Source organism: Seriola dumerili, unplaced genomic scaffold (assembly GCF_002260705.1).
Source record: "Seriola dumerili isolate Sdu_G_001 unplaced genomic scaffold, Sdu_1.0 BDQW01000290.1, whole genome shotgun sequence".
Lineage (NCBI taxonomy): Eukaryota > Metazoa > Chordata > Actinopteri > Carangiformes > Carangidae > Seriola > Seriola dumerili.
The window spans coordinates 3774025-3844196 of NW_019174545.1; the positions used below are offsets into that span (position 1 = coordinate 3774025).

Below are 70172 nucleotides of genomic sequence, written 5' to 3' on the forward strand. Positions count from 1 at the left end.
TCCACGTTGTACTTGTCTTCGGCTTTTCGGGTCACATTGCTCGGAGTTTGGCACTCTACATGGTCACTACAGTGAAGTTAAGACGCCTGGAAGAGCAAGCCGGACCCCGAGGTTGTGAGCCGAGCTGGCCTGATCTAACGTTACATCGTACCGGCTGGTGGGCTTCAGGTCTGTGGCTGATCGGTGGCCGAACATCATTTTGCCCTAATGGCCTTGTCCTGTCATCAGTTGTAATATAACACCCCTTGGTCCAGCCGAGGGTTGCAAGACCAAAACTTTGTAGAGGTCGGAGAAAAACGCTTTGTTTCCACTGTCAACTGTCTGAGATTGGCGAGGCAGACTTCATCTGTCCGGAGCAGGCCACCATGTCGGAAGATAACAACGCAGACAAGTTCATCAAGGTAATATTAACAAAATGAAATGTGAATCTCCATGCAGGCAGATAGTAGTTTTCACTTTTGTTGAGGAATCAGTTTTGGTCTTAATTTAATGAAGTTAAATTAAGCAAGTGAAGCAGCATTCATATAAACTTATGGTGGAAATGTTAGTATCCCTTAATTGAGATTGGAGATTATCACAGAGACATTATTTTACATACTTAATTTGTTTTAGATTCGGATTGCTGTTACTTCTGTCAACATGATCTTGATTGCTTATTGCTCTAATAATGATTCTCGAAGTAGACTGTACTAAAAAGTAGACTTGACATTGCATCCATGGAGTTTTTGTGTAGCTTACAAATATTAGCAATGTAAATCATGAAAAGTGGGTCATGGAAAGTTTTACCCATGATGAACATTAATGTGGTACTTGGATTTATCTAGCAGGGTCATGGTTAGTAACTGGCAACTTTTCCATCCACCCTGGCTCTGGGATTTGTTCCTGGCCTGCTCCCCTCAATGTGTCACTGCCCGGGCATCTATGTCAGCAGTAAAATGTGATCTCAAGTGGCCCTGGCCCCTGCTTTCACAGTTGGGAAAGCAGTAGTATTTGAGAACTTGAACACACACTTTGTATCCATTGGGGCCGTTATCATGAAAAGAGATTAGTGGTTTAGCTCAATAGCTATGAGCTTAACCCAGGCTCTTTGGTGTCAAGACCCCGAAACGCTCTTAACCAAGAAATCATTATGGTAAGCTACGGTGCATGGCTAAATTGCTCCAGAACAGGTTCAGTTCAGAGGATTGGAACAAAGTGTGTAAACAGCCTGTGTAGTTTTTGCCTAACTCGATTTGTTCCACAACAATTGACATTTACATTGTGTCTTGTATTATTGCTGCTGATGTATTGACTGTGTATGTGGTTGGCTTGTATTTACAAACCCTTCATAGATATACTGGAATAACCTAGAATGAATAGACAGTTAATAATCAGCTTTATTAGACCCATTATCTAAAACTGCCAGTGCCGGGTGAAGGGAAGTCAGATCCATCAAAGATATGAAGCTTATGCTACAGACCTCCGGGCAGTTGTGTAGTAAATGTCAGCCCCTTGTCCTGTGTTGCGTAATAGTCAATAATCCCAAATATCATCAGCCTCTTTGTGTTTACAGAGAGCAGATTGGACTGACAAGGGGGGCAGTAGGGAGGAAACATTGTGGTACCTGTTGGCAGTGGCTCATGATTACATGCACTGTGCCAGCCAAAACCAGTATATTCTCAGGAAAGGAGGAAAAGGGCTAATCTAACAATTTTCCAGTCTCAAATTTGAGGTTTTGTAACTTAAACAGATGATATCTTGATTATAGCAGTCTTTATGTAAATACCTCACAAAGCTGGAAAAATTGACAAAAATGTATTCAAACCCAGCAAAAGTCTAATTGTAAGAACTTCAACTCCCTTCTTCCAGGATATCATCCGATCCATATTTTAGAATCCTTTTATAGGCAGCAGTGACTAAGCTTACCCACACATACATTTTTTACAGCAGCCAAATTGTGTTTATTTTCAAGAACAATGTGCAGGAAGAATTATGCTATCCTGAATCTTGACAGGTGATAACAGATAAGGTAGTGCTAACACAACGCAGAAAATAAAATGCATAGCTCTCTTACCCAGTGCAATGTCAGTAGAATCTGCCAAACTCTTCTGTAAGTGTATCCGATTATTATTATTTTGTTGTTTATACATGGATAGTCTATATTATGATAAGCAGCAGTTTCAATTTCGAATTTTTATTTTATTTTTATACTTGGGTGTGGATGGCGGTAAGCTGTCGCTTGTGCCACATGATGTAAACTATGATGATAATTGTGCAAAGGGGATCCATAAACTTGTAAAACACCACACTTCTACACAAAATTTTGCCTCTATTTTTTTCTTTCAAACATTTGATATGTTGTTGGTTTGGTTTCTCTTCCCGACAGGAGACATCCATTCTGGACGAGTATAACATAAACTGGACACAGAAGTTGGGAGCTGGCATCAGTGGACCTGTCAGGTGAGTGTGAGAGAGAGTTTGCCTTTCTCCTCTCTCTAAATATTATCTTTTCAACTGATTTAACTGTGTTTGTGCTGCATTACATTGATGTCAAACTGTTGCTGCAGGGCCAGTGTTGCATAGACAGAACTCAGAACAAAATGTTTTTATTACACCAGGACCAGGAAAAGTAATATTGCATAACCAGGAGACATGATCATGGTATGTGTTTGGGATTGCGAAATCAATTGCTGGGAAATGGGTAATCTTTTTGGAGCTGTCTTTCTTGACTGGTTTTGTGTAGGGTTGCAGAAATCATACAGGGAGAAATCTGCCATGCTTGGTTAAGCTCAGCTGTGAGAGGAGAGCCAGGATCACTCAGATTGCTAGTTTAGTTTAGATGTGAAAATAGTGTATTGTGACTCAGCATATTCTAAAATCCCATGATAGGATTAAAGAGAGATAAATATTAATATATTGCTCAGCCTTTGCAGTGCATAATTAAACCACTGTTGTGGATGCTGCTGTGGAGTGCATAAGATATGGTTTCAGCCTCACTTTTTCGCACACCAACTAGACGATTCAAGTATGATGTCAGATCAGATGTAGATTATTTGCTAGTTGGGTTGTCGAATAGACAAACTTTCTGTCTGCTGCCAAAGAACCTACGTTTCTGATGTTTGCCACTTATTACTTCTCCAGTGGTTTTATTGCATCATGTTCACTGTGGCACCAACTCACCAGCACAGTTTGACCTTATACTTGACACATTGAGAATATGAAAGGGCTAGACGCTTGTCACTTGACTGGGCTTTAACACACTTCTAGTGTGTAGCAACACCACAACACAAGGCTTAATATGGAGATGTTTTTGTAACCATTTTTGCTGGTGGTGGCTCAGTTGGCTCAGACACAGTCCATATAAATACATACATAAATACAACCTTAAGTGGAAGTATCTTGGCCTGTTTTTGAAAGTCTTCTTGTGTAATTCCTTAGCTTTTGCAGGTTTTAGTCCACATTCTATAGATGAAACTTTCTGCAAAGTAATTAACCCTCTTTTGAGAAGCTGCATTCAGAATAGTGGATACTTGTGAATACACAAGGGATCAATGATGAACATCAACAGTTTTCTTCAGCTGTGCACCTCCCTCTGCATTCTTCAATCTTTTCCACTTCAAGCAACGGGACGTAAAATATCACAAGAATGCACATATTTCTGAAATGCCAACAACAAGCAGCAATGCCTAAAATTGTTTTACATTTAAACTGTTATGCGCTTCATGAACTTCTGTGGTGGATCTGGAAGACAGATTGAAGTTGTCACCAGGCTTGAAAACTCTTCATTGTGCTGCAAGTTGAATCAACACCTGTTAGTATCAGTTGTAGTACCTGTTTTTTTTTGCAATATCTGTCATACTCAGACATTTGCCAATGATGAGTGCATTTGTTTCTTCCTTTTTAAAACTGCCTGTGTGCATCAGTATTCTCCTCCCTCGCCTCAGCTATTACCGGTATAATCTCTTCATATAAATAACTTGTATTTGTCTTGAGATTTATTCAGTTACTGCAAAATGTTACTGAGAGGCACTGGCTGCTCCAGCAGCTTTCTAAGTCTGTTTATGCTATGTGCAGTTTCTTCGGTGCAAGTCTGACAGCCCTGCTGATTCCAGCTGTAATGTATCAGTGTCTGTCGCTGATTCCTCCTGCCCATTCTGCACTTTTTAAACTATCACAGGTCTGGATCAGCAGAGAGCAACCTGTTATTTCCTAATATGTATAGTTTTGCCTCAAGTAACAAAAATACTGATAAACTGAATCATCAGCCCTCCATGTAAACATACTCTTAAATTCTATGATTCATGCTGTACCCTTGTTTCTTTTCGGGCAACTCTTCACCCTCTCTCTTTGTTTTTCTGACTCTTTATTTCACTGAGATTCATGGAGACTTTTGTACAATATGAATCTTTTCTTGATTCATCCACACACTCACCTCTCTCTGTCTCATAACACATTCATGTCTTTAACTCTACCAGCCCCCTTCTCTTGAACTGTGATTCATTAGGTAGGTATTGCTTTCCAGTGAAGTGAACTTTGGCCGAAGCAGAATGTTTCTCGCAGTAATGCTTTAATAGTGTAATCTGAGTTTAAGGGCCAGAGGTTGCTGTTTAAAGTGAATATTTGAGTCCTTGCTGCTTAGAGAGGGGGAAAGGAGTTTATGGGCTTTTCAGAAAATGAAATGTATATCCGCAGTCTGTAGTTCAACTGTGTAATGTTACAAAAGTGTAGTTTGAAGAAAACCGTTGCCACAGTTTATTTCAAACTTGGGAGAATTAAAAATATACGACAGCTGAGCTTCTTTGGTAAAGATGCAGGCACAATTTGTATTTCCCATAACAAACTGTGATGTTGACAAAATACAGTTCTGAACTCCAAACAGTCTGCTGCTCTCTCGTCTCTGTGTTTATATTAGGATAAATTTAATTTCACAGCACATCTTACCCAGACTTGAAGAGGGGCACAAATGTGTATCAGCTGTAAAACAACATTCAAACGCACAGAAACTAACAATAAAGCCAGAAGACATTTAAATAAAACCAGAAACAAGTATTACAAACTCATGCTGTGCAGCTAAACATTGTTCACACCCACTGGAGCTGAAATTATTAGTGTAATAGGCTGATCAACACAAAGCAAATCTGCAACTCCAATGAAAATTGAACATTGAGTCATTTTTAAGTAAAAGACAGAAAATTCCCCAGTTATGATTACTCAAATGACTCTTTAGCCTGTGGGTAGAAATAAATACCAAAATTTTCTGGCCAAATTCTGTTGAAATGTGTATGAAATGATGCACAGCACAACCAGATAATTTCCATTTGATGGAATGATACAGCCACAACAACAACGAGTCTTGGCTTTAAACATTTCACTCAATGTAAACATCATATGGCTTCAATGAAGAGTTGGAACAAGCTTTTTCATCCTTAAAGCTTCTTTTAAAGGCAGCGAACTGCATATTTATGTTACTGGCAGCAAAGGTGACAGCACATTTGTTGAGGAAAAAGCAGAGTATCCACACACAGGATTATGGCTCCTAAATCTCATGAGACTACACATTGTTCCACATGGATATCAGCTGTGTTTTTATAAAGACTGGAGACTGTCTGGCATTTTATTGAACTCCTGATGTCCTCTTAGATAATTTGTGGTTTTGGGCTATATAAATAAAACTTGACATGATGTTAATTGTGTTTCTTTATCATATACATAAGAATGCTGCAAAATGCCCGGCTATAACTGTTTGTTACCTGCCACACTACAGAAACCAGCTTACTGATCTTTTTAATGATCACATTGGTGACAAACATTGGGTTATCATATTTAGTCACATGTTTCTTGACTCTTGTTTTCTTCCTGTTCAGAGTTTGTGTGAAGAAGTCAACTCAGGAACGCCTGGCCCTGAAGATCCTCATTGATCGCCCCAAGGCCAGAAATGAGGTTAGAGGAAACACTGTCGCAGTTGTGATTAATGCCTGTTGTTTGTTGCCTTTGGCCATATCACTATGCCATGGTCCGTCTTCCTGCCTGTTATCTGTCTTTATTAATTCTTGTTTTTCTTTTTCCTTGTCAGTCTGTCTCCTGCGCTTCTTCTGTCTTTTTGTATGGGCTTCTTTGTCCGTAACATTGTCTTCCTGCGGTGAAAAGTTTGTCTAGCAGCCTCTGCTTGTCATTAGCAGCCTTCTGTTTTGATCAAGCAGCTTATTTAGCAGTTAAGCAGTGAGACACGCAGTCAAAACAAGCAACACAAACTGGCTTCACACAGGCTCTCGCTGCTGAGCTGGGAAAGCTGTCACTGACAAGCGAATAGACACCGATTATTACTGCTAAACAATATATTTTTTAGCCGCTATCATTTTTTCAAATGAGGGTGTAGGATGAGGTTTGCAATATATATACTTATATATATTATATTGTCTATAAAGGTAACAGTCTTATAAATTACCCTTTGCTTTGTTGCATGATTTAGCGTTATTGCAATGAGAAAGTTGGATGAAGCCTCCTTACTGTTAGCTATATTATTGTTAGCTGCATTATTTGCATTTCCATTTGTAGAATCTGTTTTATTTAAGTTCTTCAGGTAGATTCTTGCAATGACAAGCATGACTTACTGAAGATAAAACCTATTTCTGTTAACAGTTCTTGAGTCACAGCTCATTTACTGAAGTACTAAACCATCTCCAGTTTCCAGTTGTTCAATACTCCCCTGACCTCCTCTGTAAATACGATGAAGGAAAAAGAATAGTAAACAAGGTTTTTACATTCAAAGGAAATAATAAAATGTTACAAGCAGTAATGTACAAAGCCTGGATTTTGGGGATTGAATTTCTGTTATTGCTTGTCTACACATTGTGGTAGAGTTTGGGGATATGACAATATATACTGTGAAACCATAGAAAGGTGTCAGCTGTTAGTGCTTTCACTGTATAGTTACTGAAGTATCACTTTAATATCTCTTGTTGTCACAAATCAATGGGACCTTTTAATGGCAATATTGAATCAGAAGTCACTGGGTCAGCATATATATCTATATATCTATATATAGATATAGATATATAGATATCAGTATATAAAAGTATGTATTGGCTCATGGTAGAATAGGCCTTTTTCACAGCAGACATTTTGACTTATCACAGTAGTAAAAGCACAGGCATTATTAGTAACATTAACAATGGCTCTGCTCTGTTCAGTGTGACAGGGAGCCAGCATGCACAGTACCAGGAAATGGAATTCAGCCATCGTTAATTTTCTTCTTTCTTTTTTTTTTTTCACCCGTGTTTTTGGACATTTTATCAAAAATATTCTGGTTATACAAAATTGGTTCATAAGCATTAATTCTGAAGATATTCTGAATTATGGACTTGGAAATTCAGGGCTGCCAATAATTTTGACCAGCACTGGCAGAGAAGTGCCCACACTCAACACCAGAGTTTTATAGGGACAAACAAAGTGATTGTATTCAGGATGGGATAAAAATTTAACATATTTAAGGGAAGTACTCTACACACAGTGTTTGACTCTGTTCCATGCAGGTGCGTCTCCATATGATGTGTGCCAACCACCCAAACATAGTGCAGATCCTGGAGGTTTATGCTAATAGTGTCCAGTTCCCACATGAGTCTAGCCCAAGGTAAGGAGTTCTGTGTGTGTGTGAATTTTTTAGTAAAAACTTGTGCTTTTAATTTTTTTTGACAATCCATCTCCCGTCTCCCGTCTCTTTTTGACCATCCACACCTCCTTTCTTGTCTTTCACAGAGCGAGGCTTCTGATAGTTATGGAGATGATGGAGGGCGGTGAGCTGTTCCACAGAATCAGTCAGCACAGGCACTTTACTGAAAAGATGGCCAGCCAGGTCACTAAACAGGTAGGTGAAGACACACATATGCACACATAAACACACTCCAGCATATCAAGAGTCGACACGGACTGCGTTTCTTTAAGCGCCATGAATGTGATTTTGTACAGTAAATATTGAATTCTGGTCAGACAGTCTTTGTTCATCAGTGGTTTCCTATCCTATTTTTATTCTGTCAAGATTCGTCTGTCTGCATACTTCTTTGTGTGAAACATTTTCTTCCTGTGGGTAACTGCATGTCTCACGGCCTCTCCATGTCATTAACATCCCCCTGCTGAGATCAAGCAGCTCATGCGGCAGTTCAGCAGTGAGACACATGGTCAAAAGAATACATACGGGTTCAAATCAAGGCTGTTTTACAAAAAAAAAAAAAATTGCTTCGACATGCACATATGATAGAGTGGTGTCTCAGTCTGATGTTTTTTTTTCCTCCTGTAGATCAGTCAAGCCTTGGAACACTGTCACTCCCTAAATATTGCACATCGTGACCTGAAGCCAGAGAACCTGCTCTTCAAGGATAACTCTCTGGTAAGTAGCTGGAGTTGCACTGGATTCCACAGAATAAATATAGACATGAATGCTGCAGTTTTAAAAGTATACCAGTACCACAACTGATGCCACTGCTCCAATACAGTATATGTTACAAAGGAATACAAACTTTGCTCTTTTAAGTCAGCAGCCAGTGCTTTACTCAGTGAGACACTGTAAGCAGGAAAATTTTCTTGGCCATATCTGACTGTGGCCAAGATAATGTAGAGGAAGATTGAAGATTTGGAAATGTCCGATCTGAAGTTGCTGTAATAGACTTTGAAATCCATCTTTACTGTGGCACCTTCAATGATATCCCAAAAGTAATGTAAATGTAAACTCTTGAAATATAAGCAAGCTGAAATGTTCTGTTGAAAACAGGAAGCTACTAAAAATATGTTTCTCTGATCACTCCACATTCACACTTTTCACTTTGTGATTCTCTTTTCCACAGGATGCACCTGTGAAGTTGTGTGACTTTGGCTTTGCCAAAATTGATCAAGGAGATCTGATGACCCCTCAGTTCACTCCTTACTACGTAGCACCTCAGGTAAAAAAGGAAACATAGAGCACATAAAACATGCTTGATAGCTCAGGAACATCTTGATGTATTCTTTCTGGTACTGTTTCTTGTCCAGGTACTTGAGGCTCAAAGAAGACACCAGAAGGAAAAGTCTGGAATTATACCTACCTCACCCACTCCTTACACCTATAACAAGGTGAAACATCTGTTGGATTAAGCATTCACCCTTACACTAGGTGTTGCAAGCCCTGTCCTTCAATTTTGATTTTTTTTTTTTTTTTTTTTTTTTTTTTTTTTTTGAATAAATGTCTCTTTCTTTCTCCAGAGCTGTGACTTGTGGTCTCTTGGTGTGATTATCTACGTAATGTTGTGCGGCTATCCCCCATTCTACTCCAAACATCACAGTCGCACAATCCCAAAGGACATGAGGAAGAAGATTATGACGGGCAGCTTTGACTTCCCTGAAGATGAGTGGAGCCAGATCTCCGAAATGGCCAAGGACATTGTACGCAAGTAAGTGTTTTTCCTTTTTTTGCTATGTCTCTGAATCACTCATGGCAAACACTAAAAACAGTTCTTAAACACTTGTTAGAAATAAGTGACAGACTTGCGTGGACTCATTAGTTGACTAGGTAATGGCTGTTTGTGGCTCTTTGTGGAATGAAGCTCCCATGATGTGTTTGTGTTCTTCATCCATTTTTCACACCATTTAATGTTGTTAGTTCTGTAGTATTTACTTGTATTTTTTTTTGACTAAACTGTATATCCAAGTTGTTATGTTTTTGGTGTTTATGTGTTTTATTCCTGTATGTTATTGTCCCTATTATCCCCACTTGTCTTGCCTCCTCCCATATCTTGCTTCTTTATTTTCATTCATCACATCCCTCTGTCACTCTCACTCATTTGTCATTTCTCTGTCCAATAATTTGTCTTCTGTCACTTCCTCATCTGCTCCCCACAGGCTGCTGAAGGTGAAGCCAGAGGAGAGGCTGACTATTGAGGGAGTCTTGGCTCACCCTTGGCTCAACTGCACTGAGGCCCTCGACAATGTGTTGCCCTCTGCCCAGATGATGATGGACAAGGTGAGTGGGAAATTAAAGGTGCAAAATATTGCATTGCACCAATTTTTGTACAGTTATGCTGCTATTCCTGAATGAATTGACCAGCAGAGGCCACTGTAGAAAGTTAGTCAACTTACCTATGATAACATGCGGTACACTTCTTCTTTTTCTTACTGTCTGTCCTCTTACCTCCCAGGCGGTAGTCGCAGGGATCCAGCAGGCTCACGCAGAGCAGTTGGCCAACATGAGAATTCAGGATCTGAATGTCAGCCTGAAGCCCCTAAACTCTGTCAACAACCCAATCCTCAGGAAGCGGAAACTCCTAGGGTATGATTGCTCTTGTGTCAACTTTATTGTAAGCTGTTCTCATAATTTTTTTTTAGAAAGTTTAGAGACATAAAATAGTTATTTTTTCTGTATTCTGTAGTATAGATACATTTCATGTAAAATTATCATCGCACTGCTTAATGGAACTAAAATCTCATTCTCTTCAGATACTGTTCTCCTGAGTCTTTGGTGCTACATGGAGTCTATAGTCTTAGTTCTATAGTCTTTAGGGGTTCCTGTATTGAATAAAAAAAAAGCAAAATTTGAGTCTGAAATGTGTTTTGGTGTCCATGTTGCAGCCCCAAGCCCAGTGACGGTTTCTTCATTCATGACCCAGAGAACGGAGGGGAAGACTCCAACGTAGCACTGGGAAAATTACGAGATGTCATTGCACAGTGTATACTACCACAAGCTGGTCAGTAAACCCTGGTGTTTACGATATTTGAACAAACGACACTAAAAACGGATGCACAACCAGTACTTCACTGATGAAATGATATACTCTGCATATTTTGTACACTGAGTATATTGCATATCGGTGTACACTGGTGTAATCTGCTGCAGCGCAGAACATCACAGAGGACCTGTTTGTGTTTCCCTTGAAGTTACATTGGGTTAATGAGTGAAGTGACGTGTCTTCAGTAGATATGCTTTTCAGTCATTTCTATTCGACTAATAAGTATTTTCCCAGTTGTAGATGAAAACAAAGCAAAGAAACCGCCAATGTGCTCAGGAAACAGATGACCGACTATTAATGATTTTTCCAAATTTTGATTGGCTACAGCTTCACTGTGGCTACGCAAGACACCCAAAATGCTGACATAGTCACCCACGCTTTAATAGCAGTGTTCAAATTACGAGGGACTCAGGACGGGAGCCTGGAGGGGTTTAGCTCCACCAATAACCCTTAAATTTCCTAATTTTTTAATGGAAAAAAAAAGGAAATACATCACATCAAATAAATATATATGTATGCAACTCTGCCCTGGTCAGTATGCCTGACTTTATCCGCTGCAGAATTGCCTGTAGCATGATCCAGACGTGTGTGGATTTTCAGCCAGATCAACGTTTCTCAGCAACCAGCTACTGGGTTGCACCCCCTACCACCACGATCATTTCAGCAGCCTCTCTCTCATCATGTCTGTTGTGCATTAAAACTGAGTATTGTGTCAGTCAACATGTAGTGAAGACTTTACTGCCATTCCAGATGACACACGTTTTGTGAAGCAGGTTTCCTTTATGGTGAATATTTTTGTCTGTCCAGGAGAGAACGAGGACGAGAAGCTGAATGAGGTGATGTATGAAGCCTGGAGGTTCAACAGAGACTGTAAACTGCTGAGAGAAGGCCTGCAGGGGCTCAGCTGGGACGGTCAGTACCATTTCCTCTTGTCTTTATCTGGCAAAAATCAAAGCAGCTGTTTAATCTTTTCACATTTAGGAAAAAATGTCTTCCCTGTGTCTGACATGGTCAACTTTTTCTTCATATGTATTTATCTGTAATGACTCCCCACATTATCTGGCCTTTTTTGCTTCATTTGCCTGCCTACAAAAAAAAAATTAGTTGCAGTCACAAACATAACTCCATTGTCCATATCAATAAATAAATAGGCAAGACCAACCATCACATTTCAGCTCAAACTGGAAGTGATCTTGAAGGCCTGATGGCTGATTAAAGGATTGTTCATCAGAAAATTAATCAGCAACTAGTATGACAATTGACTTATTGTTTTAAGCATTTTTCAAGGAAAAATGTCAAACTTAGTTCAAACTTCTTAAGTGTGAGGATCTACTGTTTTCCTTTGTCTTATGAGATAATAACTATCTTTGGGTTTTGGTTCAATATATTTGAGTGAAAGAGACAGATTCATTTTGAGAGACTAATTTGTGTAAATTAGCAATTAAGCAGTACATTCTTTGACTTCTTTTGACTTCTAAAGGCACCAGTCGTTGACTCATTTATGTAAATGTTTTGCTCTTCTAGTCATTTATTGTTACCAGGTCCTTAACCACCAGCTTTTTCATTGCAGGACGAGCCTTCTCAGATAAGGTTGACCGCTTGAAGTTGGCTGAAATAGTGAAACAGGCCATTGAAGAAAAGACTAATCTCCAAGAATCTCATTAGTAAACGCTGTTTTTCTATCTTCTTTTTATATTGTTTATTATGACCCTTTTTAACTCATATCTGTAAAGACGCTTTTTTATGTAAAATGATGCGCTAAATTTTTGTTTTTTTTCATGAATCCACTTGCAAGACCTATTGTACAGCTGTAGATATATTTCAAAAAGGACTCATTGGTACTATAATGTTTTTTTAAATGGACACTGGCAAAGAACATTGAAAAAAAAAACTATATTTTCATTTTTGCAAAAAAAAGAAAAAAGATAAAAGATGAGAAAAATCAGTGAAAGAAATTATTTTCTGGGAGGGAATTTTTATTAGCTGCTTGTACAAGATGTCATGTGTTTTATCCCAGTTATTTCATTTTATTCTATTTTATTTTCCTTTAACCATCCTAAGAATTTTATTTATTTAAACCAAGAGTTCCATTATTTTATACTTAACTTGTAGCCTGGCAGTGGGCTTTAAAGTAAAGAGAAGCTGTCTACGATGTGACGTTGTTCTTCCACACACTTTCTGAATCTCAGACTAAGTTTAAATTATATGAATCTTTTTTTTTTTTTTTTTTTTTTTGTGCAACTTTCCCTTGACCAGAGGTCAAGGCAGAGTGAAAATTGTGGTAAAAGAAAGTGTCATAAAATAGAAAAATGCAGCCTCAAATTTGTTCATTTTGTCACAACCCCTTTCTCAAAGCTGGTAAGAGACGGTGCTGAATAGATCTAAGCAGACCAGATCGACATAAACAATGGCTGGTTTCCTTTCTGACTCATTTAGATCAAACAAATCTTAAGGTAATATCCACTTACTAGCTTTTTTTCTGAGCTTTTAACTGTCTCACTGCCTTCTTTAGAGGATAGTTTTTTCAGACCCCAAGATTGCTCTAAAAAAAGAAGCTGGTAAGTGGACGTTGAGACTTTATTGTCAAACTGTTTCTGGGGTCAATATTGAGTTTTCACACTTACCTAGATTCACGTAGGTTTCACAATCTCCCAGTTTTAACTCCTCCACATGAAGTGATGATAGTGCTTGTCAGCTTCTGAAGTTTGTGTCTGGCTAGTAAAATGAAGTGAATTATTTCAAATATTTGCAACAGTTTTTCTATGTCTGAACGTTTATGATGTGATTCTGAAAGGTCTAAAGTTCAGTCTTCGTTTAAAGTTGTTGATGTATGAAACAGACACAATATGAGCTGCTTTGACGTAAAGTTGTATCAACTGGAACTCAGACCAGGGTCAGTTTATATTGAAGTCATTTTTAAAGCAAGACCGCTTGCTACATGAGTACGCAAAAAACATGAGACATTTTTGGTGCAATGTCGTTGCTGTCGTTGTGACAGACACGATCAGTAGGAGGTTTCAGCATGAACCTTGAACAGTTCGGTTAGATTTCGGTGTCATAAAACTTGCTGTGCTACTGAATGTGCAATAGGGCAATAATTTAATCATGTATTCACAATGCATGCATGTACATGGCAGTGAGATAGTGTGTATCAATTTGTCAGTATTGCTGTCTAACACAGATCTTCCCTATTTCCCTTAGAAGGTCTGAATATTAGCAAATGCTCCCTCCTTTCACTCATCCTCACCTTTTAGTTGTAATTAATATCATATCATTGATTAGCCAGAGTGAAATCTTCACTGCACTGTTTTACTCTTGTGCTCCAGTCATATCTGATATTATTTCTTCAGAGAGGGGTTGAAAGAAGGGATTCCTATTCAGGTGATTGAATGAGGCCGTGACGGCTAAAAGTGCATGTTCTCTTGTTCAATTCAGATTATGTCTAACACATGTTTTTTTTTGTTCTATTCAAAAATCCTTAAAAGTTATTTGTGAAATTCCCCTTTGATGAAGTCTTATCTTTATAAAGAATTATTTTGTAAACATGCTTTCATGTCAAGAGTACTGCATTAACCATGTGTGTTTTTTTTTACGTTAATCTTTTTTTATCTAATGAAATAGTAGGTCTATTCTGAGCGATTAGCAAACATTGGTGCAAAATATCGTTGCTTTCCAGTGAAAACCATGCATCTCCAATCCTGATAAGATACACTGAAGGATTAAGTGTTCCAATATGGTTTTAAAAGAATTTCCTGATTAAGATAAATAAACCATTTGAAAACGTATAGGATTATATGAAAAACACACTGTTTTATAGCTTTAAAAAAAAGTGTGTTTTTCTTAGTTTGTGAAAAGTTGATATTTTGGTGACGATATATTTGTAACTGACATGAAGACAAACTGCAAGCCTTCCTTTGTTTGTACTTATTTAGGTTTGGCTTAAAAACTAAAATTTGAGCAAATGCTATCATTACTAACATGATTCTGAGAGATAATTTTGACTGGCCCTCTTGATGACAGTTTGTCATGCAGTCTGTCTTAAAAGCTTAATGATAACCACAGCTTGTGCTTGAAAAGGCCTTATTGTTACATGTATAAGTTTTACGCTCAAATGTGCCTTGTTGATGGGGCGGCATCTTCATCCTTTCCTGCTCTCATCAGTAGAAATAAATCACAGGATGAAAGGAAAATTTAGAATCATTGAAAGTAGTGATTAATATTTGTCCTTTTGGCTGTGATTTTCTTGTTTTCATGTGATGACATGAAGGTTATCAGTTCACACTGCTGGGTATTGAGCAGGAAACATATGTATCATCTAGCACTGCATTTGGCAAAAAAAAAAAAAAGGAGAAAGATTAATATATTGGTTAATGTCATAAAATAACCCTGTATTTCACAACTTAGACGTCAAAGGAATAGTTCAACATTTTGTAAAATTTGCTTATTTCTTGCTGAGAGTTTGATGAGAAAACCACAATTCACTGTTGTAACATCAGTTACTGTATGTTTTTTACTATTTCTTAAACGGGCATAGCAACTTGTTTCCACTGGTTGCCTGGCAACAGGTCCTAGCTAAGAAACAATCTGGTACATAGCCCTCGTGAAATGGCATATTGTCGTTTTTAAATGAACAAAATTTGATGTGTTTTTGAGTCAGCTTTACAAGTGCTAGTACCTGTTGCCTTGCATACAGACAAATATGAGTGATATCATTATTATTTCTACCACAAAGCAAAATCATGAAGCATAACTACTTCCTAATGCTTGCATTTAAAGCTGCAATGATTGATTGATAATTGATTGACTGATAAGTTGACCGAATTTTCGGACATTTTACAGCCTAAACAACCAATCGATTAATCAAGAAAATAATTGTCAGATTAATTGATAATATAAATAATCGCTAGTTGCAGCCCTAATTGCTTTAATGTGCAGAGGTTGGATCATTAATCTTTGAGTGTAACACATCAAGCGTACAGTATTGCAGAATCAGCATAGCTTCTCACATAAGTGGAACCTAAAATGCTGCTGTTTTGTTTTACTTTGACCATGTCTGTGTGGATGTGTGTTTGTGTCATATAATTTATGTTTGCGTGTGTCTGTGTGTGGTTCACTGTGCTGAACCTTCTTTGTATTTCTGGAGGCCTATCAACGAATCAGAGCTGCTTCCTCTAATTTTTCCCCCATCCACAAATAACAGAGTTTATTACCTTTGCTACCCGAGAGAACATTATAATTTAAGGACAGTGTATTTATTAGCAATTTTGTACTGTAAAATCATGTATCATGATATTGATACTCCTAACAACCCCAAGGGAAAGACACAGTCATGCTCAGACACCATGTACCTGCTCTTTGCTGCTCAGTCTGGCTCAGTGTTATTAAAAATCCCAGAGAGCAGATGGTTTTGAAGATGCTACCTCCCTCCCCTGCATCCTCTTGAGTAGTTGCTGCTGCAGGATGCTCTCAGACTGACATTCAGGCTAACAAAGCACTAGACATATTTCACAAATATTAAGCAGTTTCCACTAGTCACTTCCTCTCTCTTATCTGCTCAGTGAAGAGAGGCAAGATTTCTAGCTCTCCCAACATGGTTGCTGACTGAGGATAAATAACTCTTTATTTAAAACCAGCTCATCAAAAATGACCTGAAAGGCAGAGATGGTTTAGTCAGCACTTCTGCTCTTGATAAATACTAGTTGCTTCCGTTTCCTCTGCTGTATGTGCACTCGTAGAGTACAGAGAGGTAGGTTATTTTTTAATATATATACATATATATATATGTATATGTATAGCGAGAGAGATTCAAATGTTTGCTTCTTTGGGTCTGGCATCAAACAGATGTAAAGAGGAAGAAATATATTTCACTTGAAGTAGCCATTCCTGTTTGTGTTGATAAGTCAGGGAGAAGTGTTGAGGAAAGAAAATCATTTCAAAGTATGGAGCCTCTTCTCTGCTTTACCAGTCTTGTTCCTTTTTTTCTCTGGTCTGGCAGTTATGTAGCATGTACCCAAATCCCTCTCGAAGGACTCACTGTATTTTCTGTCAACATCTATTTTCTGCCCTTTCTGCCTTCTTTGGAATGTCATCAACATGCTGACTTTGTAATAAAGGAATTCTTTGACTTTTGAACATAATTTTTGTTTTTTAGTGTTGTTTTTTTTTTTTAGGGTTTATTAGTGTGTATTCCTGCTTGGATTAATATACAGTCCACAATCGTATTACTCTACATGTAAAGGATAGGTTTGTTTGTACAGTTGCACTTCATAATGAGAAGAATTTAGCTTGCTGTGAGAAGCTTTGAGTCATTAGCTTCTGTAATTTTGTAAAAATGCAAATCCACTCTCAGCATTTAATCTTAAAGTTGACCATATGTGTGCTATTTATTGTCCGCCTTAAAAAATGTCTACTCGAAGTGACATTAAGTTAATTAAAAATCTTTTATTGCAGACTGAAGACAAAGCAGATAGAAATCATCTTAAGAAACACATGTTCACATTGATACACAACCAAAGACACTCTGTTACACATATATTTAAGGCACTTTTTAATATAATCTGTTGGAAAGCAGCATTAAAACCAGAAAATTGCTCCCAGGACGGTAATCAAACCATCAAAAGCTTGAAAGAGTCAAGTCTGTTTTACACAGGGCAGATTTTTTGTTACACTGAACTGATAGAAGATGTTGGCAGTGGAAATGTAATAACAGACCAAAATACAAGCAGCACAAAAAGTATCAAAAGTTTCGTGAAATTATGAAGGGGAGAGAGGAAGATTGCTGCCATATAATTTACAGATACTTTTCCCATATTAATCCCATTTATGCACATTAGTGACACCCTTATATTTGACCAAGCAGATAACAGCAAAATGGGTCATTGGGTCCCTCAGCACATCCCATTTTGAGGGGAAATATTAAGGTTAAGTGTACATGCTGCTTAGCCTCCCTGATGTACATAAATAAATATAAATTGCGCTGAGTTGTAACAGAGCGCCAAGCTGCAAGAGATTATGTGTTTCCAATTCATTTTAGGTGATTCTGTAGTTCTGCAGTATTTTAGTAGAGCTTGTAAACTTGACTAGAAACAGACCTGATCAATCTTTTAATCTGCACTGGCACTTTAATTCCCTGTTTAAATGGGTTAAACATAATCTGTAAGCTTGGAATGTGCTTCTTAGGGCTTTGGTCCGTTTTTCCACTACTACATATATTCTGCCCCTCAGCCCACGGTGTGCAACCGAGGCTCCAAGACAAATTCCTTATATGTGGAAATGCACTTGGCAAAGCAGGCTAACGGTAAAACGCATTAATTCAATGCTTTGTAATTCACACTGATATGATGCAGAGGGCCGAGAACTGAGGCGTTTGCACAAATTAATAGAACTAAAATAGAGCTACAGCTGAAAACAGAGCAGCAAATCCACTTTTGGTGGAAACTGTCCAAGCTCCTCATGGAGCTTGGAGAGTTTTATTACAGACCCCCCCCAAAAAAAATAAAATAAAAAAAACCAATGGAAGACAGTGACAATGTTTGAACAGGGCCAGCTCAGTCTGAGTCTTCATCGTCCAAATACTCTTCAGCGTTGCTGTGTGTGCGGGTGACACCTGTAACAAGAGAAATTACCAGTTAATGACAGGAATATTGCAATATTTTACTGCTCATATCTGCAAAATCTCTAACTTAAAATATTACTGGCTTAATGTCTTTTGCAAATTACATTCCTAAGCAAGTGTAGTTTACAGTTTGCATTAAAATCCCCGGTTTAAGAGTCTCATACATGATCTGAATGAACCTCAACATTGTGGATGTAGTGACCGTATTGCAGCTAAGCAGCTGTGCGGCACAGTACTACAAGTGGTCCTTGAGTTTAATAGCCTCCTCATCTCTTATCCTTCATTCCTCTTTTCGAACTTGGACCTGTGTTGAACCTGTTTGCCAACTCAGGCCTGACCCCCAAAAATACTTGATTACATGCGATATCCCTATTTCATGCCATTTACATAAGACAAGGATGAGACATGGATAAGACAGTGTGTCACATATATGAGCAGCTGTTGTCGAACGTGAACCAAGCTGTGGCAATCAATAACCGTTCAATACTTTAATAAGCTCTGGCAAATGACTTAAGTTACAATTTTTAAACGGGATTGTATATTATATATGATAATGAAATATAATGATGTATTTCTTATAATCTTTCTTAAGTACAAAAATTAAAATTTGCTAATATTTTTGCAAAAGTTTAAAAAATATTATTTTGCCTGCAGTTTTTATGTTTACTGGATTCTACAGGCTGTTGCTAAAGATTTCTGTTAAGACTATCTGTTCACTGGTTGAAGCTTCTGAAAATAATAGAGAGTATAACATGCAGTGTACATGTCAAACGCGCTACTGTTCATCCCTTGAACTGTTTGTACTGAGGCTCTGGTGCTGGTCTCAGGGTGGACTGTGTAACTGTGAGAGCTCAGACAAAAAAGCGCATTATTCTGTTCCCTGTATGAGTGTGTGGCCTGACTGAATGATACTGTGTGCATGAGTGCTGCGAGGCTGCCCCCAAGCGGCAGCTGTACTTACTGCTTCCCTGCTTCCTTTTGAGAAGTGAAGCACACTGGGCGTTGGTGGCCATCTCCAGAGCAAGCTTATTCTCATTGTTCCTGATGTCTGTCCTGGCATCTGAAACAAACATTCTCACGCTAAGAAAACAAACAAAACAAACTGGAAACTACATAGAGGAAGACAGAAAAAACCTGATACAAAGATAAAACTGAATATGAGGACACACACAAAATTGTTTCCTCAATCTGGAATCACACAGTCTCATATTAAGGTTTGATAAAATCTTACTGGAGCTTTGTCTGCTCTGTTTTGATATGTATCCAAATAAAGAGGATGACCTGCCGGGCAAATTCCTTTTTATAAAACCAAAAAAAACAACAAAAAAAAAACAGACAGAGACTCACTCTTGTTCAGCAACATTTCCACAATGTCAGAATAACCCTTCCAGGCAGCAGCATGCAGAGCGGTGTCACCAAGTTTATTCTGAAACACAAATCATCATCACTGACAAACAACATGACAATCAATGTTCAATTATAATGTGTGACCACACCCCACAGCTATATACATTTTTTTTGCTTAAGTTTGTTTCATATCATCACAATGGCGCATCTGCAACTAAACAGCTTTCAGCAGTTTCAGTAGCATGCCATCCTTCAAGACTGGAAAAGCAAATTTGATTCTAGTCCGTGTTACTTCAGCGGAATAAGATACACCTGTCTATTATCACCTTAGGCTTAATAGTTGAATATGAGTACAGACTGGAGTTTACTCACTAGGTGCTGTCTGTTCATTTTGCTAAGTATTCGTAGCATGACAAACCGTCTATCACATGTTTTAATTAACTCCTAACAAACCTCACTCAAGTTTGCCTGGACATGCAGCAACACAATGTTGTCAGATAGTCTTGTTGGTTGGTACTACCTGAATGTCAGTGGCATTATTATCAACTGCCTCAATGGAACTAACTAAAGATATAAATGCTTTTCAGGGTTCAAGATAACAGATGTCAGAATTCGTGGCTGACACGTTAAAGGAAAAACCAACAGAAAGTTATATTGAAGTCTCTGAAATTCAGCTGGAGTGATGAAAACATTTCTTCTCAAACATATACTGTACATTCATTTGGTGTTTCTATGATGACAGTGGAGATGGTGTTCAACTAGGTTGAGATTTGGTGACTGTGAAGGCATAATGTTCATACTCTTCACACTACTGACTGACCCCCTTGTGGCCTGTATGGAAACATTGGTATTTGTTGTTTCTCCATTGATTTATTCAGGTTTTTCTTTTACTATCAGCAGCCAGATTTTGGTTGGAAAACACCTTTTGGCAAACTGGTTATGAATGGACCAAATTTAAAAGATGGAAGTCTGCTTGTTTAATGCTGTTGTATGTTGATGTCATAATTCACCAGCTTGAAATAAGCAAATAACCTGACGTAGATATCTATCCCTGGCAAGAATAACATCTACTTGCACTTATGGCAATATGACATCAGCAGTGAAATCTGGATGATTTCCAAAACTGGGACTACTATCCTGATGTTTTTCACCCATTGGTGAAGTTTTAAACTCATCTCACCTGTTGGTTGAGCTCCACATTGGACTGGCTGAGCAAAAGCTCCACCACATCTGATACAGAAAAAAAAAGGAGATAGTTTCGGTGATGGATTGAAGACTTAATGACACGTATCACATTACAATCATGCAGGAACATTGAAAGGGCACAGAAGAACTGGAACATTTTCACAGACCAAGTTCCTGTTTTTTGTACTTTACCTCCGTCGTAAAACAAATCAGCCCGTGTGTCACAATTTAAGATTTAAGTTGCTACTACAACAGAGTATGACTGTCCATCACCCCACCACAAATTAGATAAATCACTGCTGCCAGCCTGAAAATGTAGTGTCTTTGTAGGAAGAAGCTGCCATCTTGTGCCCCTAATAATTGTATGCATACAAAGATCATTACCTTTATGTCCACCATGGCATCCCCAGTAGAGGGCAGTGTTTCCTGCCTTATCCAGCCCATTAATTCCAACCTTGTTCTCCACACATTCCCTCAGCCAGCTCAAATTCCCTGTTTAAACACACAAATATGCGTATATACACACACAAAGCACACACAGAGTCGAATGGAGAAGGGTACTAATAATGCAAACAGTGTAACAGCAAGAGGAAGTTATCTAGGTCACGGTTGCTTTTGTCAGGGATTGAAGGAATTGTTAAATAGAAGAACAGTTGTGACAAAAGATGCTTAAATAAATAGATAAAGGAACACAAGGATATATTTGAATATATAGCCAGTTGCTTCACCTCGTTTGGCTGCTTCGTGCATTGGATTGTCAATAGACTCTGCCTGCTCAGCCACTAAAAAACACAAAACAAGAACATTAGTGCATTATCTAAAATTCACTGATAAAGGAGAATTATAGGAGACAAAAGACTATATTAAGTAATGTTTTGGTAACCACATACAGCTAATGAAATTCAAACTTGGTCTGTCTATGTTTTCTACTCACCATAGTTACTTGGAATTAGTCCTGTCCTCCCTCTGCATGTCCCCTTCCACCAATTAGTGTCACTCTGAGAATAAGAGCAACGCAGAAATCTTTAGTTTTTTTCAGTCAAAGAAAATCACGATGCAAATGAGTAGAGACAAAGAGGACAAAGCAGAATGAGAACAGAGCCAAAAACAAATGCAAAGAAAAGAGTGAAATGAAGTGAGAGAGAAATGAAAGGGAGAAATGGCTTGAGGTGGACGATGGAAAAATAAAATCCAGTAAAAAAGAGACGTGAAATGCAAAGAATTCAACAGAAAGAGGAAGAAGTACAAATTTAGATTCAAACTGAATGGGACGTGTGGACTTGGTGAGGAAGACGGAAGCTAAGTCTCTGAGGTTTTACTTACTGTGTCAGAGATGTACAAGATGTCTCCTTCTTCAAAGTACAGCTCGTCTGGCTGAAAAAATAAAAAAAATAAGACAATGTTAATGATCAGGAAGTTTAACACATTCACATTATTCTGACCGCAAGACTGTTTTTTGTGCTACATTTCACCTGCTTTGTCCTCCCCCACATCTTCCCCTTTTTTCCTCCACCAACTGAAACCATCATAACTGCTAGATTTTAATGTGGTTTAACACAAAATTGTTGATTGAGGATGTAGGTGCCGCATTTAAGTTTATTTCCATTTATATAAAAAAAACCTGACACACTGCACCCGCACTCTGTGGTAAGAACAACAGGAAATTGGAATAAGGGTGAAAGGAAAAACCCAAACTACAATTTTTTGTCACTTCCAAGGATATAGAAAAGGAATTAGTGATAAGGTTTGTTGGATGAGTCATTTTTATTTACATCTGCAATATAAGTGATTTTATCTAGAGCTGAAACAACAGCAAATGAATCGCTTACTAATTTCAGTCATCACAAACATTCACTGGCTCTAGCTTCTCAAATGTCATGACTTGTATTTTTTTTTTTTATATATGATAGTAAATTGAATATCTCATCCCTTTGTATGTTTTATACTTGACCTTGTTTTTTTGCAATTAACATTTCCACTGTACAGTGATGGTTTGACAAGTTTGACTCATTCAATTTGTAAGTCATTCTCCATGCTTGTGTTGAAAATATTGTTCCAAGGAGGATGATCATGCTCTGGACCACTGGCTTTACACATATTAAATCACTCCTACGTACAGTGTGCATGTCCAATTCTGCCTTTTAATTGTGTATTTTTTTTTTTGTTGTTGTTTGTTTAGAACAGCATCACTGGAGGGCAGCACTAAAATATGTGACTAATTTACTCTACGTCACTGTTGAGCTTGGAGACTGTAGCTCTAGCAGTCATTATGTAGATATTTTGACAGCAAACCAGAGTAGTTAAACAATTTAAAACACACACACACACACACACACACACACACACACACACACACACACACACACACACACGTAGATATATATGTCTGTATATAAATAAACTAAGCAATTTACCTAAAAGGAAACAAATAGTCTTCAACACTTATCAAATACTAGAAAAACCATCCATCTTAAACAGAAAGCTCTTACCGTTCTGGGGTCAAAGGTGAACAAAGCTCTGAACACCTTGACTTGGCCTTGTAAAGAGAAAAACAAAACACAGATTGTACGGTGAAATATTTCTTGACAAGTTATAGATGTCTTGTAGCAAGTTAACTTCATTCACTGCTTGCATAAGAAAGGTGAAGAGGATACATTGTACTTGAGAATAGACACAGCCATGTGAGTGAAGACTGTAGCTTTAATGTGGTAAACTCCTCTCAGACACACTCAAGAGCTAACTGCATGCTACATGTAACTGCATGCTACATGTAACAACTCTTCTACAGGCAACTACATATACACACGCAAGAGCAGGGACAAAAACACAGAGCTGGTCCTTGTGTGTGCTGCCCTGAGGTTGCTGCCTTCAGGGCCTGTGATGCTTCAGAGTCGAGCCTGGCATTGGCTCTGCTGCTGGAATGCTACCAGAGTGGTTGCAGCCTTAGCTGACAGCCCAACTAGGTCACAGAGACCCACGAAAAAGCTTAAAGAAACAGCGACATGCACAAACGTATTATATTAGCAAATTTAATTTAACGCTAGTAATGTCATTTTTCTGATTTGCATCTCATTTGTGGGTAAACATCATGCAGTGCTTCACTCTACTGACTTCCCTTTCAAAGATTTATCTGGTTGAACATGCCCTTATTGGATATGTAAATAATATGCTTTAAAAAATACAAACATTAAATACACATGCATAAAGTCTCTATAGAATTTGTTTTATTTTATTCAATTAAAATCGCTAAATCAGGGAAGGCTACAAAAGCTGCTGCAGCTATATGCAGAAACATACATTACACTATAAAAAGAAAAGCCTATTAGGTGAATATTTTATGTGTAGCGCCTTGTCACTTTAAGAAAATGCTACGTAAATAAAGATTATTATTACTATTACGTCTGTTGCATTACTTCTTACGCAAAAATGTTTATCTGTGTTGCACCTATTACATAAACACAAAAATGTATAATCCTCACAAGCTGTAATGAAGGCATTGATGAATCATGACAAGCTTCGGTCAAGACTGACACTGATGCATTTACTGTAATATGCTGAATATGTCTGATCCCAGACGAGTGTCTTATGTGTGCTGATTGCTTTAGCTAACAGGCCTAAATGTTGGACGGCTGTAACACCCCTCTTCAGTTTCTCAGAATTCCTATTTAGCTAACACACTGTCTCAGTGTCTCAGAATGAGAGAGCTTGAGTCACTGCACAAGCCCAGCTCTGTTCAACACAGCAAGCATGTCTCCTCTGCAGGCCCGGTCATGTCGCTTAAAACACACAAAAGCCTGTGCTGACTAGCTCAGATTCCCTCTGCATTTTAAAGCCCCAGGCACACACAAGGATTTACTCTGGCTAAAAAAAAATAAAAAAAATCGACTCTTAGCGCGAGCAAAACATTGTCAGTAGATTTTATATGCTTGTGGGTTTTGGGTGATTTTTACATCTGTGTCATTGTATTGCAAAAGCAATTTCAGAAAATGACAGAAAGGACAGAAGGAAAATGACAGAAATGATCAGCTATTATCAGAATAGCTGCCGATTATTTTTCTGCCATTTGACCAATCGATTAATTGACAGATCGTTACAGCTCTAAATCTGATCTTATTTTTGAGAAGAGGGACACTTACAGACCAGCAGTCCAGGACAGATTGATTCAAAATTACTTTAGAAGGACCAAAATCATCCAACATGGAGGCTTGAACAGTAATTGCACTTCGATCTCAGAACCAATGCAAGCAGCATAAATGTATCCACTGTAAGCTGCTCACGATGCAGTAAAAGTCATGTAGAGTGGTATGCAAAAGTTCGGGCACCCCTGGTCAAAATTTCTGTTACTGTGAACAGCTAAGTGAGTAAAAGGTGACCTGAAATGTGTATGTTCTGAAATGCACGAAGTTAAAGATGAGACATTTCTCTAATACTTTAAGAAAGATTTTTTTTTGTTGTTATTATTATTTCCATGTTTTACAGTTTCAAAATTACAAAAAGTGGGAAAAGGCCTGAAGCAGAAGTGTGGGCACCCTGCATGATCAGTAGTAACACACCCATGGCAACGATCATATCTGAAAATGCTTTTTGTAGCCAGCTAAGAGTCTTTCACTTCTTCGTTTGGGGAACCTTTTCCCCATTCGTCCTTCCTTCCTTCCTAAAAAGGTTTTTAGTTCAGTGAGATTATTGGGCTGTCTTGCATGCACCGCTATTTTGAGGTCTATCCACAGACCTTTGATGATGTTTAGGTCAGGGGGACTGTGAGGACCATGGTAAAACCTTTAGCTTGAACCTCTTGAGGTAGTCCATTGTTGATTTTGAGGTGTGTTAAGGATCATTATCCTGCTGTAGAGGTGATCCTCTTTTAATACTCAGTGTTTTTACAGATCGTGTGATGTTTGCTTTGCTAGATGTTTCTATGCAAATTTCTGACGCTGAATTTTGTGGTGAGGACACAGGAAAGGTTGTCTCCCCCCGATGACTATTCAATGAACGTCACATTTGTGCAGGTGTCACTGCACAGTAGAACAGTGCAGAGTCTGTATGTGAGAACAGTGTCTCAGAGCTAAAATCTCTTGGGGTGTCCAAACTTTTGCACAGTGTTCTTTTCCCTTTTTTCATTCTAAAATTGTTTCATCTTTAACCCCTTGCAGATCAGTTCATCTCCTACTGACTTTCTATTCTATCTAATCTATTCACAGTAACAGAAATTTAGACCAGATGTACCCAAAACATTTGCATGCCACTGTAGGTTGTGAATCCTCAGACATTCAGGTAACTTGCACCTGCATTCTGGGATGTTCTGTGCCCTCCTCTCGTAATTTTGTGTCGCCATGTGAATTACCGCATAGATGAAGTTCAGTCACGACCATGTGAGGCACTGACTCTGCCAAATAAAACTGACAGCTCTCCTACAACAGGTGAACCAGCCATCTGTCAAGACAGACGAGCTCAGCTGCTGTCACGACCAAGTGAGGTGTTGTGAAGGTGACTCATGAATAACCATGAAGAGTATGAATGATAATAACAGGTCCATCTTTCCAGCTTTGTGTTCAGTGTTGTCACAGCAAGGAGGCAAAACATATTTTACAGATGTGCACTGAAATGTGCCTGCCTGATTTCAAAGCACATGTTTGTTTTTTCTTATAGACACTTCTATTGATCCTGTACAATTTGACATCATGTGCAAACAGCTTTAACGGCTAGGGTTAGATGGTTTATTTTTTGAACCTTTTTCTTTTTCTTCTTTTTTGACGACAGGTGGTAAGTCATTTGAAGACATCACATTCAGTTGGAAGGTAGAGAAGTTTTAATTTGTTGAATACAAATTATACCTATTAAAAATCTGAAAAAGCACGACAAGCACAAAAAAGCGACATGGCCAGAGCATTCATCTGATCATTTTTGGTGAGCAATTGGCACATTTCCTAATTTCATGGGAGGGGTTACCAGAATAGCAGCACAGAATTCTGAGTTTGCAGGAAATTGTGGCTGATGTCATTGACCATGCAGACTCATCATAACCTCTTAACCTATGAACTAAAGCCACTGAAAGTCACTGAATTACAGGTCTCTCCGTGCATGAGTGAAGCAAATAGGGAAGTCACAAAGGCCTGCTGCTGAGAGCTGGATCCCCTGTCAATCAACAGTGAAGGCACTTTTAATAACTCCACTGTAGTCCTGGTCCAGTCAGTAATAATGGAAACTGTTATTAATCGGAGTTTGTGGGTTTTCTTTCCACTGGGTGATAAAAAGTTTCCCAAATAAACGACAGAAATCAGCGTTCACTGAAGTGCTCACCGCCCGCCCACGAAGCTTCCATCGCAGACAAGGTGTGTTGTCCTCGTAACACACAGAGCACAAGTTTGGGCTAAATTTAAACAACAGTCTTCATAACGCGAGTCTTACCTGGCTTGGCCGGCTTGGGAGGAGGCTTCGACATTTGCGATAAACTGGAGCTAAAACAAAACCAAACGCGCTATATGTTATTTCACACAGAAACGACGCTGGACTGCGGTAAACTGCCAATGAGGAAGTTGAGATAGGCGGGGAAAAGTTAATCTGCGCATGCGCAATGTCTAACCTGTACCGGCCATTCTATCTATCTATCTATCTATCTATCTATCTATCTATCTATCTATCTATCTATCTATCTATCTATCTATCTATCTATTATCTATTTTCATTTCCCTTTAATTTTATTTTCCTTTTTTATTTTTCCTTTTTTAAATTTTAAATTTTCCTTTTTTTTAACCCTTTATTAATAATTGCGGATTCAATTACATTACTATTATTAGTTACTATTTTACTTTGTTTTTAATACGACAACAAAACTTTGATTTAACACTGTATTTAGTTTATATCACATTCTGGTGTTTGTCTTCTTTTTATCAATGGGCAGGTCGTGAGTGACGTACAACTCCGTCAGCGAATCACAAGCGTCCAACAGCGGAAAAGACAGAGGGGGTAATGACCATAGAAGTTGCAGGACAAGCTACCAACGTTCCTCTGTGCTATAAAGTCTGCTCATAAACTTAATTAATTTGGTATTGCACGTTTTATATATCTGAATCCCTGCTGTGAGCAGCGCAACAAGCTGAAATGAAGACACTAGTTGTAGGAGTAGGTGGGTAAGTAAGTCGGGAGGATTGTAAACATTAATGTGTTGCTATATTGTCCTCTCATGACTCTTCATGCCTAACCCTAACTTTAAGGGGATGCTTTTTACACATGGGTGCTTATTACGGCACAACAGCTCCCTTCCAAACATGCCTTCTATTGTTCTCCTTGGGTCACTCTGTCTCTAGATAACCTGTTGGACCTCCATTACAATTTTGCATGCTTATGTGTTTTACTCCACAAGGTAGATCATCAGTTAATTTAGAATTACTTTAAATTTAACCTTTTATGCAACCAGTTTGAGTTTCGTAAATGCTTCTTTGTTGTTTATTGTGTATGTGAGAAATGCAGAGAGACAAGAATACAGGACACAGAAAGGCACTAGAAAAATGCATTAGCCATAATATTATTAAATTACATGTTAATACTGGCAAACTACATGCCATGTGGGTCAACAGGGACACCATCAGATCAATACAGCATGCAGCATGTGACAACCATGTGGCAGACTGATAAGAGCTGGTTACTCTTTAGAGATAAAGTCACTAACAGAGTCCTGAGAGTCAGAGAGAAAAATCACATTGTTCAGATCAAGAGAGATAAAGTGTTACTTAGGATGTTTTAAAGAAAATAGTGATATAATTTGTAAATGCAGAACACTCAGTAGAAGTGGCACGTTAATCTCAAATTAAGTGTTGGGTAATACAAACCCCACAGACAGGTGTGTAGAAAAATGAAATCCATGAGGCACATACCTGAGCTCCTCCAGTTTGAGGGATCCAGGTGTATCGGCTGTCCAAAGTCATCCGGCTCTGAGTTTTGAAGATAGAGCCACCAAAAACAAGAAAGCTTAGAACAATGTGAAAACATCTGGGTGAGAGAGGTGGGCCACGCTCTGCACCAATCACATATAATATCCACATTAGGACACGTCCTAGAAACTCAAACTTTACTGGAATACAATAGATGATGTACCTTTAGGTAAGGCCATGTCTAATGTGAATTGACACTGTATGAACATGTTCCATAGCGTAACTATTTCAATGATATTTAAAATGTATAACCACAGCAGGTGACATGTATTGTTTTTCTTTCAGGATGACCAATGGAGGAAAATCTACTCTTTCCAAGAGTCTACACCAGCAGATACCCAACAGCTGCATCATTGCGCAGGATTCATATTTTAAGGTAGACTGTTCCTTAAATCGTATAACTGCTTTTAGACGTGCTGGAAATTTGAGAGCTTGAGTGATCACAGTGGATTCTTTTTTTCTTCAGGATGACTCTGTGGTACCTGTGGACAGCAATGGGTTTAAGCAGTATGACAGTAAGAACACTTTATTTGATTGTTTGTTCTTCAACTTGAGGTCACAAAAGTATGGACAGGATTCAGGCTGATGAGATCACGAGTAAACATCTTTGTTAAAATACATCAGTTGGAAGTAAGTTAGTCTTGAATCATTCATGTCATTCTGCCCCATACCTTTTATAACCATTAGACTCAGTTACGGAAAAACAAATCCTCACTAAATACAGCAACACTGTTTAAAAAGTGCAGACAATTGGATCACATCATGTCATATCATTTTCGGTTCATACATCTAGCTGAAAATGGTGGGCGTCTATATGGATGGATGGATGGGTGGATTGATGCAGGGGTGTAACTACTACTGTTCAGGACACTGATGTTGCTTTCTCTGAAAACTGGAGGTTGAAAAAATGTGCAAATGGCTATTTCCACTATATATTTAAAATGCACTACTTTTAGGCCAAGATGGAAAGAGAGAAAATTAGAGGCATTATGGCAAGTCTGGCCACAACACACATCTTCTGAAGTTGTTTGATCTCTTCAGATTTGACTTTTAATTACCAGATGAAAAATCTAATTAATGAATGAGAGCATGTAAATGTCTCTGAGCTCATCCATGTAGTGTCACTACATTCTGTTTAAGTGCTCGATGCTCTGCACATGGACACAATGATGAGCGAGGTTGACTCGTGGCGAAGAGATCCTGAGTCGTTCCTGAGGCAGCGAGGCCTGAACCCAGAGCTCATAACACCAACAGTCGATACAGAGGTGTTTGTGCTGATAGTGGAAGGATTCCTCATTTTCAACTACAGGTAAAGTACTGCTAAAATAAAGCGTCCCTGAAAAATTATACATGCGCTAGCCAAAAACTATATTATGATAAGTTATTGGTAGTAAAACTGATAACAGACACAATTGTTACAATATGTAATTATTATGTGTATGTAGTCTTAATTATTTTCCTTAGGTAAAGATTTCCACTTAAATTGTTTTGGGAAAGTTGTGCTTTATTTCTGACCATGAGGCCTAACTGTTCCCCGGGATTTATTTAATGATATGAAAACTTATATCTTAATAAAATTAATATAGTATTCCTGTAACTGTAATGCTCTGATGTGTTTTTTGTGTGTTGGACCTTTCCAGGCCTCTGAATCAGCTATTTGACAAAAGATACTTCCTGGAAATACCTTATGATGTCTGCAAAAGGAGACGAAGGTGTCAGATTTTATAATAAAAAAAAGCAACTCTTGTTTGTATACTATGTTTTCTGTACCTTTTTGAAATTTGAATGAATTTTGTTTCCATTGAGCTGTGATAAACAAAAAGTAAGAGCAGAAGTTTTCCTCTTCATGTTTTGACTTTTGTTGCGTTCATTGACAGTTTGAGGGTGTACACGCCTCCTGATCCTCCTGGCTACTTTGATGGATATGTGTGGCCAATGTACCTAAAAAACCGCCAGGAGATGGAGAGCATGGTGTCTGGAATTGGTGAGTGTCCAGTCAAAGACGCCATGTGTTCAGTATGTGTTGATGGGATTAGAACTGTGATCATTAGAGCAATCCAGGTATTTATGTGGTTGAGACCTGAAAAATGATACACAAGGAAACTGTTATCACTGTAGCAGTTGCACTAATATTAAATAATAGAGTAAATGACATTTATATTTTTTGTGTCTCTTTTTATTTTTAGTATTTCTGGATGGACTGAAGCCAAAAGAAGAACTGCTGGCTACTGTGTGTGAGGATGTTTTTCAGGAAATGGAAAGACTCAGGGGTAAGTTGCAGTAAGGCTGGAATATGCCTGGGACTAAGTATTTTTTTCTGGCGCTGTCTCACAGCCATTGACAAATTATTTCAGTCTTTTGCAGCTGAGTAAGTAGTGCTTCACTTTCCCTTGCTCATTGCATTACTGGACAATATAGTGAACATCGACAGAACTCTCACAAATCTGTTTTTTTAATAAGCACACTGACATTTTGTTGGTAAGCTTTTGCAGTTTGAACATACTACATATGTAAAACCTGCTAGATTTATTATGTAGTATTTACCTGTGATATACAGTAGTTTTCCTGTAGCTTGAACAGATAATTATGGTTTCCTTTGAGACAATACCCTGAAACCCTGAATACATACATCTTTCAGATGTGAAATGAAGCCATCTGCAAACAGTGTAGAGCATTTCATTCAAGTCAGAAGACAAATCAAACTAATTTCTACCAAATATGTGTTTTCTTTGAATGTTTTGAACTTTAAGGTATGAATATTAATGTGATAATGAAGAAACAGGCCCTTGGACTAAGTTTTCAAGACTATTTATTAGTTGACTTAACATAATGTGTTATGTGCACTATTTAAAAGAAAAAAAATCACTAATTACTAATTTGATTTTTTTGCAGAGAAAGACTGAAATAGTTGGACTCTGATTTGTTTACCTTTTGAAGATGGAGACTGCTGCTGCTGTAGATGTCAGAAAAGTTCCTCTTTTGGGCTAAAGAACCAAAAAGGTGGTTCTTTGGACTTTTGTAAATATGCTAGTGTCTATGTAATATCTACAAAAGTTCATATGTAAAAAGAAATCAGTGGATGAGAATTAACTAATGATAGCATATGAAGTTGTCTAGTTAAAGAGGATAGAGGCTGCCAGAATCAATGTAAACCCAATGTCTTTGCTGTTAATGATCAGTATTATAAAGTTAGGATACACTCTGGGAAACCTAGATAGTTTTTGTGACTTTATGAATTTGGTGCTGGATACAGGACATACAGTGGACAAACGTTACATTTCATGATGTTTCATCTCTAAGTGCATTGTCTTTTTTTATAATATACTGGGGATTTCGATCCAAAAGTATTTTTCTAACTATTAATACATATACATAACCAAATACATACAATTTGCATAATTGCTACAGACGTCCTCACTAATACTTGAATAATACAAATATTAAACAATGATCATTGTTGCTGCTGTGGTTTGGTGAGCGTAATTTTTCGCTTTACGTGATTTGTCAAAGACTTCCATTAAAGCAGTTGCTGGTCTACAATAACATGACAGAAGTGTTGACTGATATCTACGCATCAATGATGCAAATTTGTCTCCACCTGGTGCCTGAAAGTGACAGACTAGTGACCAACTCAAGTTCTCTGTGATCTGAATACAACGCTCTATCTATGTCCGATTGTTAGCAAATGAGAGGTTTGTGATAATTTTATTAAACAAAGCTTTATTTTGGAATATGTACAATATAAAAATGTGTATATACCAAATAAAAAGGTGTTAAAACTAATTTCCCTTCACAAAACAGGACCATAAGATTAGTAATAATGCAGAACCTGTTCATAATCATCAGATTGCCAAACCCAACTGACATGCAATTAATGTGGGCCCCCGAGAGGCTGTAAATGAAGAAGCCCTGGTGCAAAAGCTTGCAATGAATGCATTCAACAAATAAAGGACTCAGTCTGAAAAAAAGAATAGAAAGATGAAGGGCTCAAATGTTACACAATCACTACAGCGACTGGACAGTGACCACCACTGACTTAATGCACGTTGATGCTGATTCAAGGAATCAGTGGCGGAAGAGGTACTCAGAAGTAGTCATTTACGTAAGTAAAAGTACCAGTACCACAGTGTAGAAATACTCTGTTACAAGTAGTATTAGCATCCAAATATACTTAAAGCAACAAACTCACTCTGCAGAATGTAAAGTAACTCGTGACTAAAGTTTGAAAATAAATGTAGTTGAGTACAATATTTCCCTCTGATGTGTAGTGAAATATAAAGTAGCATTAAATTAAAATACTCAATTAAAGTACAAGTACCTGAAAATTGCACTTAAGAACATTACTTGAATACATGTACTTTTTTTTACTTTTCACCACTGCAAGTTATTCCACTAATGAATCTTGACTTAACTTGGAAACAGAACCAGAGCAGACAGCAGCATTTTACTACCAAATATACTGGAGACCACAACATCAACCTGGGACAGACAGACTGGTGTTTGTGGCTTCCAATAATCATGATCATATTATCAAGTTATTTTATTTGGAGTGCTTATTCTAGCTAATTGGACCATTAGCTAATTTTGACTCATTTGCTGTTGACATTAATCTTGAATTAAGCAATGAATGAATGAATGAGTAACTGTACCCTCTCCATACGACTCCTTAACAAAATAATCAAGTTTATTAGTTATATTTATATAATTAACTCAAGGTCCACTTTTAACTTTTAACCACATCCCACAGTCTTAGTCAGTGGATGAAGTTTGCTCAGTTGTTATAAGACATTTAACTCCTGTTACCCAATCTAAGCAGGAACTTAAGTGTCTGTTATCTGTTACAGTAATTGCATTGCTTTCAGTACTTTTTTAGAAAGGTACTGCATCAGTTAGATATGATTTTGCTTCCTTATATGGGCACACACATGATGCTATCCAAAAATGAACAGATTCCCAAAAATGTCAGCATTATTGGGAGAAGGTGTAAATTTTGTATTCATTTATTTAAGGATAGAAATTCTCGGAGTGATAACCCCCAATGGTATGGGAGTCAGGAGAACAGACAGAACAGGAGCACTCTTAGAGTCTGTGCACACCTCTACAGGAAGCTTCCTACCTTTGAAATACAAAAAACTCTACTTTCATTTTTTCACTTAAACTTATTTGATAGCAGTTTCAAGCCAAGTCTGCCATGTGACCTGAGAGTTAAATGCTTTTATGCAATATGTTTTGCTTTTATTGCAAAACCCAAAAACTGCTGCTGTGTTTCCTGCACATTAATGATCAAAATTTCACCAAAAAGTCCGTGCTGTCAGCAACATATTTATGTTTACCTCAGCAGTCAACTTGCCTGACCGGTATGTGCAGTGCAGGAGTGATCACATGTAAATCTGGACATTCCTTACTTCCCTGTACTGACTATATCCTCTTCTACCATAGCATATATAAGTCTGCTGCAGGTTCTTTCATAATCACTGCTCTCTAACAGCCTCATAGGACCCATTTGCTGAATTAAGCCTTGACTGATCGGAGGTGAAAACATGTCGAACGTGGCATTTTCGGCATTTGTGTGTTTATTTTTTGTCTGTTGCAGCAGAGCTATGCCGACTGCACTCAACCAGGAGGCTGTGAATGAAAGACCTGTGATCGGTAAGTGAAATGTGGTATCAGCACTGAATGTTGCTGCAGATGAAAAGAAGTTTAGGTGATTCAAACATAAAAAATATAGACCAAATGACACTTTCTTTGTAGTTATATCACTGTTGAAATTTCTGTTTACTCACAGCTGCCGTGTTTTTGTCCTACAGGGATTTTGACTCAACTAGTTTCAGATGATGACATGAAACCATTCGGGAGGACCTACATACCTGCCTCCTATGTGAAATACATTGAGTCTGGGGGCAGCAGAGTGATGCCTATCAGGTGGGCTGAGTCTTCTATCCTGTTGTGGTGTTTACAACATTGGAGATGTTACCTTTAATGTGAATGGAGCTTATTTTCAGTCTGCAGGCACATTTTAAATATGCATGATAAGAATGTACACAGGGATACTTCAGATAGCAATATTAGACTATTAGTATATTTAAGGAGGAAGCATGTCTGCATGAAGCCACAAATCACATTACTTAGATGTTGTTTATTCTTCATTCTTAGTAATTCTTGATCATCACTGTTGAACACTGCTGTTTAGGAAGAAGAAGTTGATTTTCTCTCACCTAGTTTTCTTTCATGTTGACTTTTGTGCTGTCAAAACAATACCAAATATTACAGTTAGGGAGAATTTTTTTGTTTTTTTTATTTGCAGGTTGACTCTTACTACTGCTGAATATGAAAATATCTTCAAGAAGATAAATGGGTGAGCCACAGTACATAAATGCGATAAATGTGTGAGAAGTTTCGGTTTCAGGGGGAAATCACATGTATATCTTACATAAATACAAACTGCATTTGTTCCTCGCTTCACTGCTCTAACTGTGTGATGTCTCTTTAGCCTGCTCTTCATCGGTGGAGCTGCAGATTTGGAGACATCAGACTATGCCAGGGTGGCGAAGATCTTTTATAGACTTGCTCTGACGGTTTGTTCTGCCTTGTCTTAATATCTGTGTACCTTTTAAAATAATTTGTTATTATTATCTGTCTTTTCATTTAAATGGAAAGAAACCAGAATGAATTTACTCAGGTTTGTGCCTAAGTACAATTTTTAGGGACTGTTATTGGACCAACCTTGAGTGTTTTCATTTTTTTAAGACAATTTTTTTTAACCTCACAGCAATTCAGAGTGAATAGTTTAACTTTTTACTCCACTACATTTAAATGATTGCTACCATTGTACTCACTTTGCATTCTTAAATTTTTGCTGAGAAAATACACAGTAATCTTAAACATAAACCATACGAAGGTTCAAACCAACTGACAGTATGTGGAATAGTTTAACCAGCTTCCACATTAAAATACTTTTTAATATCATTAATCCATCAGTAATTTATTACCCTGGAAGGAATCTGTCTTTGCACTGAGGACTGAAATGGAAATGGTCTTTCAAGGAAATGCCTCTGGAAGTCAATTATTGCTTATAAACTCAATACAACTAACTCAAACTGAAATAACAGAACCTTGTCTCTATTTGCCCAGTAATTAGTACCAAATTACACAGTTCTTTCAAAGAAATTTCTGAGGAAATTATCAGGAAATCATGGTCCTGTCAAATAATGTTGTTACCACCATTTAACAGAACATTATTAAGCAGAGTTGCTTTATTGTTTCAGACATGCAAAGTAAAATTTCTTTGTCTCTTTGTGTGTTCCAGGCTAACAATGTGGGGGACTTCTTCCCTATCTGGGGTACATGCATGGGGATGCAGCTACTGACTGTCCTGGTGGCCGGTGAAAATCTGCTGGCAAACACCACAGCTGAGAACATAGCGATGCCCCTCAACCTAACCAGAGGTTATAGCTTCCTGCATTATGGTTGATGTCGTAATGTGTGTCTTTTTTAAAAAATTAACGTACAGCCTTGATTTACATTTTGACTTAAGGAAATATAGATTCAAGGTAAACTATTAAATTTTCTGGTAAGCTGCATGTACTGGATTACACCACTTAGTGTCAGTAGAGTCAAGTTACTAATCAGAGTTTTTGGCCGTAAAGTCAGTCTCTGCTACTATCACCAAATCGTTTATGTATATGTATCTTGCCATGTAGTCACTGCTTGATGAAACCCTATCTTTTAAGATAGGTTGTTTTTAATATACTGTATATAAAGTCTACTGTCTCTCTTCAATACCCCTCCCTATTCCCCTGCAGAGGCCCACTCCAGCAGGATGTTCCAGGGTTTTCCAGACGAGCTGATGAAGACTTTGACCCAAGAACCTCTGACTGGCAATTTTCACCACTATGGAGTTATAGTAGAGGTAGAGTAAATCCCTCTGGTGTCACTGTACAGTGTGTTTAACTTCCCTTGTTTGGGTTTTGCCTTGTTTTTGTGCTGAGAAATGAAATCAGAGACACTCAGTATGGTTTAAGCATGTGAAATGTGTTTTCTGGGGTTACCCAGGGCAAAACTTTTGCCTCTGTTGACAGTACAGATATAAATGTATACATGAGCAATCTGCAGATACAGTATTCATTCAGCATCACTGCAAACTATATGGCTAATCAAGGCTGAGTTACCCCCCTAGGGTCCCAAAAACCCAGGTTCACAGTGTGGCAATTGGATTATGGTAATTTGATTAAATAGGTCCTTTAAGTTTTAGCTGATATCAAACTTATATGATGCAAATTCCTAAATGAATTTGTGTTTAATCAAATCATCCCACAGCAAACCCGGGGCCATTCCGTATTCTAGCACAGGAAAAACTGAACACAGAAAGATAGAGAAGTGGGATGGGTATTCTTGTCCCGGGGCTCCCTAGCAAACTAATCTGTCCTTGTGCTTAAGATAAGATAGATAAGATCCCACACAGAGGAAGAACAAAATGTCAGAGCTTTAAAAGAAAGCACAAGAACAGATGCTTTTTATGGATAAATAATCTTGGAGATCTAGAACATTATATATTATATTGAGTATTAAAATAATATTGAAAGGTAATACATGAATAACAGTCAAGTGTAATAAGACAAATGTTCTTACAGACCTTCCAGGAAAATGAGAAGCTGCAGAATTTCTTCTCCGTCTTGTCTACAAACGTTGCTGAAAACGGAGCCCACTTTGTCTCAACCATAGAAGGTTACAAGATTATTTTTATTTTCATTTGACAAACTTAATCATTGCTCTGTAACAGATTTGTAATAACAGCAATATGCATGTTGTTTTTGTTTCTTCCTTCTTGCCAGGTAAGAAATATCCCTTCTATGGGGTACAGTGGCACCCGGAGGTGAATCGTTTTCAGTGGGACAAAAGGATGAACTTTCCTCACTCCCCTCACGCTATTCAGTTGTCGTCTCTCCTGGCTGAGTTTTTTGTCAATGAAGGTACGATGACAAACACAGATTATCAATAATAATCCGTATCATTAGGTGTTAACTAAGGTTGCGGGATATGATGATATACACTGTGAGACAATATAAATTGGCTGCTTTCCCCATTATATCTCTGGTTGTATCAGACCATTGTGCTCAAAGTTTTGCATCAGTGTGAGGAGGTACCTTGATTTTTGCTTTTCAGATTTTTAATCCACTTGAATAGCCACAAATAGACATTCACACCTGTTTATTTTATATATAAAGATGTACTCAATTCAATTTCCATTTAGTTTAGAATAATGCAATCTATATTTATATTACATTTTATCCATGCTGACCAAGCCTAGCACTGACAAGTGTTGAAAATATACAATATTTTACTATAACCGTAAACATGTTATAGTAAATGAACTCTGACAGGTGCTGACCGATGTAAAAACTCATACATATTTAACTTAACCTAAAACAACATATCGTGTTAGGGTTGACTGGGCGCATATCCAGGGGCCCAGCATGCCATCAGGTCCTTGCCTGTGCAAAGAAAAATAAAATTTGATTAGAAAAGCATCATTTGTCAGTCCAACGGCACATGGGTTACTCTATACAGATTGTGCCAATAAAAAGAGAAAGAACAGGTGTATAAACTGTATCGTTACAGGCTGACAATATATATACAGTAGGGCTGTCACGATATATATATATGTATAGTGTGCACAGTGTTAATTTGTTAAATAACACGGTTATCGTCAATAGCGGTAGATCCCGACAGCCCTAATGTACGACTATATATGTATATTAATGTCATCAGAGATTTTGCTGGGCCATGTATGCCAAGAGAGCAACCCTTTTAATATGAATCTCTGTTGGGCAATATTACATTCAGTCAATGGAAATAAATTATTTTTATATAATCTGTTACATCAGTGTGATACAGTGCCTTGATTTGTACGGCATTTATAAGAAAGACAACATAAATGTATGGTTATTGTATCTGTAAACAGTTTCTCTACTGATTTTTCAGAGTATCTATGTACAACACATATTGATATTGCAATATAACATTTCATATACCATGATAGAGGATTTTATTTATATAGCCCACCCCATTGAGATTAAACATCCAAAGACCCAAGGATTTTTATTTGGCCACTTCCTCTACAGTAAAGCCCAGTCACCCAAATTTCCAAATGGAGATCTATTCTGTTTTGTTCTAATCACATACATCTCACTTCTGCTTTGTTTAGGAAGGAGAAGTTTACATCAGTTTGACAATCCTGAGGAAGAGGCCTCTTCACTCATTTACAACTACACGCCTATCTATGCTGGAAACTTCACAGGATATGAGCAGCTCTATTTCTTCTGAGATCCTCCAGTGGCTGACTTTGTGTGTCACCCTGCGCATGTACAAAACAACGCTTTTCATACAGTTTATTGTGCAACACAACATTTGAGCCCAGAACTGCACACAGAAAGTCTGCTGGTTCTAATCACAGTTAGGCCTTAAACCCAAAGTTTGATTTCAGCCATGTGTGTGCTGACTCAGACTTCATTTTTATTACACTGAGGAGAAGTTTCTGCACCAGTGGGTTTTTTTTTTACTCTCTTATACACACTTTATATAAATTTGACTACTTTTAGGCCATTAAAGAAATAAAGGATTTGACAAAGCAGTCTCTCTCACCATCTTTCTCAGCAGATTGAGTTTCTCCAGTTGTCATGGAATCATCAAATTTCCATTTTTCTGAACACTTTAAGGACTTCTCGTCCACACTGGCTTAAAATTTGAGACCACAATGTCCTCTCAAGAATGAACCTTCAATCTCAAATAAAGGATTCATTCATTTATTGCTTTCCCGCCAGAGTTTTACCCCTAGCAATGTGGAGACAACTTTGACACGGCATGTAGACTTTCACTTAGGGAAATAAACTGTAATTGAGCAGTTAAGTGAATAAATACAATCTCAAAATCTAAAAATCTTGTTGAGTGAACTGTCAACTAGTTACATCAAGTTAATGAGAAACATGAGCTGATTTCCACTGAACTCCTGTATGATGTTTTACAGAGCACAAAAACATGTCAAGTCATGTTCATTAACGACAATTAAATAGTCAGTCATCAGAATAGTGGCTGATTACATTTCTGATGATTGAATAATTGATTAAAGAATAGAAAGACAAAAGTGGGGCAGTGGGTGCCCATGGCTGATTTTTGCCCCAGGGCCTCTTAGAGGGCAAATGCGACCCTGCAAGAGAGAGAAGACTTGGACTCATAATCTAAAATCTTGCCCCTGATTTTGTCCCTTAATGAATAAACCTTGAAGACAGATATGTAGTAGTAACCGATGGTGATGGTGATGATGATCACTGGCAGAAAACACACGCCAGGCCGTCAAAACACACCCCGACCCAGGCAGGCTGAGGATTGGTTCTCGCTGCACGTCAGTAGCCTCTGCGGAGGGGCGGGAGCAGGGAAACCGAGCCACTGCTCTAGTTTCCCCCCTCTCACACAGATGCTGTTCACTGCCGCTGCTGGGTCAGGGTTACATGCCGTCTATTAATAATAACAGAGTCACAACAGCCACAGCGAGGAGAAGCTGGGGAAATCCACATCAACAGTTCTCCTTTTTGAGTCTGCGGGGACGAACGAGCGCCTAGATAATGTGACATAAACACGCTTCAACTTTTGCTTTTTTTTCACCTTTTTATTCGTCTTTTACGACCCTTTTTTTCAAACAGGTGCCATTGTCTCACTCAGCTTTCCCACTACTGGTACACGCTCACCGGCTCGACTTGGGCACTTTACTGCGGTCATCCATCTGCACAGGCGGCTGCGGCTTGTTGGTAAACACGAATCGGATCCCGCCGGCAAGGACTCCCTCTGGTGCATTGATGCACCCGTTCCAGTGGTGTAACGGTGAGCAGCAGTCATTTTTATACTGTTAGAGCTGTGTTTGTTACAGGCCTCTGTGATTCAAATGTGCAATATAGCCTGTTATTTATAGGGGAGTGAATTTCTGATGGCAGTCAGATTACAGAGCGAGACTGTAAGTCTTTGAATCACTCCAGTGTTTTCTAAATTTAGACATTTCCTGTCTGAGAAAAGACAATTTGCCGCACCTTCCTGCTAAAGGAAAACAAAATCACTACTTTTTAAAATAATAGCCTACTTAACAGTGAGTTTATAGTGCCCTACATTATCACTTATTAACAAAACTTAAATCACCTCAGTCCCAGGTTCAAGCTTCTCAGATGTGAGGATCTTTTCTTTGTTATATAGGACAGTAAACTGAATATCTGTTTTATTTTCAACTTTTGTTCAAACATAACAAGGTACTTGAACGCATCTCTTGGGCTGAGGGAAATTATAACAGGCGTTTTTCACAATTTTCTGACATTTTATGGACAAAAAGATTAAATAAGAAAAGGTAATCTGCAGATTACATTATAGTGTATTATAGACTAGTTGTTAAATGTTTTGTAAACTGCTTATAAAAGCTAAATAGGAGTACTTAAAGTAAAGTTATTCACTTATTAATTGTATTTTAATTTACCTAGGCTGCTTAATCAATATAATCCCGTATTATATCTAATTCCAATTGAGAGCCACACAAGGCCAGCCATTGTGCTCTCTGTGTAACATTTGCCACCCTGGGTAATCTTGTTTACACTGACTCACTCTATCTGCAGTCTCTCACTTACACGCTTCTTGGCCTTGACCAATTATCTACAAAAGTCTAAACAACTTCTCTGTCTTTTTTCAAACTGCCGTTTTTGCGTCCGGAGATGCGTCAGACGTGCTTAAAGAAAATGAGTCCTTTCATAGCAGTGAAATAGTGCGTCAGGGCTTCATTGTCACAGTGAGACCTGGTGAAGATGATGGATTAGTGGTCTCTTTCCTCTTTCCTTTGCCTTCGCCTGGTTGAGTGCAGCAGCCACAGCAGCCTCCTCGTTGGACTGTTGGTGGTGTTCAGACAAGAACAATTACTCCCTTTGTGCTGCTCAACTCCCCTGCTATTCATAGGGGAAATAGTACACGCACACACACAGTAACACAGTATCAAAGACTGACTATCTGCTGGAAAAATGAAGCAGTATCAGGCAGCCACAGCTCAGCGTCTGCTCTGTGTGTCACTTCATCTGTGATCGTGCCTATTTGTTCCAGTGTTTATACGTGACACATGTAGCACTTTTAATCATGTGATGGAGAGTTTTTGGGTCCAAGCTGCTTTCTTCCTGAAAACCAGTAGCAGCAGCAGCAGCAGCAGCAGCAGCAGCAGCCATGCAGGCAAGGCTTGAGTGTTTCCCCCCCATGTGAACTGCTGAATATTTGATGGGAAGTTCTGTCTTTAGTGCAAGCGGCAGCAGCAGCAGAAGAAGACGAAGCAGCTTTGTGTGAGTCTGGCGTATATAGGACAAAACCCCACCAGGCATCTCATAGGAGCTGTCAGGGAAGCTGCCATATTCGAGGTATTTTACAGCTCTGTCAAATCACACGGGGACTTTCCTGCCGTTCTGAACAACAACACAGGAATCTTTCACGGCTGAAACTCAACACGAGTGACTCAGATTCTCTCTGTCGTCAAAAATGAGAACTTTCGCTAGCTAGCCCTCATCCTTTTTCTGCATCTGCGACTCTTGGCGCCATGGCAACGGGGCGCCTCCTGAGTGTGCCAATATATAGGTCAGTGGTCATACAGGGCTCCTCCCAAAGCAAAATACCACATATAGCTGTCTGCCCTCCATGCATACAAACGTGTACGACGTGAGGGCACATACATACAGACAGTCGTGACATGATGAACACACACATAAAGACTTGAATACAAATGACCCAGATTTGGATTGTGAGTGTGCAGCAGCTTCACAGGTGATTTGTGCCATCAGCCGTGCAGTGACATGAATACATGAACAGAGACGTGTACTCCCCCCACACGCTGCGTGAGTCTCTTTGTCTGCTGGTGATCTTTGTGAAGCAGATTGTTCGACAAATGTAAACGTGATGGAGAAAATGAGGTCTACCCGCCTGTTTGCTTTCATGGTCACGTCTTCATGTGTCTCCAGCTGAGGCCATGCCCTCAGTGATATTCAGGGAATATGGAGGGTCTAACCACTCGTAAAGGAGGTTTCATTTTACAATATTGCAGGTTACACGTACATGTTGTTTTTTTTTAAGGGCTGATTCTGGACTCAATATCTAAGCGTTTGACTGTATATGAGGAAGGGAAACAGTCTGAAGAGGCTAAAACGCAGGAGCACATGTAGTGTAAAAAACAACTTAATTATGAAAGGGAAAGTCCTTTATTCCAAATTCCCCAAAAAAGTCCAAGTAATATCATCAAACTGCACTTACAGTATCTGAAGTAAAAGTAGCTACTTTAGGTGAAGCTAACTGCTTTACAGACAGTTTGCTAGTTTAGGGCAGTTGTTTCCAAGCTCATATATCAGCTGGTATTAGTTCACTGCAGACATACTGTGTTGGTATAGTTTATACATTTCAGCTGATAAATGTTTTGAAACACTGTCACCCTTCTCCAGTTTGTCCACCAGAGAGGAAGAGCAAAATTCTTTTTCAACTGTAAAATGTCTTGGACACATTATTGATTCTGTAAAGAAAATTAACATTGGCCGATATATCATTATTAGATTTTTTTTCTTACACTCAAATATAATTCCCAGTAATTGCCTCTGTTACGGTCCTGACCATATTATTGACTTATTCAATAATAATAATGGTAACAATATTAATTATCCCCTGTTCTTTTTCTGTATGACTGTTGTGTGACTGCTTTCCAGCAAAATCCAGCATCGGTCAGGCTTTAGGAGGGGTCGACGGAGGGGTCGAGGCCCTCCAAGGGGGCACAAGATTCATTTGAAGGGTCATATGATGATTAATGGGAGAGGAGAGAAGAAAAAACAAAATCCTGTAACATTTACTATATGTTTTTTTTTTTTTACTTTTCTTGGACCTGCGCAATTTTGTGAAACATCGACTAATTTGACCTTGTTAGGCCTCAAATAATCAGTTAGATAAAACCATCTGTGACATTTAATGAGACACTTTCGGTGGAACTGTTAACAACTAGTAGACTTACAAAATGTGACACTAAATAGACACTGATTTATTGTCAGGGGTCACACATCAAAAAGATGGGAACTACTGGTTTAATCTTTGACATTGTCTTATATTTTGGCTTATTACATGTGTTTTTATGTAAAATTTGAGTCTGAAATGTAGCATTAAATTGAAATATTCAAGTAAAGTACAAGTACCTGAAAATTGTACTTAAGTACAGTACTTAAGTAAAAGTACTTTAGGTCTTTATACTACAAATGTTGCTGGAGTTTTGACCTCTTCAGACTGTTCAAATGAAATCTGAAATCAAAAGGTATTTAGTATTCTCCACTGCAGTTAGATAAAATTTACAGAAAATATTATAAAAATAGATGAAATGTGTATTTTGACCCATGACCTGGGTATTCGTAAAATCCTGCCTGCAGCTCTGCACATGTGCTTCGGTCAGTTTGTGTTTAATTTACACTCCCATGTTGACGGTGTTGACGGAGGTTCAGGCAAACGCCGATGTCTCTGGTAATGATCGCTGAGTGAAATCATTTTGTGATGGAACTTGAACGTGCAGCCATCAGTGAAGAGCCTCAATTAATGGAGCATCACTGCTCATTCTGAGCGAGTGGAACGAAGAGGCGGGAAGTATTGATCCTCTCATACTGCAGCATCCACTGTGAGGCGGGAGAAATGTCAAATAGAAATGTCAACGTGTTACTTTGGCTGCAGGAGTGACTAGAAATACCAGGATCGATCAAAAAAAAACTGTGCCCCGAGAAAACAATACCTATCACAGGGAAATGAAATTTGTAAAGGTCTCCATCCGTCCATTCATTCCCTCATCCATCCTTCTATCTGTGTATTTATCTATCTGTCTGTCCATCCATCCATCACCTGCATTTCCATCCATGTGTCCAACTACCTATTCATTCATCCATTCATCGTCATTCATTCGTCTTTTCCTCCCCCCATATGTCCACGTGTCCACCCATTTGTCCATCCATGCATTTGTTTGTCCGACCATCCGTCCACCATCCATCCATTCACGTATCCACCTCTCCATCCATCATCCATTCATCCTTCCACATGTTCACCATCCACCTGTCTGCCCATCTGTCTGTCCATTTATCCATCCATCCATCCGTTCATCCGTTCATCCTTTCATCCGTCTATTTATTTTCTAAAATTTGAACTGTGCAGTTTCATACACCACAGTTTGTTTCTACAGTGAAAGTGTAGTGTTTCTTTCCTCCCCTTTGTGGCACACAGCCCCCTGAGAGGCCTGTGTCGGTGCCGATTCACTATCACTCACTGGGTTAGTGTGACCCTGATCTCACAAAGCCCACTCTCACATGCAGATACTCATTTCTCATTACTCATACAAGCACGTGGGCTCTCTGTATCTCTTTGTCTCTGCCTATCTAATCTACAATGGTTTCTCCCATGACTCCTTTGCTTGCACTCCAGGAATCCATGGTTCTTCTCAATGTATTTATACACAATAAACACAATCCATCAAATACTGGAAACTACACACATACTGCAACCTGTCCAAAGTCGTGCCACATTTGTTCTTAAATCTTCAGCGCAGACCACCGCTACAGTGATAATCCGTCTCCCAGTAAAACAAACACAGACAGCCCTGCAGGCACGCAGCTGGCCACCAACGTTGTTAGATGTTGATATCTGGTTGAATGTAGGTCGTGACCTCAGGTGGCCGAAGTTCAATGACTACTGCCAACGTCAATATGACATAGAATACTGATGATGTCGTTGATATTTTGCTGGTTTTAAGTGGTGTTGTTAAGTAACTGAAATCCAAACGTCACAACGTCTGTCCGACGTTAGAGTTCAAGATCTTACTGTTGTTACGTTGACGTCCAGTGCCTGCTTGGAGGAATGTAGCGTCAAAGCAGGAAGGATGAGATACAGGAGGGCAACTTTAATGGGAGAGCCATCAGTTCAACACATAAAAACATCACACTGCTGCATCTTTAATGTACTTCTATAGTCACCGGCAGTGTATATGGCTGAATCACCTCAATGGTGCCATTTTAATCAAATTGCACTCACTGATTCTCAGAGTGTTAGTGCTTTTTGTCTTGAAAACTATTTCATTTCAATTTAACAATAGATGGCTGACAAATATAATCTTTTCATCTATGGCTAACTGTTACTTTCTCATCTGTCCACTAATGCTTTTAAATGCACTGACCCTTTATCGGGCAAAGACATGTGGATCTGCTTTGTGAAGAGAGACATCCATTTTGCTTGGATACCGCATTAAGAGTGTTTTAATGCTGAAGTACAACATTGAAAAGGACTAATTTTCCATTACAGGAAAGTGCAGTCATTCTCTACCTCTTTCCCTCAACCTTTGTGTCTGTGTATGTGTGTGTTTGGAGGCAGACACAGCTACAGGTCTGACCCTCAGCTTCCCATGAGTGGCAGAGTATTTTAAAAAGAAGTATGTGCACTGTTGCATTCACTTGTGTTTTGAGACATATTCTTACACGTGGCAGTGTCAGGCCTCCACTCTTGACTATGTTCTTCCTGCAAATGTGTTTTTAAATCTTCCATATGTCTTTGTTTAGGGTGCTTCTGTGGTCTTGGACTGGTTTACGCCAACAAGTCGTGCACCATGCCGCCCATCACCTTCCAGGACCTGCCTCTGAACATCTACATGGTCATCTTCGGGACAGGCATCTTTGTCTTCATCCTGAGCCTCATCTTCTGCTGTTACTTTATCAGGTGAGGGGCAAAAACATATGTGGAGAAAAAACAAGAAAAGCAGGAGGTAGACACACAGGAAAAAGGTCCTGATGTGATGCCCAGATGTCATGAAGACAAAGTACTTGTTCAACTTCTAGCTACTGTTGCCTTCGCTCATCCACATCCCAGTATGCAAAGTGCACCTGACTATGGTAACCATTTATCTCAAACCTGCAAAGTTCACCATGTAGTCGGGTCAGATTGAGGTTGGATCATGTTCCCACCCCAAATAAACCTCTCTAGAGTTTGTTTGTGACCTAACTGAAACCACTTCCCTTAAAAGGTCTGTGTGTGGCTGTTTTGCTTTGCACTTTTGTATGACTGCTGTGAATCCTACCAAGAGAGGAAATGAACCAGAGTCTGATTCAGCCAGAATAAAATAGCACAGGTTTGAAAATGTGGAATATAAAGTAAATTGTGAACAAAGTGACATTTTCACCAAAATGATGATGATAATTCATCCTTAGGGGGGAACATATGTGTACCACATTTAATGGCAATCCATGCAATAGCTGTTGAGATATTTTAGTCTGGACCAAAGCTGTAGACCGACTGACACCCCTACAGTAAGGAGATTGTGTGTGTCTGCAGGCCAGAAACACAGTGAGGGAGGGAAGGAGGTATAAAAAAAGAGGAACAGGGTGACCTCCCCTGCCGCTGACAGTGAACTCCCTGATGAGCTGAGGGGACGTTTGTGTCTGAAGGACAGGATATGAGGCAACAGGAAGCAGACCATCACAATGTATGAGGACAGCAGTGAGGAAAACTGCAGAGAAACTCTGCTCAGAATAAACATCAGGAAACGTCAACACCTGCAGCAGGGTTTTTTTTTTTTTCTTTTTTATAGCTCTCTTTGGGTGACTGAGCATCTGTATTTGTCAAATTACCTGACATCTCCTAATGTGGTGTGCTATTTTTGGCATGAGACATGATTTTGAATTGCTCTCCAAACTGGCTGTGTTATCAAAATGTCAAACAATTAAAAGAAACGTGTCTGTTGGCTGGAGACATACATAGCCAGTGTGCCATCTGGAAAACATAGCAAAACACAAATGGAAATGTCAAAATGCAAATGAATGTCAGGAACAGTGGTAGCTGGTATCCAGTAGATATGTGGCTTTTCAGCTGAGTTTTGTACATTTTCCTCCTGTGCAGCTCATACTTTCTCTATAATTGGAGATAACTGAATCCTAGCAACTGCACCAAATGGAAATAATAATATCAACCAAACTACTGTTGTTCAAACATAAAAAAAAACTCTTTCAAGTTCATACTCAACCTCACAACACCAGCTGACAAAAAAATCTCCACACCACAAGTTGTATTTAGTAGCTGTTGTGGAGCTTTTTGATAGATATTTTCTAGGCCAACTACAGTAGTTTTTTTTTACTATTAAGATATTTAAAGTGACTATAATAGAATTTTTTAGGACAACAATGTATCAAATGATGATATGAAAACAATATGATGTAAAAGGGGTTGGTCATCGTGATGAACCATTACAGAGCTTTGTAGAGAGTTTCAGGTTATTTCCAGTGTCAACTTTACTGTTTCGGTTCATTCTAACTGCTCTTATAGTGTAGTTTTTGGCTAGAACATGCAGTTGTTTTCAGTAAAAAAGAAGCTCTATAACCCCCCTCTACCCTACCTACTTAGCACCACATGGCAGACAGACACAGTTAGAGACCAGCTGGTGAATACAGTGGAGCATTTAGCAGCTAGAGAACCTGAGGAGGAGCCTCAGGAGTTAGTGGAGACCAAAAACAGAACTAAAAGGGAAATGATTAGAAGACTTACATTCATCAGATGGCCATAGACATGACTCCAGATTGATGCTAATATTTCTCCTGTTCACATATCAACTTAAAAGGTAATGATATTTCATTGTCAACAGCTTGTTTCATCTGACACCAAGTGGCCAAAAAAATTGCAGGTTTAAATTTGAGTGTTGTTCGGCCAATAAATAAAAAAAAATAAAGGAATTGATGAAACAGTCTCACCCCAAGGTCCACTCAGCAGCTGTTCTGGAGCTGAGTGATCTCCATCAGCAGCAGATGGCATTTGCTCAGATGTCACAGAACTGTAGATAATCAATGTCTTTTTCCTTTTTTCCTGAGCATTTTAAGGACTTCTCGTGTATGTTGAGTTAAAAAAAAAACCCCATAAGATCGTGTGATATGATCAAAAGCTCAAAAACTCACTAAATGAACCTGTAGTTTCCAAAATCAGGAATGAACCTTCACCTTGAAGCCCACATCTATATCTATCTATAACTCCATCTGAAGATCATGATGAAGATCATGTGTAAAGAGAATGTGACAGGATGAAATTTGCCCAGTTAAAAGTGATCAGTATTTGGAGATCAAATATTTTAAGAAACAGAGAATCCCTATGTTTTAGCTCTTTGGCAAACCTCGAGTAAAATCTTTAAAAGACAGAAAATCAAGCATCAATTCAGAGCATGTTTTTTATCTTTGAGATATTTTTACACTGTAGTTACTACCAAGAGAAAAGAAAACCTTGCGAAAAAGTTGATTCAAATAGTATCAAATCAAACCAGAACACATCTCAGTATTTATCAAAGCCTAGGTGGTTGTGTTGGGGTCAGACAAATTTCTGTAATCATGGATGTTTTGTTTGGCCTGGGCTCACCACTAAATTGACCATCAACTCCGTCAGAAAAGCTTAGATCCTTCCTATTTCTTTTGAAGCACTTGCCTGTGAATCATATCCAGTGAGTCACTTCCTTTCAGCCCTATTAACACACACGGTAGTCTTGGGTAGGAGTGTGATTGTGAATTCATTTATAGACCGGGTGATTCATCAGATGAATACTGAGTGATGAATGCCATTCCCAGTTGGGGGCAGGTTTCCTATTATCTCTCACTCAGACTCTCTCTAGATCCTGTGTGTCAGGGAGTTTGTGATGTTTGATTTTAACATTATGGTGAAAAATCCAAGTCTGTCTCTATTCTTCTATGTAAGGATTCCTCCTTTAATTATATGCTGCAATTATATGTATATTATGTTATATGAAGTTTTCTAAAATGCCTTGAAATCAGGGTGAGGTTTGCCAAACATGATCCTTTGCTTTTGTGCTTATCCTTGCACAAAGTGGGGGTGTGGACGCAGCAGTACCTGCAACCACAGGGGCGCCAAAAGCACACACCAAAAATATCATATCTTTAATTATACCCCAATCTTCTCTGACACAGCTGGGTTTATAGTCAATAACAGAGCAGCTAGTCGGAGAGATATTTTGAGAACCACGAGGCACAGGGGCGAGCTGAGAGGGTTTTTAGCCAGACGATACATGGACTGAGGGCAGAGATATTAAGCTACCGGAGCGTCTCTCCCCAAATAAATTCACTGACTCATTTAATTACTGTCAGTGATCCTTGAGACTGGACTTGTGAAATCCCCTGAGGGTACATATCCCAATGCAACAGGCTGTTTCTACATCTTAATGTGGTCGCTCATTGGCCAACAGGAAATATGACAGGTTAATGTACCTACTCAAACCTCTTTTCGAAACCCATGCAGCCCCGTGACACTGAGAATGTTCATGCAGACATACAGTTTCTTAACCGCAGAGGATTGGAGGACAAACAGAGAGTGAGAAAAATAAAGTAACAGTCCTAAATGCTATAACAATAGAAACGGCAGGTTGGAGGTCACCTCAACCTGACACATGTGGACATAGAACATAGAAAGTGTTAGCAGGTCATTGTCTGTGTTTTTCAATCTGTGGAAAAAGGGGTTAGGGTTTTATCTTCCCTTTAGTCTGGTCTTCAGCAGCTGGAATGCAGCTCAATCAGATTGAGATCAGGTGATTGACTTGACCAGTCATGATTAATCCACATCTTTATACTGAAAAGCTTTTTGGTTGCTTTGGACGTATGTTTAGGATCATTGTCCTGCTGGATGATGAAATGTTTCCCAATTAGTCTTGATACATTTGGCTAAATCTGAATACCATGTCTGACAAATTGTGGTGGTGGCTTTGCATCATGAAATGTTCCTTTCATCATTATTGAGTTTTGTTCCATCAGTCCATGATCCAGAACTTAGAAACCATTTTCTTTGTATTTGTTTTTGGGCACTGCAGCCTGTCCTCATCTGGCATTAAATACCTGGCAGTCCTCCACATCACGGTTCAAAAACTGAGCTTCAATTGACAATTTCAAATTGTTCTGGGAGCAATGAAACTGTTACATTGTGGACTGGGTTCATTTAAACAGAGTGGGAGTCCATAGCCTTACTGCCAACTTGACCTATGGCCTCCAGCGCCCCACTGCTGGTATTTGGAAAGGGTCAGTAAAATCTGTGGAAAGAAGATTATTGTTTTCTACCCAGCACAACAAGGACAACGCCATGGATCAGTCCCAATCCCTACCCCCTCCCTCCCGCCTCACCTCTCAGAAATATCTCACAAAAGCTAAGGATGCAGATAAAAGGGATAGACGAGTGGCACCAAAATTTCCTGCCTATCCAAACAAAGCAAGGACAAGCTCTGTACAGTTAGCGTTACAGGGCATGCTGACATCTAGGACCACCTGGGTCCTTACCCCACACCCCCTTTCAGCTTACGTCTCCCTCTGCATACTGGGTATGGACCCACTGCTGTTGATCCAGCCCACCACAGACAGCGGGGAGCAGCTCCTATATCTGCCATTCCCATTTTAACCAGCATCAGGATGAACAAAGTGTACTCAAAGCGCACAGCTACTTTATCTAATCTGACTCTGGTTGTGCGTCAGCCACAGATTGTGTCACACAATGCTTTTAGTGCACTAAACTTAGCTTTATTAAATATCAGGCCTCTAGCTAGCAAGTCATTATTTATTAATGATTTTATTATCAAGAAAAATTGTATGTTTTTAACTGAAACTTTGTTAAATGAAAGCAATAGTGCAGCAGCGAGGTCAGCATCAAACTTCATTTCTTTGCTGCTGTCTCCAGCGGTGAGGAGCAACATCAATTTTAATTCTTGTTTCTATCACTTATATTCTTCTACTGAAGTTAGCATGCTAACTAGCTAGCCCCAGTCACACAGCAGAGAAAACTTACAATTATCCCCCTTAACTGTGTTGTCATAGTGGGGGATTTCAATATTCATTTTGATAATCCCAAAGGTGGCAGTGACAAAGATCTTTTGTACATCCTGGATAATTTTGGACTTTCCCAGCAGAACAAGGGACATAGTTTAGATCTAAATATTTCCAAAAGGTCAAAACATTTCTGAGGTTCCCCTTTCTGATCATTACTGTGTTTTCTTTTGTTGCAATTTTAATACATTGACTGACCTTGTGTCTGAATGGTACTATATAAACTTGCTTTGCCTTTTGAGGTTTACAAGGGGTTTAAATTTTGTGGTGAATCCTCTGATGTTATGATCATGAAGTCTCTTGATTGTTATCAAGGAAACATGTACGCCTACATCCTGGAGAGCATTCTTGACTTGATGTGCAGTCATAAAGAGGTTTTTCTTCACCATGTAAATGATTTTCTGCTCATTCACAAAAGATTTGTGTTCCTCAGTCAACTGGTTCGTTTGATATTTAATAGTTTTCCTGTTATCACCTGCTTTAAAAAAAAAAAAAAAAAAAAAAAAAAAAGTACCCAACTGTTGATTCTGGCAAACCAACTACCTTTGATATCTCTGTGAGAGAGTGAATGTAAATTACATCTCTCAACTCTCCATTGACTCTGAGCCACATTTTTTGTGCATGAACTAACATTGAAACGACACACAGTTGACCAAGAAACATTTAGTAGCCACGTGTGCATTTACTTTTGAACCCTTGCAATCTGGGCACTATCTGATAAAAGGGCTGTATCTCTCACATAGTTCTCTCTATATTGAGCTATATTGATTTAAACTCACTTAAATTAAAGCTGAGACTTGAGACTTTACTGCATTACTCCTAAAGAACAAAAATTAAGTAACTGTACAAATATTAACCTAACTCAAGATTTTATTGAAGTTTGTTGCCTTTCTTTATTTAGTGTTGAATATACAGTAATTGAGACAGAAAAACATTGTTTTGGTTGAGATTGTTACTATAAATCGGATTTCCCCAAAGATTTCTGCACCTATTATTATATTGTGTACTGTACACCTGTTGAATTCAATTGTTGCTTCATACAGTAAGAACGGGTCAATAGTAGCTGTATGACGATTTTCTATTCTTGCAAACCGGGCACAATAGCTGAACTGATCTCCGTTATGCCCCCCTTTCACCCACTTCACATCATTCTCCAGGCATGGGAAACCTCAGCACATGTAAAACGTGTATCCTTGCATTGTTCTACATGGAAGATTGTTAGCAGCAATCAGTGTAAACAATAAACCGAGTGACAAAAACAACGAATAACTTTCATTTCCTTACATTAAGCACCGACTCACTGACATTTTATTTTTTTATTTATTTTTTGTCTATTTTGAGGGGGATCAGATCACAAATAAACATTCTTCTTTCATCTCAGATGCTCTCGCTACATTTAGTTTCAGGACCAAATCACAAACAGTGATAGACATTTGAGTCTATGTTTAGTTGTGTAAAAACAGGAGGCCAAAAATAACCGCCTGAACAGACACGGCTCGCCAAGTGATAAAGATCTCCTCTCCATTGTTGGGTTTTGGGGTGGTGCAGGGATTCAAAGCAGCAACGTACTCATTAGCCATGTTTGTGTATATGTGTGCGTAAGTGTGTTTGTGTGTGTTTGTGTGTGTTAGTATGTGTGTATAGTTACATGATTAGTCAAGTGTGTTAACAATATGTGTGTGTGTGTTTGTGTGTGTGTGTGTCTGAGTGTGGTTGCAGGGGAACATGTATTTTTCCACAGATGTGTGGCCACTGTAGCTGTTAGAAAAGACAGTCAATTATCAAAGTCAACCCTGCAATTACACAGCTTCAGTTACACACAGTCCCATAATTTAACCACACAAACTTAAATCTTTGCCTGAATCAAATGACCTGCTGTTAAACTCAGCTTGGAATAAATATACAGACATCTTTATCTCTTAATAAACAAGTGGAAAGTGGTGGAAAGTAACTAAGCACATTAAAACACATGTACTATAACTGATTAGAAATAATATAAAGTACAATTTACTTTAAGTTTATTTAATGGCACAGTACTTTATCCACTACATTCCAGAAGGAACTGTTTTAGTTTTTAGTCAGCTATAGTTATGAGTTACTTTGCTAATTATGATTTTAAGTTTAGAAAAAATATGATGCTTATGTATAGATACAGATTAAACTACTCAAAAGTAAGGTAGTTGGTGCTTACATGTTAATGCTTTAATGATTTTTGATCTCTTGGCGGCAGAGGAAACACATTTTGAACACAACACTGAGATATTATCACCTTGGAAAGTTGATAAAGTGAACCTCTCAGAAAACAGTTGCTTATTTACACCTTCCACACTTACATTCCTCTGCAGTTGTGTGTTTGGCAACCTGGCAAATGCAAGTCAGCACCAAACAGCAGACAGACATAGTTAGCAACTAGCTGGTGAACATAGTGGAGCATTTAGCATCTTAAGAGCCAGATATTTCCTTCAGGACTTGGTGGAGACCAAAACAGAACTTAAAGGAGAATGAATACAGGAGTTAGATTTTTAAATGAAAAGCTAACGTTCTTCCGTACCTGCTGGATGTGTAAATAAGCAACTGTTTGCTAACAAGTTCGGATTGTGTTTACAGTTTGTTTCCATTGCCCCCAAGTGGCGAAGAAAATCAGTAAATGCAGGTTTAAGTACATTTTTTGTGATAATCCTACTGTAATTGTGAAATGGAAAGTAAAGTACATCAAAACTGTACAGTACTTGAGTTAATGTACTCAATTACATTACATCACCGAATTTTTCTTAAGCACATCTTAAGTACTTTATTGCAGAACTTTTATTTTTAATGGAGTGTTTTTGTATTGAGGTATTTCTACTTTTACTTGAGGAACGGATCCTCCATCATTTTAAAGAGGAAGTGAATGCAAAGTATGGTTGATTGAAGGCTCTACAAAAGTTCCAAAGTTATTTATTGGTGTTTTTCCTCTGTCCCTCCACAGCAAACTACGACACCAAGCCCAGAGTGAGCGGTTTGGATACAGAGAAGTAAGCATGACAAGTATACTTTGCACATTTTAAGGTCTAAATCAAAAGATCTTTATTTAACATATTTGGTTTTTGTTACTCTACAGGTAGTTTTAAAAGGAGATCCAAAAAAGTTGAATCTTCATGGGGTAAGAATGTGATTTACATGATTTCTTTTTTAACATTATTAGTGAGGAAACGGCTTGAAACTGATATTAAAAATGAGCCATGATAATTTCATCAAATGACTGTCTTCTCTCATTCTGTCCTGTCTGTCACTCACACAGCAGACATGCGCCGTGTGTCTGGAGGACTTCAAAGTGAAAGACGAGCTGGGAGTGTTGCCATGCCAACATGCTTTCCACAGGAAGTGAGTACAGGAGAGCTCTTGTTACCATTTTGCACCTGCTTAGGCTGGTTAAAATGAACACGGTTCAATCTGAAGTTCAGTGATAAGTAAGATGGATAAGTATTTTTGACTGCAGGAGTCCTTGTTCAACAGTACTTATATTCATTCATTTTTACATTTCATTTTCCTGCTCATTGCTAATAAGGATGAGAGAGCAGTGGTCAGGGCTATAACGTGTCCCAGCATGCACTGTGCAGATGGCAGGTAGTGCTAGTAGGAAGATCTTGTAGGGGAAGCATAGCTGATGTTTATTAGGTGTATTAAATTGTGGTCTACCTTTCCACCCTTTGGTCCTCTTGAACACGAGGAATAAAAAATAACTGAATTTATCTGACTTATTTAGTGCGCATTGAAGAGATATGTCACATGTCTGGTGCTTGGACCCTTTAGTTATGCCACGTTATACCAGGGTAGAAACCTGTACAGGAAACCCCCCATCAGATCAGATTAAACTACCCAACATTACACTGTATAAATTCAGAACACTATTTTACTCTTACTTTTACTTTTGATACTTTAAGTACATTTTGCTGCTAATTCTTTTACATTGGTAAAATCATGAATGCATTTAATGGAGTATTATATTGTTTGGTATGGCTGCTTTTACTTAAGTAAAAAGTATTTTGTTTTTTATTTGGCTTTTATTTTGATCAGTGTAACGTGTCAAAATGTGTAAGAGGACTCATGATCTCATGTTGCACACCTGGTGATGAGGGCCTGTGTTCTTCTGCACAGGTGTCTGGTAAAGTGGCTGGAGGTTCGCTGCGTCTGCCCCATGTGCAACAAACCCATAGCTGGCCCCCCTGAGCAGCACCACAGCATAGGGACTCTACTGGATGAACTGGTGTAACCTCTCAACACCTGCCAGCCTGGGTGGAGCAGCTGGTATAAGTTAGTGACCAACAGGGAGAGGGACACTGTTTTGCGGTTAAAACACGGCAAAACACCAACATGATGATAGTAAGTTGGGGTAACCTAGTTACCACCCGAAGGAAGACTCTGAAGGATGCTGTTGCCTAGCAACCATCTCTGAGATGGCAACACGACACCTTGTGGTGTCTGAGAGATTATCTCCAGCCACCCACACATCACTCCACCACTCTTCTTTCAACATCCCCCTCTCCACCCGATCCTTCACATCTTCTCTTGTTGCCTTGAGTGAGGTTAATGGCACCACTGGTGTGGAGGAGACACAGTTGAAATTTTCACAGCGATGTGGGCGAATGAGTCCGGAAGGATGACAGCACTTGGCAGGAGGCGCTGATCCCCTCTGAGCATGTATGAGTGATGTGTGTCACTGTGGGCACTGATATGAAATAATATCAATATTAGCTGTGGCTATTGATATTCTTGTCTGAATAAATTACAGTCAAGAAGCTGTGAAATTGATATTTTCTGCTCAGCATCCCCGGCGGTATAGCACGAGGACACGTTGACAGAAGTTACACTGCTAACAATACAGCAAAATCATGAACAAGAGTTTAACAAAGTTATTACTGTAGTGAAGACATAGACAGTGTTTGTTAAAACTGCTTTTGAGGGAACTTTTTTAAAAGACTTGGCCTACGATTATAAATTGAAGCCACACTGGGGAGGAAGTGCTGGAAAAGTTGGGTTCACACCTCATCAACTTGTAGCAAATTAATCAGTATTTTCATCGTCTTTCTCACAACGCAACTGATTTCTGCTGATACTTTAAACTGATACTGAGTGTAAAATCCATATTGGTGCCCACCCACAGTAGTATCATGTATGTTCTACATACTGCACATGCTCCAGTTGTTTTTTCCACCGGAGTGTTTTATTGTTCTGACATGTTTTTATTGTGTTAATGTATTTGAAAGGAACTGACTCCTCCTGCCTCTCACTGTAACAGTTTGGTTCTTTGTTGGAATTAGTTTTTGTTTTAGATATTGCACTTTAAATGCACACACACACACACACACACACACACACACACACACACACACACACACACACACACACACACACACACACACACACATACACACACACACACACACAAAACAATTTCCATGCGGCACAGCAGGTCCCTTCTTTTCAGGTGCGGTGAAGCTTTTATAAAAGTGAAGTATCATAGATGCTGCCTCACCTGAAAACAAGCAAAGTAGCATTATTTTTGTGGCATTATTTCTGGTGATTTTGTTTTACATTCCTTGGTTGTTGTTTTTTTTTGTTGTTACTTACAACGATTCAGAAAGCAAAGCACTGCCTAAATTGAGCACAAAACTCACAAAGCACATTGTCCAGATACACTAGGCGCCTGCACTGTAATTAAAAGCCAAACATGTACACACACACACACACACACACACACACACACACACACACACACATTTGGGGCTGTTGAATTCACACCCATGTGCCAAGAAAAGAAATGTAAAATGTCCTGTTGCATTTTCAACACGCGAGCAAGAGAAATGTTCTGGCCACATTCCACATTTTGTAATCTAACAGATGTAAATAACTTGAAACGATAATAAATACAGTTGTCTGTTTTGCGCAGCTGCTCTTGTTTTCTGATTTTCGATTAGTCATGTATGTGGCGCCACCATCAGGTGAAATAATGTATCTGGTTCTTAGTTGACGGTAGCAGCGTGCACAACTCCAAATGCTCCAGCAATGTGTCAGGTGCACAGTCGTTGCTATCTAAACAGAACAAACAGAATGCCAGTACTCAGATAAATAATAATAATCTTCCTGTTGAATGTTGGGAAAACAACAAATGCTTTTCAGCTATATCTGCAATATTTTACACTGTTTCAAAAATGTATGAAATTAGAAATAAACCAACAACAATATAATAAAAGGGAAATATACATGTTATTAGAACTCAAAATTTATGGTCAGAAAACTGTCAGGAAGCAAAAGCAAGACATAAAAAAAGACATAAAACAGACAAAGAGTAGTAAATAAAAATAGATTAAAAAAATAAATAAAACTAACAGATGTGTGTTTAACACCTGCGGCTTTTTAAAGATGTCCATAGGACCACATGTAAACAAACCAAAGATGTCTTGCTGAGGCACAAAGCACCTACATTTAGCCATATTCCTCTGGCGGCAAAAACTATTAATCAAATAAAGTCATGGAAGTAATATAATGAAAATAGGCTCTGTACTAAGACGAGAAACAAGTTTCACTCCTTCCCTGAAAACTTTGTCTCTTCCTTTAAAAAATATTTGACTTGAATTCTACATCATGTCCCTGTATAATAACAGTCTCATTTCAGAAACATTTTAACACAATGACAATGAATTATATTACCAAATCTCCATTTACAAGCAAAAACAAGGGAAACAAAGTGAACTTGGTGATTTAGAGGAGTCAGAGCTCAGAAGTCGACATCCGAATGAAAACAAGGACCATCTGTACGCTGCCTCATTAAATGTGCAAGACCCCGTCCTATTGGTGGGATCCAACTGGTACCTAGCTATTTCCCCAACAACAGATTGCAGGTGGCAGAGCATCGAAGTCTGAAGGGCATTCCTTACTCCGGTTGCCTTCTAATTAGACTTAAGGGCAGAGTGGCGGATCCTCGGAGGACCTGAGAGGGAATTCAGGATGAAGGCAGATGGTGTTAGATCTCCATAGGGATGCTAAGGGGGGGAAGACTGGGTCTGGTAGAAAAAAAAAAGTGAGGGGAGAGGGAGGTGCTGGGAAGAGGAGGAGACTGAGTGGAGAGAGGATGGGAGAGAGGAGGTCCTCAGTAGTCCAGTTTACTCCTATAAGGTCACTTCAGCCCTAAAATTGTGACAAGCTAGAGAGCTGTTCAAGTCAGCCTCTCACTTTTTTTAAACACTAACAAACACACAGCTTCCCTGCCTGCAAATATTGGTAAGATGCTGTTTTGTAACCTAAAACAGTGACAGACGGAGAGAAGCAGTTCAGGATGATCGACATCCAATCGTAACTTTCCTGAGATTCACAGCAGCTGGTGAGTATAATTATATGCATTTTTAATCTTTCTGTCCTTAATTGCAGCTTTAAAGTGTGTAACCTGTGTATTGTGTGGTCACGTTTGCATGTTTCAGTTTATGATGTCAGGTTTTTTCATGAGAGCTCATAAATCTGATGACCCACTGTGATTTACTGCCTGTAAAGTGTTCAACCGAGATGACAGCAGGGTGAAAGCTTTGCAGTCATTTTAAATACATGAAAGGCCTTAATATGAGCCACAATAAATTAAAGATTACAACCATAATATTTATGATGCAAAACTATTCCATATACTGTGGAAGGGTTTTTATGAGAATGCAGAGAAAAAAACACGCTGAAATGTTTTATTAAAAGTACTGATCTTTATGGTGGACTGTGTTAAAAGGGTCCACATGGTATGAACACATGTATATATGCAACTGTAATCACCAAGACATCTACACACACATACACACACACACACACACACACACACACACAGTGCTTGGGTGGACCTGGAAACATAAGCAAGTCTTTCATGAGATCAGCCTCTACCTGAGCAATAAAGAGCCAACTGTGCTGTGAATAAACTGATGATGGCAACACACACACACACACACACACACACACACACACACACACACACACACACACAGAGTGCAGAGACACACAGAGAAATGCTTGTTTCTGTCACTTCCCACATTCAGCGTCGTGGCACTCAGAGTGAATGTAAGGTCAGGTTATTTCTCTTTCTGTGCATTTTTTTTACAGCAGCCAAACGAAACCTGACCAACAGTCCAACAGCAACGAGACAGAGCCGCATGCCATGGACTGGTAACAAAATAAGCTGTTCATGAAAACACTGAAGCACAGCCGAACAAGACTGATTAGACTGGTTGGTTTGCTCTCTCCGATTGTCCCTGGATTTGTTAGATGTTGTAAGATTTTCTTGATTTCCCTGTCTCCTATTTGTGTTTTTGTCTTTATGTAAAGTCCTTTGAGGCTTTCTCCTGATAAAATGCCAAAAAAAAAAAGATTAATTAGGCGATGTTGCTATTATTTTCACAACAGGTGTTTAACATTAGATCTGTCTTTGTGGGAATGATTTATGCTTTGACCCGAGGGTGCCTAGATAAATCGGCGGGGGTCACCTGATGATTAAAAAAAAGTTATTTTACATAATGATTTTTTTCTGACTAACCTTTGCTTTCTAATCATGGCAACAGCATAACTCTGGGGACGACAGTGTCTGTTGCTCAGTGCACAAACTTTTAGATGCACTGGCATAAGATTTTAACTCTCATGGTCCCCAGAGGATGAATCATTATGACTTTCCTCTAACATCCCCATGAGGTTGACATTTGTGATTTTAGAGTCTTCCTTGTGAAATACTGGATACTCTGACCTCCTCAGGCCGACAACTCCTGAAAATGACATAATCTGAGAAAAGAATCCCAGACAGTGTGCATCTATAACCTGTAATGCAGGATCATGGGTAGATTTAAGTAGTTGAAAATGTTGGGATCCATTGCTTTAAATGTACATTTTTGTCATTGTAGGGACTTTCGATACACTGGTGATGATCCCTGCACTTAAAGTGGCACAGACGCATTGGTCCAAAAGAAATGAATGTCAAAATGCCCTGTGAAGATGCTACCTGTGGATGTGACAGATGAGGACGACATGAGAAAACAGGAGGACGTCTTTTTTAAAATCCATATTTCTTGATGTGTAGTTTTGGAGCTATGGGTTGCTCATCTTTTTGTGGGTGCACCTCCACATGACAGAAACTGAGCCATGATTTTATAAGCCTAAAGTGTTTAAAAATCGTTTGAAAGACAATCCACCATGTTTAAACGGTGGCTGCTGGCCTTGGTGGCCCGTGTCGGCCTCATTGTGCTAGGCCTCTGCTGCTGTCTCTCGCTGTTCTACCTCCTGGCCTGTAAACCTGCATCTCGCAGCAGCCAGCAGTCTCCGCTGTGGTCTGGGGGAGCCACCAGTAAGGAGGGATACATGGCTTTGTTGCAGGAGAGGGAAGACTCTCACAGACATTACATCAACAGCCTGACAAAGCAGATAGCCCAGCTGAAGGAGGCTCTCCAGGAGAGGACACAGCAGCTCCAGGAGTCCCTGGATAAAGCAAAAACCAAAGGGATTCTGCCTCAGGGTTTGGAGAGTCTGCACAAAACCCCGACACAGTCTGACCTGAAGGTAGGAAAACATGACACAGAATGAAAGATGCAGAAAACATGCACATTTCATGCGGCCTGATGAGATAAATGAAGTTTGACATTATAGGTGTAGTAGTAAATGTTACATCATGTCCTCCAGGAGTTGTTCCGCTCCCAGCTGAACCAGGCGGAGGTGAACTCAGGTGTAAAGCTGCCCAACGAATATGCAGTGATTCCTTTTGACATTTTCACTCTGCGGAGGTGAGTGGGACAGTTGTTCGCCGTTAAGGACAATCACCGTAGAGCTTTCAGGGCCTCCAGGAACACTGTGTATAACCTGCTCCTGATGTAAAGTCTTATGTCATGCAATGCTGCCTCTTTATAGAGTGGGGTTTTTGTTGTATCACTCAGGGTGTACCAGCTGGAGACAGGGCTGACCAAGCACCCTGAGGAGAGGCCTGTGAGGAAAGACCGCAGGGATGAGTTGATAGGCACCGTGGAAACAGCTCTGCACGTCCTGAATGGACCTCAGCAACACATGGACAACATCAGGCGAAAGCGAACATACTCCCCTTCAGACTTCGTAGAGGGTGAGAAAGATCTCGGTTCAGTCACTCATACATTCATCTTCAGCTCAGGAAAAGTTTGTCCATGCATTTCCGGACAGGCAGGAGTAGAGAGATGAGTCTTACTTAAATTCAATGACAGTTTGTTTAAAATCAAACCAACTCTCTCTATATCCAAAGGTGGTTTCAAATTCTTACTACAACTAAAAAAAACTGGGATCCATCCGTTACCAAAATATTCTCCTCTTTCCTCTGTCACAGGGTTGACCCGTACAGAGCGGGACAGAGGAACCGTGTACGAGCTGATGTTTAAAGGCGACGGCCCACAGGACTTCACGCACCTCGTGCTCTTCAGGCCGTTCGGCCCCATGATGAAGGTGAAGAGCGACAGTGTGGATACGCGCAGCATGCTCATCAACATCATCGTACCTCTTTCCAAGAGGCCGGACACATTCAGGCAGTTCATCAACAACTTCAGGTATCATTTGAGAGTGAATGAGCACATTGTCACCCACTCACTACACGAACTGTGATTGTATTATTGATCTCATAGTTAAGTAATACACTTGGAAGTGCTGAGTGAAACCGTATCTTAATAGAGTAGCTTGGCTGAAAGACTCCTCGCCACTTCAGAGAAAGTGAAAAGCTTACAGATTTTAAAGGTTAGTTTCACAGATGGGAATCTCATTGTTCTCCTTATCTGTGAAACAGCACTTTACCGATCTATTCAACACACCCAGCTCTTTGAATACTGAGGTGTTTATCAGTGGCCCTCTGCCTGGAGGGGCTCAGCAGATTTTCGGCACTGAACACTGCAATTACCCTCCATACGGTGCACTTTATTGACAATTTCAACTTTTTCTGGACATCTTCCTAACCCTAACCCTATATCAAAGATTAAAAAAGAGCTGCTGGTTAATGAAGACTTTAAAAGTAGTTTGAGTCCAAATCACTGATCTCCTGCTATGAACCATCCAGATCCCTCAGGTTGTGTATTCCCATGGTCAAAACTAAACATGAACAGGCAGCATTCAGTTTTTATGCACCACATACTGTATTTCTCTCATTTTTAAAAAATCAGGATTTAAGACTTTTTAGTTTGCTGTTGCATTTTATTTCCTGTGCAGGATTTTTTTAATCCCCCTTTTTTCTGATTTGTTCTATTTTAGCATATTTCTATCTTATATTGGCTCTTAAACCCAATTGAAATGTGTCTTTTTATATTGTCGTGTGTCTTTTCTTAATCTCTTTTGTGTTTAATGTAAAGCACTTTGAACTGCCCTTTTGTTGAAAGATGCTGTATAAATAAATTTGTCTTGGCTTATCTCAAAATAAAGTCATTTGTGGCTATCGCTGGAGAAAGTTGTGTAGAATGGGCCTAACACATGTGTCCTTCTGTGTTTTCTGTTCAGAGAAGTGTGCATCAAGCAGGACGGCAGGGTTCATCTCACTGTCGTCTACTTTGGGCGAGATCAGATAGACCAAGTCAAAGCTATGTTGGACCAGACCACCAGGTAATCACCAGGTCGTCAATTTACAGTTCGAACGTCAGCTAATGTCACATTGGTTTGGTGTGTTGAAGTAAATCGCCTCCTTACACAACAATCACCTACAGTATCTCCCTGTGATCTTGGACATTCCAGTCCAGAATTGTCACAGGTACGAAATCACTGACACACTTTCAATTACACACAGCTGTCTTTTTTACCCTTCTACAGTTTTGTGTCTTCATGAGACAACAGATGAGAGGCTAATAATTCTAATTCTCAGTTTCTACATGTTTGCAAATAATTATTTTTGTTAGTATTAATTTCAGGGTCACATTTATGTGAAAAAAAGATCAAATAAAGTAACAGTTTACCTGCTGGTTTTCTCATGTCTAAAGTCATGGGATTCATTGCAGGAGTCTTGCTTGACTCAACGTCATGTGACCTACAGTCTACAGAGTCTACACCTCTGTCAAGATAATAACATGTAATGGCACTAAATGATAAAAAAATAAATATGATGCGGGAGAGTCGAGACAGATTACTGCAAGACAAAGATGAAATCTTCATCTTCATCTCAACTCAACTGCACTGCAGATATTTTGGCCAAAAGATAAAAAGTGAGAGAGTATCAGTGTTTTGGAGCTGCAGGCTAATAACAAGCTAATCCTCTGAAGCCCCTGAACCTCCAGGGAGCAACACACACATCCCTCTATAAAATTGTAATGCAGAATCTTTTTTTTACTTCAGGCTTTTGGGAGCAAAATATTGTATATCCTTTATGAGCTATTGTTAACTATGTAATGCTGCAACACTCTTGTGGAGGTTGGTTGTTTTTGAACGATTATTCACTCTAAACATTTCAAATTAGATTAAAGTACATTTTATTATTTCATTAAAGTAGATGTCTATTTGCACACACAGATTAATCCAAGTCTTCTTCATCTTTCCCTTAGAGAGACTCGGTTCAGGAGCTTCACACTGATCCAGCTGAATGAGGAGTTTTCACGTGGTCGAGGCCTAGACGTGGGCGCCAGGGCTTGGAGGCGGAGCCAGAATGTCCTGCTCTTCTTCTGTGATGTTGACATCCACTTCACAGCTGACTTCTTGACTTCCTGTCGTCTCAATGCAGAGGCTGGTGAGAGAGACGGGCAGGGGCAATTCTCTGATTTTTTTTAAAACGAGGTAGCACAGGGGGGACCATGATCAGTCACAGGGGCCTGACCCTACTTACCACAGTGGTGCACTGCTGCTGAATAACACAAGAAAGTCACAGCTATTCACTAGCCTCCCAAAGTTACATTAGCTAGGCTAACTAGCTATGTAATATAATTATGAGACTCTTGGGGCATTTGAAGCGAGGAGGATTTTCCACAACCTAGCAACCCAAAAGTTGCTCTTATTTATAGTTTATAACTCATCTGTAAAGTATTAGTAAATTATTTATTAACCGTTAATAAAACAATTAATTAACCCTTTATAAACAGTGCTTCATCAGGAAGTGGTACAGATTAATTAAAGGCTCTGCACATCCACACGGGTGTTTACAATTATTCTGGCTGATTAAACCTCTGCTGGAGCCTCTCGGCAGCAGTTTCCCCTCCATTTCAATTTAGCAAACAAAACTGCACATTCCACTTATGCTTTAATAAGCGTCTCTGTGGAGCAGATAAAAAAAACATATCACATGGTCAAACAGCATCATAAACAATTATGACAAATAAGCACATACAGTATTTCACGTTGTCTGCTCAGTACAGCACTGTCTCTGCCAACAAGCTGAAATACTTGAAATAGCATTTGTTACAGCATCTCTGACACCACCTGCTGTTTGATAGACACACCGTCTGCCTCATTTGCTGCCTGCACTGAATTTCAGCGAGTTTTCCAGCAGCATGTTGGTCTTGTGTCGAGGTCTGCTCCCCCTTCAGATAATTGTGTTTGTGTTTCCCGTAGTGCCTCTTCAGTGGTTGGGGATAGAGCTTAGGTTAGGTTATGATTAGGTGTAACAGAGATTACTGGTTCGGTTAGGGTAAGGCTGGGGTCAGTTAAAGTTCAATTTGAGGTAAAGGGTAATAGACCCTGACACAACACTGGGACTGCCCAATGAAGGGCAGCCAGTTCACCTTATTCATGGCCCCATGAAACTTTGACTGATTTGCTCCAGTTTTTAATTTCTTTGTACCAGTAAAGTTAGCAGTATACAACAGTTATCTTCTCTATTCTTTCTTTTGGGGGATTGATGTGGGAGTGCAGCCTGTCACATCTTAAAGAAAATAATGTAATCCTATCTCTGCCATCTATTACCCTGGGGCGTGGACGGATTACCAAACCTATTGATATTTCTTGTTTGAAACAAATAGACACAAAACAACCACAAAGAACCACAAAGAGACCCAAAACACTCTGGTGGTCCTATATAGGAGGGGTGTGGAGCCTTATACTGTACCCTGTCTGTCCCCATGGGGGCATTTTCTCGTAGTCTGTTGATGCCTTTGGTAATTCTTTCAGAAAATCTCTAAGAAAAGGGAAGACACCTGTAGCACAACCATGAACTGTGGGATCAGAAGTAAGGTGATAAGTGTAGTAAAGGTATTAGTTAACATACACTAAAAAAAACTTACTGGGGGATATAAATCAATCATGGTATGTGCACACACACACACACAGATCTGAGAAGGGCTCTAATCAGGCACTGTCAGTGGAAACACCTGCAGGGGTGTACCGAAGCTGTGTAGAAGTTAAGTTTAAGTTTTAATTTTTGGAAAACTTTTGAGTGCAAGGATTTGCACAAACTGCTAATATGTGGGAATCTTTTGATTTTGTCCCTATGTAGTATAAGTCATCATTGTTGTGGTGTTCCTGCACTGTAATTCCAAGAGATTGATTAGCACTCAGTCAGTCCGGCTCTGTAACGTGAGACTCTGGAGAAGGTATTCTATTATTTCTTTGCTCAGGCCTGGTGGTTATTGTTGCTCATACTAACTACCCAGTTCTTATTATTGTCAGTCCAGTCAAACCTCTGCTGTTGCTGCCAGTAATGAAAAATTCATCAAATGCCAAAGAATTTTCACTAAAAAAAGAGAATGAGAAAGAAATCTACTTCAAGACCTAAAGACTGAAAATGTGTATACTACAGCTGTTTGAACTTTTTGTCTCTAGGTAAAAAAGTGTATTATCCAGTGCTCTTCAGCCAGTACAACCCAACTATCATCTACAGTAATCAGACACTTCTACCCTCTGTTCAACAGCAGCTGGTAGGTGAAAAATAATAAATAAACAGATATATTTATATCAATGAATTACATAAAAATGTCACCATGATGTAAAAGACTGATTTCTAGCTGCTCTTTTTGTCTTAGGTAATCAGGAAAGAAACTGGATTCTGGAGAGACTTTGGGTTTGGCATGACATGCCAGTACAGGTCTGATTTCATCAACATAGGTAATGAAAAAGCTTGTGTCATCAGTAATTTCCCGAATTTCATCATCTGAAAGACGATGATGATAGTCATAATACAATTAAATATTACTCATAACTGTCCATTCAAAACTTTCTAAATGCATAAAAGTACAGGATTCAGTGCATTTTTGGATAAAAATTCCAGTATTTATGTGTGTAAAATGTGTTGTTTCTTGGCAGGGGGTTTTGACCGTAACATCAAAGGTTGGGGGTTGGAGGACGTACACCTGTACAGGAAGTACCTTCACAGTAAGCTGGTGGTGATTCGCTCCCCATCTCGTGGCCTTTTCCACTTGTGGCATGAGAAAAACTGCTCAGATGAGCTTCCTCCAGACAAGTACAAGATGTGTATGCAGACCAAAGCCATGAGCGAAGCCTCGCATGGCCAGCTGGGGGAGCTGTTCTTCAAACAAGAGATCAAGGCTCATTTGAACTCCAAGAAGCAGTCAAACAAATGATTTTTGTGGTTGTTATGTATGTTCTTGTTCTGGTTTTCATGATAATTTATGGTAACTTACATTTCCTGAAATCATGCCAGAGAACAGGGTGTTCAGGTAATGTTAATAAAGGAGACAAAGGGTGATTTACTCTCATTATTTATCGCCATGGGGACAAAAGGAATTGCAAAGAATCAACATCAGAACAAACTGTGTTTGATTTTATTTTTTGTGTTAATAAAAGTATGAAGGATGTGATTGATTTTTGCCTCTTTTGTATTCTTTTCTCCACAAAAAGTAACAGAGAAAGTAGCATAAAATACTCTTTCGTGGTTTAATGTGGTTTACTTAAGTTTCCTCAGTGAAACAAGTAGACTAATAAAGGAAACTAGGAGGATTTTTAATGAAATAACATCATCAACAACATGATCCACATATTTATTTTCTATTGTTTTACATTAGTGCAAATAAAAATGCAAATTGAACTTTTTACAAACTACTGGCTTTTAGATATACAAGACACAAGCCTCACCAGCTATTCACAGTAGCTCAAGAGCAAGACAGGCAGTTCATCTGTATGATGAGCATTCCCAATTTTACTTTTCGTGTGCTATAAGTCTGATGACATCAGCGTACTTTTGGTCTTTATTGTTACCAAATGAACTGGATTCATCTACCTTTTTCACAGCAGATATTTGTACTTGTTACAGCAGAAAAAGCAAAGGTAATTCAAGAAGTTACTGTCATGCAGTGCAGCTGTTAATAATGTTATTAGTTACATCTGTGTTGGACTACAACTTTAGTTTCACTCCAGATTTCCCCCCTGCTTAGTTAGTTACTACATCAAGCATTGTAATGTTAGACAAAAGAATCACCAATACATATAAATCTACAGTTTTTAAATACATACACCTACTCTCTGCCTTTTACCCTCCCATGTGTTTTTCAAAAGTGTTTTATTGACCACACCTTAACCTCACGCTACATTCCTCCCTCCTTTATCGCAGTGGTCCATAAAACCAGGAGGCACACCAACACCTTCAACCAAACCACAAGAAATACTGGTTAGATGCCAATGGTCAATGGACCTATAATCACTTTAATCACACACCCTGAAAGTCAGCGTGGTCCTTGGCTCATGAGTGTCTTCATTAAGTGCATCCAGGTGATGTGGCAGGTTTAACACTTTTTGCTCTATGTGTGGCAGAATAATATTTTAATTGGAGAAGTGTTTTGAAATCATTCACGTATTGTTTGGATATTATGTGGGGATGCGCCTTGATGGAGTCTTTCTAAACGATTAAAATACCCTAACCTCTGTGGTGGAATTAGTGCAATTTTGAGGTTTTTACTTTACTTGAGTATTTCCATTTGATGCCACTTTTGACTTTTTTACAGGGCAATGGTGCTCTTGTTACTTCACAACATATTTTTGTTTTGTTAGGTACACTGCTGATTAAGATTTTACACACAAAACATACACTGTTGCTCATAAAGTTGGAATAAAATATTTTTTACCTATTTCCATGAAATGGTTGTGACAATGTGATTTATTCTTGACAGATAAAGTGTATATCTTCTCAAAACTTTAGTAGTCAATCTCTTCCAAACATATCACAATGAAAATGAAACCACAATTAAACCACAATTAAACAAAAAAACTAAATTATTCCAACTTTATGGGCAACAGTGTATAGTGAACTTACAAGAGGAACTATCTACTTTTTGCTTTTAATAACAGTTTAAAGGTGCTATATGTAGGTTTTTGCTATTGTTACATAACTGAAGTTAGTGTCATTAATTAATTAATTAATTTTTTAAAACTCAAATTACATATTGCACCTTTAAAGATAGGTTGGGTCAGGGTTAGAGTTATTTGAGGGCTCAGCAAATTTATGATAGCAGCTTTCCAGCTCCTCCTGGGGGATACCAAGGCGTTCCAAGTATAATATACACCAATGGAACATTTTTCCAATGTGATATTACTACTTAAGTAAAAGATCAGAATGGCTTACTTCTCTGCTTCCACCACTGCCTAAAAAAATATATGCCTACACATTATCTTTGCCATTGCTGTAGGAAACAGCTAGCTTGAAAGGAATGTAATGAATTTAATAAAAAACAAAAGTAAAAAAAAACGTTTTTGACACGAGGAGCCTTTCAACAGCTTTAGTTACAATAGGGTATATTACCAACAGAATGGGATTTGAAATAACGTTCTGTTCTGTAGATGAATTTACTTCTTACAGACCATACAGAAACATTATATCATAGTATAGTAGTTTATAGTATATAGTATATATATATATATATAATATACATTAACATTATAGTGAATACTTACATATACATTTCATCTGTGCAGTGCATTGATGAGGAGACAGTAAACTCTCAGCTATTAATAGTGATGCTGTAGTAACCTCATTACCTCCGCAAACGCTCGCAGCAGAGGGAGGAGGGGCAGCTCAGCATCGGCAGACGGTTGTCGTAGTATCAACGCAGGCACACGATAGGCCCGAAACTGCCATTACCACTTCCCTGTCTTGTGGTGCATTGAATTGCACCACGCAAATTCAATACACAGTTTGTCCAGTCATCACGGGAAAGAGTTCACGGACACGCACCACGCCCACCACTTTACACCAGCCAGGATGACTCGAAGCACGGGGTCTAGACAGTAGAAAGTATTTAAAAATCATGTTAGCTGTCCTAGTTCTTCAAAATGTTAACAGAACTTTTTTATCAAGCAACATCATAGAAGTCAAGAGAATATAATAGGGAGTATAATTCATAGAAAATGTCTCAGTTAATTGATTAGGAAATTGAATAATCAATAACATCATGGTGGTATTAACCTGCTTGGGGCTATTGTGTGGAGTTTTTCAAAACAGGCTGTGTCCTCTTTACTTAAACACATTTAGAATGACATTGTAGCCTAATATTTAATGATATTGTAAGGCATAAAAACATCAAGGTACAGTAAGGTATAAAAAGTAAAG

General features: G+C 38.8%; 6 protein-coding genes across 9 annotated transcripts in view; 5 read left to right on the forward strand and 1 right to left on the reverse strand.

The window, feature by feature from the left end:
• Positions 1 to 14277, forward strand: part of mapkapk5 (mitogen-activated protein kinase-activated protein kinase 5) — a 14803-nt gene extending 526 nt beyond the window's left edge. The window contains exons 1-14 of the mRNA XM_022757595.1: positions 1 to 401; positions 2366 to 2439; positions 5844 to 5919; positions 7512 to 7609; positions 7735 to 7843; positions 8273 to 8362; positions 8817 to 8912; positions 9001 to 9081; positions 9211 to 9398; positions 9847 to 9967; positions 10143 to 10273; positions 10573 to 10688; positions 11538 to 11642; positions 12301 to 14277. The exon at positions 1 to 401 is cut by the window's left edge and continues 526 nt beyond it. Coding sequence (XP_022613316.1) covers positions 366 to 401; positions 2366 to 2439; positions 5844 to 5919; positions 7512 to 7609; positions 7735 to 7843; positions 8273 to 8362; positions 8817 to 8912; positions 9001 to 9081; positions 9211 to 9398; positions 9847 to 9967; positions 10143 to 10273; positions 10573 to 10688; positions 11538 to 11642; positions 12301 to 12395 — 1416 coding nt within the window. The 5' untranslated portion in view covers positions 1 to 365 and the 3' untranslated portion in view covers positions 12396 to 14277. The remainder of the gene's footprint in view (positions 402 to 2365; positions 2440 to 5843; positions 5920 to 7511; positions 7610 to 7734; positions 7844 to 8272; positions 8363 to 8816; positions 8913 to 9000; positions 9082 to 9210; positions 9399 to 9846; positions 9968 to 10142; positions 10274 to 10572; positions 10689 to 11537; positions 11643 to 12300) is intronic.
• Positions 14278 to 18177: 3900 nt separating this feature from the next.
• Positions 18178 to 27423, reverse strand: ostf1 (osteoclast stimulating factor 1). The gene is made up of 10 exons (XM_022757725.1): positions 27283 to 27423; positions 23367 to 23413; positions 22201 to 22251; positions 21812 to 21875; positions 21606 to 21659; positions 21262 to 21369; positions 20873 to 20922; positions 19693 to 19771; positions 19307 to 19405; positions 18178 to 18336 (listed from the first exon to the last, which is right to left on the reverse strand). Exons 1-10 carry the CDS (start codon positions 27314 to 27316, stop codon positions 18278 to 18280), a joined length of 645 nt encoding a protein of 214 aa, XP_022613446.1. The 5' UTR covers positions 27317 to 27423; the 3' UTR covers positions 18178 to 18277.
• Positions 27424 to 27781: 358 nt separating this feature from the next.
• Positions 27782 to 32260, forward strand: LOC111230857 (nicotinamide riboside kinase 1-like). 3 transcript variants are annotated; one of them, XM_022757727.1, is made up of 8 exons: positions 27782 to 27840; positions 29091 to 29181; positions 29272 to 29320; positions 29946 to 30114; positions 30446 to 30517; positions 30683 to 30789; positions 30992 to 31075; positions 31698 to 32260. In XM_022757727.1, exons 2-8 carry the CDS (start codon positions 29092 to 29094, stop codon positions 31706 to 31708), a joined length of 582 nt encoding a protein of 193 aa, XP_022613448.1. In that variant the 5' UTR covers positions 27782 to 27840; position 29091; the 3' UTR covers positions 31709 to 32260. The 3 variants fall into 3 exon arrangements, with proteins under 3 accessions (XP_022613448.1, XP_022613447.1, XP_022613449.1); XM_022757726.1 differs by having other exon boundaries at positions 27798 to 28004; XM_022757728.1 differs by lacking the exon at positions 27782 to 27840 and adding an exon at positions 27993 to 28000.
• Positions 32261 to 34259: 1999 nt separating this feature from the next.
• On the forward strand, positions 34260 to 39435 carry LOC111230814 (gamma-glutamyl hydrolase-like). Its single transcript, XM_022757651.1, has 9 exons — positions 34260 to 34454; positions 34613 to 34727; positions 35110 to 35160; positions 35296 to 35380; positions 36112 to 36250; positions 36608 to 36714; positions 37436 to 37529; positions 37637 to 37774; positions 39010 to 39435. Exons 1-9 carry the CDS (start codon positions 34346 to 34348, stop codon positions 39126 to 39128), a joined length of 957 nt encoding a protein of 318 aa, XP_022613372.1. The 5' UTR covers positions 34260 to 34345; the 3' UTR covers positions 39129 to 39435.
• Positions 39436 to 40269: 834 nt separating this feature from the next.
• Positions 40270 to 57081, forward strand: rnf122 (ring finger protein 122). 2 transcript variants are annotated; one of them, XM_022757652.1, is made up of 6 exons: positions 40270 to 40679; positions 46424 to 46580; positions 54678 to 54723; positions 54810 to 54851; positions 54990 to 55072; positions 55847 to 57081. In XM_022757652.1, the coding sequence occupies exons 1-6, from the start codon at positions 40655 to 40657 to the stop codon at positions 55959 to 55961; spliced, it is 468 nt and encodes a 155-aa protein (XP_022613373.1). In that variant the 5' UTR covers positions 40270 to 40654; the 3' UTR covers positions 55962 to 57081. The 2 variants fall into 2 exon arrangements, with proteins under 2 accessions (XP_022613373.1, XP_022613374.1); XM_022757653.1 differs by having other exon boundaries at positions 54993 to 55072.
• Positions 57082 to 60898: 3817 nt separating this feature from the next.
• LOC111230915 (chondroitin sulfate N-acetylgalactosaminyltransferase 1-like) lies at positions 60899 to 67352 on the forward strand. Its single transcript, XM_022757809.1, has 9 exons — positions 60899 to 61261; positions 61382 to 61482; positions 61633 to 61811; positions 62049 to 62265; positions 63200 to 63301; positions 64231 to 64412; positions 66437 to 66531; positions 66637 to 66718; positions 66917 to 67352. Exons 1-9 carry the CDS (start codon positions 60899 to 60901, stop codon positions 67192 to 67194), a joined length of 1599 nt encoding a protein of 532 aa, XP_022613530.1. The 3' UTR covers positions 67195 to 67352.
• The last annotated feature ends 2820 nt before the right edge of the window (positions 67353 to 70172 follow it).

Excerpts from the sequence above, each read along its gene's own strand:
- LOC111230814 (XM_022757651.1), top strand. The coding sequence starts at position 34,346 with ATGTCGAACGTGGCATTTTCGGCATTTGTGTGTTTATTTTTTGTCTGT. Across the intron at positions 36,251-36,607 it reads GCCCCTCAACCTAACCAGAG|AGGCCCACTCCAGCAGGATG; the intron begins GTTATAGCTTCC and ends ATTCCCCTGCAG. Across the intron at positions 37,775-39,009 it reads TGAGTTTTTTGTCAATGAAG|GAAGGAGAAGTTTACATCAG; the intron begins GTACGATGACAA and ends TGCTTTGTTTAG.
- LOC111230915 (XM_022757809.1), top strand. The coding sequence starts at position 60,899 with ATGTTTAAACGGTGGCTGCTGGCCTTGGTGGCCCGTGTCGGCCTCATT. Across the intron at positions 64,413-66,436 it reads TCGTCTCAATGCAGAGGCTG|GTAAAAAAGTGTATTATCCA; the intron begins GTGAGAGAGACG and ends TTTTGTCTCTAG. Across the intron at positions 66,532-66,636 it reads CCTCTGTTCAACAGCAGCTG|GTAATCAGGAAAGAAACTGG; the intron begins GTAGGTGAAAAA and ends TTTTTGTCTTAG.
- LOC111230857 (XM_022757726.1), top strand. The coding sequence starts at position 27,976 with ATGAAGACACTAGTTGTAGGAGTAGGTGG. Across the intron at positions 29,182-29,271 it reads CGCAGGATTCATATTTTAAG|GATGACTCTGTGGTACCTGT; the intron begins GTAGACTGTTCC and ends TTTTTTCTTCAG. Across the intron at positions 30,790-30,991 it reads GAGCATGGTGTCTGGAATTG|TATTTCTGGATGGACTGAAG; the intron begins GTGAGTGTCCAG and ends TTTTATTTTTAG.
- rnf122 (XM_022757652.1), top strand. The coding sequence starts at position 40,655 with ATGCACCCGTTCCAGTGGTGTAACG. Across the intron at positions 46,581-54,677 it reads TTCTGCTGTTACTTTATCAG|CAAACTACGACACCAAGCCC; the intron begins GTGAGGGGCAAA and ends GTCCCTCCACAG. Across the intron at positions 55,073-55,846 it reads CAACATGCTTTCCACAGGAA|GTGTCTGGTAAAGTGGCTGG; the intron begins GTGAGTACAGGA and ends TCTTCTGCACAG.
- ostf1 (XM_022757725.1), bottom strand. The coding sequence starts at position 27,316 with ATGTCGAAGCCTCCTCCCAAGCCGGCCAAGCCAG. Across the intron at positions 20,923-21,261 it reads ATGCCATGGTGGACATAAAG|ATGTGGTGGAGCTTTTGCTC; the intron begins GTAATGATCTTT and ends TTTCTGTATCAG. Across the intron at positions 19,406-19,692 it reads GGAAATGTTGCTGAACAAGA|ATGCCAGGACAGACATCAGG; the intron begins GTGAGTCTCTGT and ends TGTTTGTTTCAG.